The sequence below is a fragment of the Eleutherodactylus coqui genome, chromosome 8, assembly GCF_035609145.1.
Source record: "Eleutherodactylus coqui strain aEleCoq1 chromosome 8, aEleCoq1.hap1, whole genome shotgun sequence".
NCBI classification, from domain to species: domain Eukaryota; kingdom Metazoa; phylum Chordata; class Amphibia; order Anura; family Eleutherodactylidae; genus Eleutherodactylus; species Eleutherodactylus coqui.
In genome coordinates, this window is record NC_089844.1 from 96,467,185 (window position 1) to 96,538,829 (window position 71,645).

The following is a 71,645-nucleotide window of genomic DNA, read 5'->3' on the forward strand; positions in this document are numbered from 1 at the left end:
TGGTGGCAGCATGGCAGCAGCAGTCTGTGTCCTGGTGCCTCTACTATAAGTACTCGTATGCCCGATTGCTGCTGAAGACATCACTTTTGCGGGATATTACAGGGTAAGCACGCACATTCCACAGCAGCGTCCTGGGCAGAGCTGGCAGATGTTCCACTTCAATACAGTGTGTCCTCGGCCAGAGCTGACTGGACAGTAGCGAGTGTCGGCCTCCAGCACATGAGTCTTTAGTAAGACGATGAGGAAGTGTGAAATTTACTTAAAGAAAAGGAAACTTCACGTAAGTCTAAGACCGCACCACTATTTTCCCAGCTGAAGGGCATAGCGAAATACTACAGTAGGAAATTGCGTAGCAAACATCTGCCACCATTGGTGCTGATTGTGACTCGAATTTAGCAGTGGATCTGAAGCAGATTTCAGCCAGAGCTGCGCTCCTCTCACCTCCCGATACTGCGTACTGCCGCACCTGAAACTGTTACATGCACCGATTGTTTTTTCAAATTTTTACTATCCTGGTGGCGCTGCTAGTTAATAATATGAAATCCCTAACCTGACCGCAATTCTAATTGCAGACGGGCCGCGGGTCAGATAGCTTCCATTGACTTCAATGGAAGCCGTCTGCTCAAAAATGGAGCATACAGTGATTTTTCCTCCATTCGGAAACTGCAATTGTTTTCTGCAAGTGTGCAGGAAAAAGTATTTTTCCATAGCATGCTATGGACGGTATTGGCTGTGGATCTGCAGTGCGGACACCTGCTCCGGATTCCGCAGCAAAAATCCACCAGTGTGCAAGGTGCCTAAGACCTCGGGCACACTAGCCTTGAGTGCAAGTTGCACCCCAGGGGCTCAGCCACAACTCACACTGGACACCAATCAGTGTACTATTCCAACCTACAAGGACACAGCACATGGACATGCATTGGTATGTACCATTTCTTGTCCATGAAACGCCAGGAAATAGGACATGCCACAAGTTTAGTTTGTTTAGTTTTTTCCCCCACACAGACCACTGCTTGCTTTGGAAAAAAACGTCAATGTGACTAGTCCTATGGGTCTACAATGGAGCCATGTGCTGTCCAAGGAGAAACACGGCCATCACACACTAAAAGGAAGAAAAAAAAAAGAAAAACACACACACACTAAAAGACAGTAAGCGAATTCAGCCTTCGGTCTCTGGCATACGAGTGTTTTTTTATCAGTGTTTAATTAAAAAAAAGAGAAAAAAGGGGACTACAAACAGATCCATAGTGTATGGTGCAACACACTACCAAGTTTTTCCACACAGACACTTAATGATAAAAACAAACCATCGCATGCACTGATCTGATTTGTTTTAGGCCTCTTTCACATGGGATATAAAAACTTGCTACAATGTAAAGCCCACGTTTTCCAATGGGTTCTTTCACATAAACAAGATTTTGTAGCCCGTGTGAAAGAGGCTTTATGGATGAGACTCGCCCAAGTCAGTTTTTAAAATAAAATGCAAAAAAAAAAAAAGAAAAATTGGGCCTCGTTTTTTTCTTGCAGATGTGAAAAATGCATTGCATTCAGGGGGAAAAAAAACGACGAACTGAGTGAATACGGAGGTCAGCTGGAGCTACACCCACTTTAAAAAGTCTTTTTTTTTACAGACATGTTCTTTAACAGAAGTGTGCACCTAGCCTAAAGCTAAGTCAAGACAAAATAGTTGTCGAGTGAACAGGCTTCTCCTGACTCATCCAAACCGGGGAATGCCATGTCCATATGGGGTAGCGAGGCCGGCAGCTGCTAAACTTACGGTGCTACTTGTCTTCCAGGGAGACTAAGTGTATAAGTTAGGACTTTGCCTCGAACTAGCCCGAAAACCAATGGAAAAACAAGAGATGATGGAGGAGGGATACAGCTGCCGTCCACATGTGTATCCACAATACAGATGGCTAGAACATAAGACACCAGACACAGGAGCCACATATGTAATAAACCATTTAATAAGATTACAAGTAGTTTGTACACACGATCTTGGATGTGTGGTCTGCCTTAAGGTAGTTGCTTCAAAACAAGCACAGAAGAAAAGCCAAAATCCTAAGACGCTTTGGTCTTACAAAGAGCAAGGAAGCAGACTGCTTTTTTCCTGATAAGTATAAGTAGTGAGCGGAACACAGATCTGAGCAGGTTACCGGGGAACACTTTAGCAGATGGACGGTTCTTCCACTGCTTGCGCTCCTTCGGTCACAGCTTTTACACACTTGGCCATAGTCTGCGATGCACGGGTTATCGGATCTGCAGGATGAGATTTATAGCAAATGATGAGGATTAAATAAAGTTTGACAAGACTGCGGCCATATCCCCCCAGCATAACCAGAATCCGTTATCACCCAACAGCCCCAGGCAAGCTATCTTACTATAGGACACGGGTATTTAAAAAAATAAATTGTTAAAGGGAATCTGCCATCTTTTTGTAGCACTCAATAAAAGCAGAATAAAGTCGTGAAAGTCACACCGCTTACAGCGACATCTCTGCTGTAGTTTGGGAGAAACTTGCATTTTATTAATAGCAACTACACAGAGAACTAGTCCTCAATATTCAGGAGCTGAAGCTAGCCCTGCCCAATCAGTGGCTGGAGGATAGGTTAGACCAGCTGGCTGCAGCTCATGCATATGGAGGACTACTTCCTGTAGTCCTCTATGCACTGTTATGTGCTGCTACTGACAAAATGTAAGTTTCTCCCAAACCACTGCATAGATGCTGTGTGACTGTCACTATGTTATGCTTCCCTCAGTGAGGACTGCACAAAGATGGTGACAGATTCCCATTACGCTATTGATTTGATTTTGGCAGTTTTTTATGTCTTCATTCAAGCTCATTTCTATGTAATCATAGCTATAAAAACTGTATTTTTGCCTTTGCCATAATGTAATTAATTTGATATTTAGTATAACTGCATTGTTGGGAGTGGTGCAAGTTTACATGATCTTTTCATTTTTTATTAACTTTTCCTTGTTGTTATTCTAGGAAGACCTCCATAGGGCCTCATTCACACGGGCTACAAAATCATTGCTACAAGCCGCACGTATGTGAAGCTCATGGTTTCCAATGGGTTCTTTTAGGCTACGAAACATCTCTCATGTGAAAGAACCCATTGGAAACTATGGGCTTCACATACATGCGGTTTGTAGCCCGTGTGAAAGAGGCCTAAAGCTCAGATTTTTTTTTTTATGCTATACTTTTCTACCAAAACTCCCATAGTAACCCAAATCAGGCCTCCTGCACACGGGTGGAAATTCCGCGATTTTGTCGTAGAATTTCCTCCCGCGCGCACAGTATTGCATTAGATAATGCACACAGCCGCAATTTGTCAGTGTGAAAACACGCGCGGAAAACAAATCGCGGCATGTTCTATTTCTGTGCGGGTCTCGGCAGCCGGCAAACAGCGCAGAGGAGACGCCGGGAACTGGTGAGCCGCAGGGTTGTGCAGGGGCACAGGTCAGCATCCCGCTGCGAGAATTCTCACAGCGGGATCCGACCCAGCCGTCTACAGGCGGCCTTACAGGGGAAACCTGCCCTGTTACAATGACAGTTGTCACTATACTGGGTCTAATTAGTCACACCAGCTCTTTTCTGGCCGCTAGTATTCACTTACCTGTCATATAGAAGTCTTTAATGGACAGCTGAGGAGCAACCAGTGGATCAGCAAGAAGTTGTTGGTTAGCAAGCTGAATGAAGAAGACAAACAACATTACTGGAGCATTCCTAGAAGTGTTTCTAGCTAGCGGGCCATTCTGACAGCCTACCTGCGAGAGCTCTGCTGACTGCTTGAAATAATTCGCTTCTTCCACATCATCATATCGCACCAAGTTTGGTGACACTTCATGTAGTCTATTCCTTACAGCATCAATGGTGTCATACGGGAGCGTTACACCGGCTACCTGTTAGATGGGGAAAAAGAACAAGTTAAATGTGGCAATGTGCTAAAATTGAAAGCATTTTCCTGCAGACTCTTCACATTACTCTTTACTGTATTGGGTCCAAACTGGGTTTCTGTGCGTAAAACTACATACAGATTTAACCACAGACTTCAATATGCGAGGTGGAGACCTCTTTGGTTTTTGTTTCCATCAAGCCGGATAGAAAAGCACTGAGGACTGGATGTACCGTTCACTTGTCAATAGGGTGCCTCCTACTCTGTCAGCCCAATGGGACAGGGTAGTGACAGGCCCCAAATCGTAAAGCAAAGTTATCAATTAATTCATAAGTTTCAAGGAGTAATAAACAGAGAAATGGTAGAACGCAGAGTCTAAGAAAAGATGCTTCCGAATAATTTAATGAGGAATGCAAGGATTTTCTAAGATCGGCATGTCAGGAGACGGTCCCTTTAAGAAGCACTTCAGCTATTTTTTCCATATAGAGCATCATAGGCGGTTATTAGTAGCTATTAAAGTGCATCTGTACTTTCAGATGACTTTTCTCAATAAGCTGCTGTGTGTACATGAGGACTAACACTACATCTGACCATTATATGACTGCAGTTAATCACCAGTTTCCCCTTGGCAGGCTCAGGCTCTAGTTTTCCTTTCTCTCCGAGTTGGTGGGCAGACTGCGGTTTATGCCTAGCTCTACACACTGCATATGAAAAAAACTGCTGATTCTTCTTCATAATTCTCTGCAGCCCACACAGAGAAAACATCAGGGATAATAGAACAATCATATATTCAAAGGCAGCATCAAAGGCTTCACAAAGATCTGTTTAGATCGAAACGTCGCTGTGTCATTTCTTCTGGTTTGCCGCATATGTTTATTGCTGCTTGTGGGACTAACATGGAATAAAGTTCCTTTTATCTGAAATGGACTGCCGGGGATGCTGCCTTTGAATATATGATTGTTCTATTATCCCTGGTACGGGTGTTGGATCCAACCCGAGCGGAGGCGTGACATCACAATATTGGACTGATCCAGGAGTCGGATAAGTGATAGCTGCTGTGCTCTATTTATTGATGGCAGAGAAAACATCAGCATGGTGGAAACTAGAGAAGTACCGAGAAGTGGAGATGTGATTTGAGTGGCTGTATATTACTAACCAGTTAGCTGCTGTATCACCTGTACCAGTCTCTGCCTCTCCTCCCTCTCCATAAACGTCTATGGGCAGCACAAGTCATCACCCTCCTCCTCATTCCTTTCTGTTACTAGAGACAGACTTTTGCTGTCCACTGACTGTGGTCAAGTAATTAGAAGGAAGGGAAACTCCTAGTGGCCAACACTTTATAGTGATCTTTCAACAGAAAAAAGGGCATCGTAGATAAAGTGATTGGCACTTTTGCTAGTTATAACACTGACTATCATAGTAACACAAGTTGACTCAAAGTGCAGTGACCATTCAATTTAAATAGGCAATAAATATAATATAGAGGCTCTTTTGTATGTGTTCTGTATACCTGTTTTAGATGATGTGCTATTTTTGCGTTGTCAGCCATATTTTGATCCCCTCTTCTCCTCAGATGTGCTACCTATGATGCCACCCATTATGCCTTCCTTTGCAGAGTCTCCATGTACTTCTAAGTGATGCCGCTTCTTAACACTTAAACACCGGAGGCACGGACAGAAGTGTGAAGCTGCATCTCAGAAATACACTGGATATTCTGTACACAGTGCTCACAGGTAGTGCAGACAGGGAGTCTTATAAAGCTTTGCAGCTAATCTCCCTTTTGGTATATCTCAGCACTCCTGCTCTCTCATTAGTTATATTTTCCGCAGCACTCTATACATTTGGGGGGTTACAGAGGAATAAGGAGATGGAGATTGGTGGGGAGGGATTTGATAGGCGATGATGTGACCCTATAACTCACAGAAGTCACAGCCGCATATGGGAGACTGACATCCCATCTATACAGAGTGCAAGCTCTGGTGCTCAGAGTGCAATCACATGACAAACTGCACTACTGGAATATAACTGACTTAACAGTAGATGTCCAAAGAAAAAAAAATGCTGGCATTACTTCTTTACTAACGAGGTAATGGAAATAGTGCAGGGTTTTCCTAGATGTGTCCCACATTTAACTCTTTCCAATCCAATTTGTATCCTGGTTTTCCTAGGGGTCTTACTCTTTTTCTGCTGTTATACAATGGCGCTATATGCTGGCTAAAGCCAGTACTGCATGAGGTGACACATTGGATAGGCTCCGACAGCAGAGAGGCTGGTAATATACAGTAAGAGAACCCCCGATGGACGTCTTCCAACATCGAAGCTGTACCGCCTTAAATCATAATGTCTTCAGAAGTCAGACAGTGGATTGGAAAGGGTTAAGGCCTCATGTCCACGGACGGGTCGGATTTCCCCGCACAGAATCCAGCCCTGCATACCTGTATTTTTCCAGCAGTGGCGTCCGTGCGGATCTCTCCCCTTCCGGGTTTGCTGTACTGTGCATGGCCCTCACAGCTCGCAAAACAAATCTGCATGCTTTAATTAATTTGCAGACGCCCATGCTTCCCTACAGGCGGCTTGATTTGTGGATCTCCCACGTGGATTCCGCAAATTAAACCCGCCCGTGGACATTGGGCCTAAGGGATTCAGATAAGACATACATTTGAAATGCATTTTTACGCCCCATATGCACATTCTGCAAGAAAGCACAGCTCTGGTTAAATAATAGTACCTCTGACAGGGCACGAATGATTTTCCAGTCTTCTCTTGCCATTCCAGGTGGGCTCACTGCGACAAGTGTTTGCTGCGCTCTGCCTTCGGTGTTGACGTAGGTAGCAGATTTTTCTGTGTACGCACTTCCTGGAAATATCACATCTGCCATAGGAGCTCCGAGGTCTCCATGATGACCTGGTTCATTGCAATACAATGTAACATTACTACAACTAACCAGCACATACAATTAGGGCTCTGCTCACATCTGCGCCTCCGACTATACATAGGGCCCTTGTACAAAGAATGATTATTGTTCAGTATAAAGACTGACAGCAACTGAATGACAAACGAGAATTCATTCACTTACTGCTCATCATTCAGTTTGTCCAGGCGGAAAAATCCAACAACGATCGGCTCGTGTAAGCAGGCAAACGTTCATCTATGAACAACTGCCTGATTACTGTGAATGGAGGTGGGTGGCCGGAAGCAAAAGGGGTTGTCCAAGGTTAGAAAAACAGCGCCCCCCCGTTCAAAAGGGTTGTCTGTGGAATTGTAGTTCTGCTCCATTCAAGTGAATGGGAGCTGAGCTGCAATACCAGATGCAATCCAGAGACAAGGGTGGCGCTGTATTTGGAAGAAAGCAGCCATGTTTTTCTAAGCCTGGACAACCCCATTAAGCACATTATAATTGCCCCATGTAATAAGACCCATACTTCGTGGGTGATGGGATATAACTACGATTTCTCAGTATCAGGAAGCTGAACATATGCAATATAGTACAAGGCTCAGTGACTTACCTTGGTAGATAACAAAGCAGTCTTTTGGCAAGTCCTGGCGAGTGATGCATCCAGCGTCTGCACCAAGGAGAAAGAGAACCTTTGGAGGATTTTTGCGTATGGCGTCCACCCCTGGTTTATATCCCACATCGAGGGCAGCAACTTGACTGGCAACTCTGTTGAGACAATGAAAGAGCGCTAATCTTCAGACGATACATTATTTAGATCATTTGATGGGATGTCAATTATGTTTTAAGTACTTGGGAGACAAATCGAATACCCCAAAATACAATTATCATCCCTGGTCAGACACAAGCCAATCCATATGTGTATTCATATGGTGCTGCTGACTGTGGTGAAGCATTTTCTCTTAAAGGGGTTGTCCCACGAAAGCAAGTGGGGTTATACACTTCTGTATGGCCATATTAATGCACTTTGTAATGTACATCGTGCATTAATTATGAGCCATACAGAAGTTATTCACTTACCTGCTCCGTTGCTAGCGTCCTCGTCTCCATGGTGCCGTCTAATTTCAGCGTCTAATCTCCCGATTAGACGCGCTTGCGCAGTCCGGTCTTCTCCCTTCTGAATGGGCCCGCTCGTGCTGGAAAGCTGCTCCTCGTAGCTCCGCCCCGTCACGTGTGCCGATTCCAGCCAATCAGGAGGCTGGAATCGGCAATGGAACGCACAGAGCCCATGGTGCACCATGGGAGAAGACCTGCGGTCCACCGTGGGTGAAGATCCCGGCGGCCATCTTCGCAAGGTAAGTAAGAAGTCACCGGAGCGCGGGGATTCGGGTAAGTACTATGCGGTTTTTTTTTAAACCCCTGCATCAGGTTTGTCTCGCGCCGAACGGGGGGGGGGGGGGGGGACATGCAATTTTACCATCAAACCGGTGTCTATGTGTAAGTCTAATGGCTGGTATTCCCGTAGACAAAAAGGCTGCATTCACATGAACAAGCCTTAATTTGAAGGACATCCGATATACTGATAGCTTACCTGTGCAGAATATTCAGCACTTTCCAATTCTCAGGGACCCCACTGCTGATCCTGGCATTTTGTGCAAGAGTAGATACAGCAGCATGGATGGCCGCCCCATCTTTGCGTTGCAGGGCACCGCTGCCCACCACAATCATGGGCTTTTTAGCCTGGCCAAGAACCTACAAAACCATAGAAAACAAAATGATTGCATTAGAGGTGTCGTAGTTCCAGATTATTGATAAGGGACAAGTATCCTTCCATGCAGAACCTTTGGCACAGCTGTTGAGTTTATAGCATATGAATGTCACAGGATTGTCTATACAGTCCGCAAGTAGCCCCAACAGGCCATGGTTTGAGAATATTCTGTAGAGCAGAGGTGCACAACCTTTTCACATTGAGGGCCACATGATTGAACCATTCCCGAGGACCACAATAACATTTTAGATTCATATTACTATCTGAGACATTTATGGCGGAGCTAAAATATACGCCATAAAGGCCTGATTGGTGCAGGTCCCGCTTTCATGACTCCCACCGATCGGGTGAATGGGAGTCTTGTTCTTCCCAAGTCTGCACTCCAATGAAGAGACCATAACTGCATGGACTAGCATTTCCCAACTCCTATAATCTACTATGGGGAGCCACATGCATAGACAACCACCTCTCTAAGGGTCCGTTCACATAGGCAAAAATCAACATGCGGAATTCCGACATAGAAAAGAGCGTTTCTACATCTGAATTTCGCACGCATATTTTGCCCATTGACTAAATCAGTTTGTGGATCTGCACCAAAAAGCAGCTGATTTTGAAGACTTTATTGGAAATGTAATGCAAGGAAATCAAACTCCAAAACCTCATGGCTAAATTAAGAAATTCAAATCAAAGAATGTTTTCCTATCTACAGTGGGAAATGTAATAGTGGTTCTATTCTGCTAAGTCCGTCAGTACATATACATTCTCCTATATAGCGTGCATTACCCACTACATACCTTACTAAATGCATGTTTTCCAGATGCAATATCCTTGATTATCTGAGGGGAGTCTCCCAAATGGTCATAAGTGTAAGTCAGATCGACAGGACTTCCTACTACAGCTACCTGGAGGTCGTTGTGAAGCCAGCTGAAAGCACACAAGGTTATTTCATTTCTAGATTTTATGCAATTCAATGAATACAAAAAAAAAAACAAAAACAGAGGAAACGGGTTCATTCTGATGCTAAGGGGGTTCTCTGAGCTGCAGCGTGTCAGATGTCATTAACAGGCAGGTCTGTGCAGCGCCAAATGATGGCGACACTCAAGGCCTCAACAACAAATTAAATGGAATATATACCATGATAGTAAGAAACAAACCTCTTGCGAATTCTTGCATTAAATAGTGGCGCTTCATATCGCGGATTGGTACCAATAAGCAGTAACACGTCAGCCTCTTCCGTGCCGGCGATCCTGGAGTTCAGCAGGTAATTTGACCGCAGGTCAGTGCTATACAACAGAGGAAGACAGACTTCACTCTAAGGGTGTGCAGTACATAGAAAAAAGGACAATGGAATATGTATTTTCTGTAATTAAACACATCTATCATAACCTAAACATAATGGGGAAGTTTATCAAGTATCTTTCAAATACTGATCTTAATAATATTTCCGCCAACGCACAATTCTTGATGCATTAGGCGCAGCTCGCCACCTCTGTGCACCCGAGCGGTAAGAAGGGATACGCCCCCAACTTGTAATACCCGGTTATTCATGAGGAACCACACAATGCAGAGAACTAAGATAAGATGCTCCACTATTTTTATATTATGGGAAATACAAGCTTTTACTAAAACAGACATATCAGGAAATCCTCTATAAATGAAGAAAGGGATTATTTTAATTGGACAAGTCCTGTGAAGCCGCTTACCCCGCTCCAGAATTAGGGAACACTTCTTCAGTGCACAGGGTATCTGAATTCAAACGATTCAGCAAATCTTTAAGAGCGACTAAAGCCTCAGCGTCCACCAGACCTCCGGCAATGGCTGCTATATCTTTGCCCGGGACAGCTTGCAACTAGAACATAAGAGATATAATTGGTATATAGAGTATAAAGCACTTCTTCCACAATATATATAGTAGGTTACGTGCCACCAAACTTTCAAAACAATAACAGCTAGTTAAAAACAGATAGCTCCATCTAGAGAACGTCGCTAAATCAAGAAGCCTTGATAATTCGCCGATTACCATAGCAGCTGAAAACTTCACTAGAGTTACAGGAATATGAGGCAGACCATTAACGCCTTCCCGCTCCAGGACGTACATTTACGTCCTGGAGCGTCAGGGTATGTAAGAGAGGTCGCGGGGCGACCTCTTTTCATACAGCGTGGGCATCAGCTGTTTGTTACAGCTGACACCCGCGGGCAATAGCTGCTATCGTCCGTGCGGCCGATTGAGGCTATTAACCCTTTGAATGCCGCTGTCAGATGTGACAGCGCATTTAAATCCCCCGGTGAGATCGGGGGAGTGGTGCATGTGTCATGGCAGCCGGGGCCTTCTGAAAGGCCTCAGGGCTGCCTTAGGAGACTGCCTATCAAGCCATCCCCGTGGGGTGGCTTGATAGGCTGCCTGTCAAATCGCAGTATGACCTTAGGCTGAAGCATTCAGTCACATTGCAGGAGTGATCAAAGCATCACTGGTTGTAGTCCCCCAGGGGGACTTAAAAATAAAGTGAAAAAGATCAATAAAAATTTTTTTTAAATCACCCCCCTTTTGCCATATCTATAATTTAAAAATCTAAATCATAAAATAAAAATACATATTTGGTATCGCTGCGTCTGCAAAAGTCTGGTCTATAAAAGTAGCACATTATTTACCCTGTATGGTGAACGCCGCCTGAAAATAAAAAATAAAGAACGCCAGAAATGCGCTTTCAGTCACCCTGTCTTCCAGAAAAAACGTAATAAAAAGCGATCAAAAAGTCGTATGTATTCCGAATTGGTAATAAGGTAAAACTACAGGACATCCCGCAAAAATGAGCCCTCGCTCAACTACGTCGACAAAAAAATTTAAAAGTTATTGCACGTACAAGATGGCGGCAGAAAATCATTGAAAAAAATTATCTATGAAAAAAAAAAGTATAGTTAAAAAAAAAAAAAAAAAAAAACATACAAGTTTGGTATTGTAGCAATCATACTGACCCATAGACATTATCATGTCGTTTTTGTTGCAGTTTGTGCGCCGTAGATACAAGACATACTGAAAAATGGTCGTTTTCTGTTTTTCTTTACTCCACTTTTTAAAAGTTTTTCAGTACATTATATGGTACTTTAAATAGCAGTATTGAAAACTACAACTTGTCCCGTAAAAAACAAGCTTTCAAACAGTGACGTTGATTGATAAATAAAGGAGTTATGATTTTTTTAAAAGGGGGAAGGAAAAAAATGAAAATTAAAAAAAAAAAAAGTGGGGGGTTAAGAACGTGGCTAATTTTGGTGTTCAGCATATTTTTGGAGTTTCTTCTCCACTGCTTTTCAAAAGCCTTACTTTCCCTTTGAGGGTACTTTCTTTTGGGTTTAAGGACTCATTTGTTATGGTTATTCTGCTAGTTTCACAGTTTGTTCCGATTACTGCATGCTCACGTGACACAGATTTCAACTAAAATTCATGTCAGAAATCTTCAGGGTTGCCGCAAATCTTCATTTGTTGTAGCCATGGATCCACGTGTCGATTTAGCCCAGTAAATGGAAAAAATCCACTGACGGATTTTCAGGCACAGATTACACGGCGGGGAGTGAAGCCACTTCATTTCTACTACACGGATTTAACATTTGCACCATAAAGACTACAGGGCAGATTCCCGTTATCAGCAATAGGAGGCTTAAGGGCTCATGTCCACGGGCAAAAGAAGAATTAAAATCCGCAGCAGATTTTAACTCTTCTCCTGCCCGCGGATCCGCACCCCATAGGGATGCATTGACCACCCGCGGGTAGATAAATACCCGCGGATGGTCAATAAAAGGGATTTTAAAAAAAATGGAGCATGAAAAAATCTGGACCCTGCTCCATTTTCGTGCGGGTCTCCCGCGAGGACGGCTCCTGCAGGCTTCTATTGAAGCCTATGGAAGCCGTCCGGATCCGCGGGAGACCTAAAATAGGAATTGAAAAGAATTTACTCATCCGGAGCGGACCGGGAAGGTCTTCTCTTCCTCACGGCCGGATCTTTCTTGCTTCGGCTCGGCGGATGTGCCCGGCGCATGCGCGCGGCACGTCGGCGACGTGCCGCCGGCGTGACGAGTTCATCCGCCAGCCGAAAAAGAAGATCCGGCCGTGAGGAAGAGAAGACTTTCCCGCCCGCTCCGGATGAGTAAATTCTTTTAAATTCCTATTTTCAGCGCTCATGTCCGCGGGGCAGGAGGGACCCGCTGCAGATTCTCCATGTAGAATCCGTAGCAGGCCTGATTTTCCCCGTGGACATGAGGCCTTAAGACGTGAGTTTCGCTGTGGTTTCCATGTTAAACCTGCAGCAAAATATACTGTGTGAACACATAGTCCAAGGAGAGAACTAAGAGGCCCGCTTTTTAGTTTCAAAAGTTTTGATTTGATACATAATACATTTTTACATAATAAAGAGCTGAAGGATACCCCCCCCCCAGGGGGACTTTAGTAAAAACAATCTTAAGACTTTAAATGTTAAACAAACAACTATACAAATAAACATGAAACATATTATATCGGTTTCCACTCATTATTGTATCTCTAAGAAAAGTATTCTCATTCGTATATGGGACGCTATAAGGTCAGTAGTCGTGACATATTTGGGATATTTAGATAGTCAGACCATGGTTGCCAAGTCTTAAAGGGGTTGTCCCGAGGCAGCAAGTGGGTCTATACACTTCTGTATGGCCATATTAATGCACTTTGTAATGTACATTGTGCATTAATTATGAGCCATACAGAAGTTATAAAAAGTTTTATACTTACCTGCTCCGTTGCTAGCGTCCTCGTCTCCATGGTGCCGACTAATTTTCGCCCTCCGATGGCCAAATTAGCCGCGCTTGCGCAGTCCGGGTCTTCTCCTGTTCTCTATGGGGCTCCGTGTAGCTCCGCCCCGTCACGTGCCGATTCCAGCCAATCAGGAGGCTGGAATCGGCAATGGACCGCACAGAAGCCCTGCGGTCCATGGAGACAGAGGATCCCGGCGGCCATCTTCAGCAGGTGAGTATGAAGACGCCGGACCGCCGGGATGCAGGTAAGCGCTGTGCGGGTGGTTTTTTTAACCCCTGCATCGGGGTTGTCTCGCGCCGAACGGGGGGGGGGGGGGGGGTTTAAAAAAAAATAAAACCCGTTTCGGCGCGGGACAACCCCTTTAAGGAAGCCCTCCATAGAATCATCCCTCATAGTAGACAGCTTTTCACAGATCATCATTTTGGAGATTCTAGCTATGATGGGGTTCAGAATAAGGGATGGTCTCAACCATTGGGATGCTATGTAGATCCTTGCCGCCATACATATAAACTGGGAGAGTTTGTGTTGTTGATTATTATACCTGGTCGGTTCGCCCACCAGCATGCAAACCGAAGGGGTGAGGGGGAAAGTCTTGCCCAAAACTCTCAAAACCAGACTGGCTACCAGCCTCCACAGGAATCTCACCACTGGGCATGTCCGCCAGCTATGCAAAACCGAACCCAGTGCCCCGCAAGCTCTAAAGCAATTTAAAATGCCCACTTCTAAATAAATAAAAGAATCTTTAAGGACTAGAGATGAGCGAACGTGCTCGGCCACGCCCCTTTTTCGCCCGAATACCGCGATTTTCGAGTACTTCCGTACTCGGGCGAAAAAATTCGGGGGTCGCCGTGGCGGCGCGGGGGGTTGCAGGGGCGAGAGGGAGAGAGAGAGCTCCCCCCTGTTCCCCGCTGCTACCCCCCACGCCGCCACGCCTCTCCCCGCCCCCCCCCCCCCCCCCCCGAGTACTTTTCACCCGAGTAGTGAAGTACTCGAAAATCGCGGTATTCGGGCGAAAAAGGGGCGTGGCCGAGCACGTTCGCTCATCTCTATTAAGGACCTATTTAACCCCTTCATGCTGCAGCCAGTTTTGGCCTTCCTGACTAAACCCCATTCTTTAAATCTATCACTTTACCTGGTAATGACTTCAGAATGCTGTTACTTATCCAAGCACCATTCCAGGTTTACATAAGACATAAGAATCACCCCTCAAAAAGATCCCATTTTAGAAAATGACCCTCAAGGAATTCATAAAGCTGTATAGTGACTGTTTTGACCCCATGGATGTTTTCTAAATGGGTTTTAAAATTCAATTACAATTTTTCCAAAATTTCTCACTTTCACAAAAAGCAATTGAAAAAGAGTACCCCACGATTTGCTACCCAATCTAACCCTAGTATAGAAACATCCCATATGTGGACATAAACTGCTGTTTGGATGCACAACAGGGCCCACAAGAGAAGGAGCGCAGACTTTGCTGGAGCAATCTTTGGACACCATATCACATTTACAGACCCCCAAGGAAGCAAATATAGTAGCAGCCCCCCAAAAGTGACCATTTTAGAAACCTCATCCTTCTGGGTATAGGTATATTAAAAGTAGACATTTTCTTGGAGTCTTAGTAGTATGTCATTTTACAATGTGTGGGCGTCTGTAAGCTGTGTAGAGTACATCCAAGTTTAAAGGGGTTATCCAGCGACATACTTTTGTTCAAAAATTTCTTCAGCCTGCAGTAGTCACATAACAGAGCTCATAGTCAGGCATCCATGCTCCCCTGCCGCCTCTCTGATCAACCGCTGGTCTTCACTTCCTAATGCAGGGAGCCAGCGATGACGTCTCAGACAAAAGGACCATGTGATAGTCACAGCCAATCACTGGCTCCCTTCAGCTGGTAAACAGCTGCGGCGCTCACGTGACCCAGTGTCGGGTCGTCATTAGAGATGAGCGAACCTACTCGTTTCGAGTAATTACTCGATCGAGCACCGCGATTTTCGAGTACTTCCGTACTCGGGTGAAAAGATTCGGGGGGCGCCAGGGGGAGGCGTGGCGGAGCAGGGGGGTAGCAGCGGGGAACAGGGGGGAGCCCTCTCTCTCTCCCTCTCCCCCCTTCAACCCGCCACTCACCCACGGCACCCCCCGAATCTTTTCGCCCGAGTACGGAAGTACTCGAAAATCGCGACGCTCGGGCGAAAAAGGGGCGTGGCCGAGTAGGTTCGCTCATCTCTAGTCGTCATCACTCCTCTCCAAAAAGGGAAGGTTAGCATGGACCGGCATGACGGCAGCGGTGGGGAAAGTGTTGCAGGCGAGTATGAGCTCTGCTATTTTACTACCGCAGGCTGACGTAGTTTTTGAACAAAACCATGTGGTCAGATAACCCCTTTAATTTAATTTTGGGGGGGATGTGAGGGGGTGAGGTGTTTGAAATGGGGAAAAAAACAGCATGCCGTATAAAAATGACATTCACTTTATTCTACGAGTCCTCGGGAGTGCGACTTGCTTTTTCAGTAGCCTTTTGCTCGGACTGATGAAGAGGGTCACAAGAGTACACCTATACGCCCTAATAAAGCATTATAGTAATGGGACAACCCCTTTAAATATCACTCACTTAGGTATCTTCTACTAAATTTAGGGATTGTGGTGTAGATCCTCAATACTTACCACTCCAGCCGCCTTAGTCAGTACATCTTCCCAGGAAGCCTGGACCAGATAACCGTTCTCATCCTTGATCATGGGTTGAGTAAGTCTCTGACGCTTCAAACCATCATAAGCAAATCTGTTTATAGAGAATGTATTCATGCCATCATTTGCTTACAATAGAAAACGTTACTATATTCAGTACACGCATAGCAGTGAATGGCGGGAGGGAGAATACCTGGTTTTATCAGAAATCCATTCTTCATTGATATCCTCATGCATTTTAGGCAATATTCTCATCACCTCTCCACCTCGTGTGCTGACCACAATGTTACTACCCAGCGCATCCAGAACGTCAATGGATTCAGTTTTCCTGTTTATAAAGCCAAATAAATAATTAAGTCCAATTCATATTATTTATTTTAACTCCTTAAGGACCAAGCCCTGCAAATTTACAGTGTTTGGTCCTGGGCTTCAATCCTAGACCATCCTAAAAATACGGCATGGGATTAAAGTTCCTGCAATCTTACAGGAGCAGGTCGGGTCCTCGGATGTCTGTGACAGCCGAGAACCCAGAGAAGAAGTCAGAAGCCTTTTTTTAGAAAGCGCTACGGAATAAATTGGCGCTATACAAAGATTATTATTATTATTATTACTAACCACTTCTGCCTTCTCCTTTACAGGCTGTATAAAAGGCTCAATGAGCACTATGTAGTGAAGAGAGAAAACGGCAGCCTTACTTCTGCTATTCGACCTGGTGATCACGTGACTGCCAGGTACCCACCTACCAAAGCGGTGCTGCAGGGTCTTAGCAGACCAAGATCAGCTCTGTTAGTGACTACTGTTACTACAGAGGGATATTTTCCCTCTAACTGGGGCTCCTAAGGGCACGCCAGCTAGAGTGGAAAAGTGAAAAAAAATATATATATGTGACCCCCAGAAAATCTATATGACGTCATGGTGAACATAGATGGTAAAAAAATATATATATACAAAAGTTAAAAAATAAATAAATACGAAAATAAACAAAAATAGGGCATTAAAACCACCACATGGGTGAAATCCCCAATAGCGGGTCTGTTCCTTTAGGACCAAAACACATTGGGGTCCTTTAAGCCCCTAAGTGCCATTAATTCCAAGGTAGTGAAAATGGAGATTTAAGTGTATTACATATGAAAAACAACCTGAACAAGACGCATGAAAGTTACTTACAAACTGGTACAGAGGGAGAAGGACCCCGTCCACAGGGTCTTTCTATCTACAACATATGCATAATTAAAAAAAAAAGAGAACTGTAAATCTTTCCGGTCTCCACGTACCTAGTCTCCCAGGGTCGAGCCGTGAACGCATAAGGCTTGGAGGTTAATGCTCCAACAGGGCACAAATCTATAATGTTGCCCGACAACTCTGACATAAACATTTTCTCTACGTAGGTGCCAACTTGCATCTCATTTCCTCTGCCTGTAGTTCCAAGGTCATCAACACCAGCAATCTCACTGGCAAATCTGAGATGAAAGAAAAACCCATTCATGTGTAGAATTCAGACAGTATAGGGAAAATAATAGCAAAAATACAAATTTAAGGGGTTGTCTAGATGCAAAAATCACTTTTTAACATTCCATTCCAATCAGAGGAACTAACCCGTCCTCAGACCTGGAGATCCAGCACTAAACCCTATGTAGTCTTACTGGTCCTTGTTGTGGAATGAACACTACATGAGCGCTGCAGCCAATCAGTGGTCTCAGCGGTCATGTGCCATTCTCCTGGTATATCCACTCACAGCTTTTTTTCTTTTCATAGCAGCGTTATCCATGCAGAATTAATTATGTGATATTGTAACAATTTGGACTCTTCCAGATACAGCGCTAACAAATGTGAAAAAAAATTTTTTTTTGATGTGATGACTGGAAAAAGTTATTAAACATTTTTTCACTTATTTTTAATTGAAAAAAATTAAAAAGTCCCTAAGGAACCTTGAATTTTGTGATCATTTAAACAGTATAATGCAATATCATAACATTGCATTATACTGTAACCGGACAGGCATTCTATTAAGATGTGCCACAGGCACATCTTAAAAGGCAAACAATCATGGCAGCTCTGAGGGCCTTTAAAAGGACCTAGCTGTCATGACACCTGGACAGCAGCCAGCAATCTCATTGCGTATGCGAGGGTGGGGATTTGGGACATCACAGTCCCAGTTAATCTGTAATCTGCATTACCGTGGCTGTGATTGTGGCTATTGCAGACAAGTGTCGGCTGTCAAAAATGTCCGACATCCACTGTGTATGGAGCAAGCTTGGCTCCCAAACCCATTCTAGACAGACATGTGAAGTACATGTATGGTGCACATCAGGAAGGGGTTAATATTTTGCCATATAGCTACCAAAGGCATAAATGAGTTTACTGTAGAGCTGCAGTAAATGCATAATAAGAGAGTTACCGAATACATCTGGTACACTGAATGCAGCGGGTCATGATGGTCTTAACTAGGGGTCCAATGTTCTTGTCCTCTACTGCACGTTTTCCTTCTGTGAACCTGCTCCTATCACTACCAAACATCATTGACTGATCCTGCAAGAGAGGAGAAAAAACATTAAACTGCATCTCTTACCCGCGGCCAACCTGGCTTTCATTAGAAATAGCACATAAGAGCCTACAGTAATGCTGCAGTACTCAGTATGCGCAGTACTCAGTGTGCGCCCCCCTGCTCCACGCCTGCAGTCCAATCAATATGTAGCAAGGCTGATGAAATTATAACTTCCTATGAGTCCCAACTATATACACTTACCTGCAGATCACATTCTCCTCCTTGATCACAAATAGGACAATCCAATGGGTGGTTTGCCAGCAAGAACTCCATCACTCCCTCCCTAATTGAAGCAAAAGTGGATAGGTCAAGAAATTAACTTGCAAAGAAAAAAGTTTTAGCTTTTCCTTTAACAAATGTTTTGATGATCTCGGTCTAAAAACATCAACTACTCAAAGCCATTACAGCTAGTAGAGGGTTTTTAGGGTCCCTCCATTTAGCATACCTTGCTTTTCTGCTCTTTTCTGAATTTGTCAGTATATTCCAGCCTTTCATGACAGGCATAGCACAAGCCGCTACAGGCTAGGAAGAAAGGGAAAGTTCCATCATGAGATTCCTCTAATCTCAGACCCTCTCACATAATCTAGAAAGGTAATTAGGAAGTCTAGATACACACGATATCCAAAAGGGCAAATCCAAATATGTTCCCCTAATGATTATGGTATATTTCTAATTCGACCACAGTACAGTTGCCCTTTTGTTTACCCGCCCCCCCAAAAAATAAAAATAAAAAACACACTATTAAAACTCCATAAAACTACGGTATATAATAATCAGCTAGGGCTCATGGGTAATGTAGATATTGCACAAACCTTGGGGGCTTTCTCTATTTCTACAAGACACATACGACAATTTCCAGCTACTGACAAGCGATCATGGTAACAGAAGCGAGGTATCTGTATTCCCACCTTCTCACATGCCTGCGAGGGAAGGAAGAACAAGACAGAGGTTTAAATAATACACAGTTATAGGTCATATAATAATATCCTTACTAAAGAAGTTATGAAAAGGTGTTACTCTTTCGCAGATTCTTTGGTGTGTCATGGAGGGGGCAAGTTAAAAAAAAAGGATTTAAGACTTCCTTGGTGTACAAAGCTGTCATAGGTGTGTGTTTTAGTAAAATAACAAGATCAAGGATGTCAGTCAGGTACCGAATAATATATATGTGGTTTATTACTATTCCCTTAACTTTAATAGCTGAGGCAATATATGACATCGGCCTGAATTTACTCTAGAGACTGTTCCGGAATACTCCATTCAAGGAGAAACCCTTCTGGTTAACCTTTCAATGTTAAACATACACCTATGCTATTAGCTGCTTTAAGCCTGATAAACTAACCTTGCCCATGATCATACAGTATTGTGCAAAAGTTTTACACAGGTGTGGAAAAAAATGCTGCAAAGTAAGTGCTTTCCAAAACAGAAGTGTTAATAGTTTATTGACAAAAATGACGAAATACAAAGTGAATGAACAAAAGAAAAATCTAGATCAAATCAATATTTGGTGGCAAAACCTTTGTCTTGAAAACAGCATCAATTCTTCTGGGTACGCTTGCACAAAGTCAGGGATTCTGTAGGATAAGGGCTCCTTCACACGGGCGCTAAGATTTTCTTCCCGCCGCGTCACGATCGTAATGTGGGTGAAAAAAAAAAACACAAACTCCCTCTCTGCAACTTGATGGCTCACAGCAATAGGAGGGGGCGGGGCAGGAGTTAGTGCGCTAAACTCCCGCCCCGTCCTGCCCCCTTAAAACGCTCATGTGAAGGCAGCCTCATAGTTAGGTGTATGATTAACCAATTACATCAAACAGGTAATCGTGATCATCATTTTCATATGTAGGATGTTAAACAGTGCCATCAGATCAGAACTGTCAGAAACCAGTGGGACCCCGATACACCCATCTACTGTCGGGAGAAGTCTGGTCAGAAGTGGTCTTCACCGTAGAAACAAGGCCAGGAAACTAAACTGTGCATGAAAACATAGGAACTGGAGTGCAGAAAAATTGCAGCAGGTTCTCTGCCTTTTGTTACAGCCACATATTTCACATTTTGACTCATCAGTCCAGTTTGTTCCCCAAAAGGGCTGGAGAGCGGTACAGTAAGGAGTGTCTGCAGGTAACAGTGAAGTATGGTGGAGGTTCCTTGCAAGTTTGGGGCTGCATTTCAGCAAATTGAGTTGTGGATTTGGTCAGGATTAATGGTGACCTCAATGCTGATAAATACAGGGAGATACTTATCCATCAGGGAGGCACTGGATTGGTTCCACATTTATTCTGCAGTAGGACAACAACCCCAAACATATAGCCAATGTAATTAAGAATTATCTGCACCATAAAGAAGAACAAGGAGTCCTGGAAGTGATGATGATGTTGAGATCAAGGCTCTGTAGTGGTGGCCATATCAAGTCTGTCTGGGATTACATGAAGATACAGAAGCAATTGAGCAAGCAGACATCCACCGATGATCTGAGGTTAGTCCTCCGGGATGTTTGGGACAACCTCCCTGCAGAGTTCTGTGTAAACTGTGTACAAGTGTACCTAGAAAGATTGATGCTGTTTTGAAAGCAAAGGGCGGTCACACCAAATATTGATTTAATTTTGATCTTGTTCATTCATTTTGCAATTTGTTAATTGACAAAAAGAAACTATTAACACTTCTAAATTTGAAAGCATTCTTAGGGCTTATTCAGACGACCGTATATCGGCCGCGTATTCACACCGGCCGATATACGGCGTCCCTCTCTGCAGGGGAAGGAGGAGGCTGAGGGGAGGTGGGATGGGGGCAGAGCTAATTTCCAGAACTTAGCCCCGCCCATGTCCTGCCTCCTCCCATTGCAAATAGTGCAGAGGGGCAGAGAGGGGGTGGAGAGGAGGCAGCGAGGGGGCAGGAGCTCAGAGCACTGCTCCTGGCTCTTCCAGCCTCATCCCCCCGCAGAGAGAGATGCCGTATATCGGCCAGCGTGAATACCCGGCCGATATACGGTCGTCTGAATAAGCCCTTAGGCTGGGTTCACATTTTCTGCACAGAAATTCCGCCTGCAATGTTAAGCCCGAGACTAAGCAGCAAAGTGGGTGAGATTTGCAAAAATCTCATCCACACACTGTGGCCAAGCCGCGCTGAAACTGACATGTTGCGCGGAATTCAAAGCTGCAGCATGTCAATTTTATCGCAGTTTCCACTGCTGGCTCTTTCCTTTTTTATGGAGAGAGATTCCTGCAGCGGAATACAGGCTGACGAGGTTTTAAAGCTGCTTTCCCGCTGCGGAAATCACGCAGAATTTCAGTGTGGTCCCGCTGCAGACATTCCGTGATTTGTGCTGGATTTCTGTCCCGTGGGAACACGGCCTTAATTTGCAGCATTTTCCCCACACCTGCCTAAAACGTTTGGACAGCACTGTAGCTGCTGACACACTGTCAGCTCTGAAATCTGCTGAGCAATGCATTCCGCAGACTACATGGGTGCACTATGTGGCCCCCTCATTCTATGCGCGCCATGTAGTCCACTGGAAGCATTCAACAGCAGGTTTGATGGCTGCCACCGAGGGAATGGTGGAGAAGATAAGTATTAGGGCTCCTTCACACGGGCGACACCGCATCGCTGTGAGAAAAATCGCAGCGATATGACAAAGTTCCATCGCATCGCATGCAAACCGCATTTTCGTGCGATGCAACAGAGAGGAAGGCTCCATAGACAAACATGGGCTACAAAACCTCGCCTGTCGCAGGCATATCGCTGGACCTGCGAGGTTTGTGTGTCATTTTGTAGCATGCTACAAAACATCTCATGTGTGAAGGAACCCATAGGAAACCATGGGCTTCTCACATATGCGATTTGTAGCATTGTAGCAATGCTACTAAATCGTGCGACATTGTCACCCGTGTGAAGGAGGCCTTAAACTTACATGCCCGGACTTGGAGCCCATAAACTTAGCTTAGTTCAGTTTATAGGGCTCAAAGTAGCTGATGGATGACCTCTGATTATACCCAAATGAAATGAAGAAACTACATCACTACTCTGTACCTGCAGCACTGTGGTGCCGGGCTCCACCATCACCGGATTGCCATCCACAAAGACCTCCAACAGGTTGCTTGCAGCTGTGCTTGCTGTACGGACTGAAAATAATGAAAAGTTAATTAGTGTCTGTAACACAAAATAAAACAGAAGACACTAAAGTTATATTTACTGAGGAGTTAAAAACATATAAAAGATAATAATAAAGGCTCCCATGCACATTCGAGAAAAGTCAGCCGAGCGCTCTACTTTCAGGGGGACACGCCAATTATCTGATGTGTATGGGTCCCGTCCACCCATGTGATGTTGGAGAAAGAGAGGAATTCTTGGATTTCAACACCTGATTCTTTTGTCTTCCCTGAAAATAAGCCGCCGGAGCCGTCTGTCTGGCAGTAGCTTACCTCTGCCTTTGAGAACACATCCCTGCCTGGCTGAGCCAAGTGTGCCCATGTATGGAGAAGTCAGTAGGAAACGTTATTGGCCAAACAAGATGTGCGGGTATCTCAGCCTTTGGTGATGCAGTTGAGCTACAGCTACACCGCCGTGACTTGTGGTGCTACTGAGTGATTTTATCCATTGAGCGGCAGTCTGAAGGAATACTAGGAGTTGCCTGCAACTTTGTGAACCGCAGCAACTACTCGATAATGAAATCAATCAAGTAGCACAAAAAGTCTCATGGCAAGGCCACCTGGGGTGGGAATGACGCGGCCAAAAACCACGATGACGTGCGGCCACTGTGGATTTTACGTAGATTGTTAAATGGCAACCCAATTTTGCAAGTAAACAGCAGATTCACCTGCAAAAATGCACAGTCATTAAAGGGGTTTTCCCCCCAACTATTCATGACCTATCCTGAGGTCATCAATAGTCGAGCAGCTGGGGTCCACTGTCCGGGACCCAGGCTGATCAGCTGATTGGGGACCCACTATCAGCGCCGTAATACACAGGGATCAGAGTGGAAGCCAACCTGTGTAGCGACTGGCACTCGTAATTGCAGGCGAAGCCCTCATTAAAATCAATGGGAGCTGTGCTTGTAATTACAAGCGCCGGCCACTACACAGGGGGCAGAACTGAACTGCTTACACTCCAATCCCTGTGTATTGTGAAGCTGACCAATCACCAGAGATCCAAAGCGATGGACCCCAGCTGATTAACTATTGATGATCCGCCCTGAGGATAGGTCATCAATACTATTTGCGGGGAAAACCCCTTCCACATTGCATTTGGCACGCAAGATCAGTTTTAAAGTGCGAAATCATGCAGCCGATAGATTAGGAATGCAGCAGCTACATGCCAATGCAGTGTTACTGCACCCCTTATCCTCAGTGCAGCCCTGGCCTAACCAGTATGACCGTACTGAGCAACGGGGTCAGTATACAAATAGGGAGAACTTCAGAGTATTTATCACAACTAGTGCAAGGGGAAAGCGGAGCCATGGCCCAGAGCAAGCAAGAGGGCGACCGCGTTCCTCTTCCACAGGGGTCATTGACGCTACGGGAACTCCTTTTCCTCTTGCACTAGTCTGATCACTCTCCTCCGCCGGGTAGAGCATCCATCCAGCCCAGGCGGCACATACTCACCATTGTTCACAGTGGCGCTTGTCAGAGCCCGGCGGATGGCGGGAGAGAGCAGCATGGTGCTGAGAAGACAAAAGGATATAGAAAACATGAGGTTCAATCCAGATGGGGTTTTCTATCCCCCAATAATGGGGCTGGCGTCACCGTCACCCCTTCAGGCTGGAGACTTAAAGAGCAGCAGCATCCCCAGCTAACTTCAGAACTGTCACAGAGACCGTCATAAGTACTAATCAGTGGGGTCCCGCTACTGAGACGCCCACTGATCGCTGGAACGAGGGGGCTGGGGTGCTCGCCTGAGCGCTGTGGCCCCTCGGCTATCTTTGCTGCTTTTTGGCTCCTTCCGGCAGCTGAAGATGGACACAGAGGTCTATAGTGCTTTCTAAGCACCTATGTGTGGGCTATACTAACTAAAGGGGTTTTTCAGGGAGAATACTACAGATGATGAATCATTAGGATAGGTCATCAATAGTTGATTGGCTGGGGTCCATCACTCTGGACCCTGACCGATCAGCTGAGCAGGCGCATGCTGTCAGTGCCGCAAATACACAGAGGTCGGGGTGGAAGTCTCTGCGCCGACCTCTGTGTAGTGACCAGTGCTTGTAATTGCAGGCACGGCTCACGTTGATGTCAATAAGGTAGATGAGGTCTTCAGAACTGATCACAGTATCCCAGATGTGGTCTCATCTACCAGCGGGATCACAATCTCCGTCTTTCTACTGGTTATACCTCTCTGCAGCCGAGCGTCCTATTAGCTTGCTTCAAAAGGAAGGTGAAATCTGCAGCAGATCTGCCCCAGAGCAGTGAGGTGTGAGCGTCCCTGAAGGCCGGCACCACCTGGGCGCAAGCGTATTAGCTGGCGCTGCGTATCGGCACGAGGGGCGTTGTGTTTTTGCATGTGTACATATTGTACTAATTAAATATGTGCTATTTTCGTGCTCAATACACATGAAAATAGGGCATGGTGCATCTTATTCAGCACAATGTAAACGTCTGAGCAAAAAACGCACATCTACCCAAACCTCTTGAAATCAATCAGTTCTGTTCACTGCGTACCGCGCGTGCATATTTTGCGCACATAATACACAGCGCTGACGCGGTCCTGTGATGGGTGCGTTCACACCTTGCAGATTTCACACTTTCAATTTGAATTCAATTGCAGGTGAAATCTGCACCAACATTGGCAGCCGCTCAGCGGAGTGCGAGGCGTGCGGGCGCCCCCCGAGGAGTTTACTAGGGGCTGACGGAATATAACTGCAGTCACCGGCGCACATTAAAGCGCCAATCTCCAGAAAACCGCTTCCAGATCCTCCTGCACATCCGCTGGCCCCGGTGACGGGTACAATGGTGGTTGTAGGCACCGCACCACACTCCTTTACGGACGCTTATACATAGGTGGGCACAGCAGTCACCCCTCAGAACTGCAGGGGGCCCAGCTCGCCCACCAGGGTCCTGGTAATGCATGGCATGTATGGCCATTGCTGACTGCAGTGATATTACTATATACTACCACCACCACTGGCTGCTGGCACCGGTATGGGCAGCCGCAGCTGTCAAGGGCATGAGAGTCACCCGGTACACGGTGGCCTCCTCCGCCCGGAGCCCCGTCCTACCCCCCCGCTGTACACCGGCAGGAGCTCCGAGCTCTCCGCCCGCCGGACTCACCCCCTGATTTCCCTCCGGGAAGCCGCAGCTATCTAGCCTTACAGACCACAACAGCGTCTATCTGCCCCAGGTCAATATGGCCGACTCGGCTATCTTCGGCTCCGCTCGGAAATTTACTTATGTTCGTCGATTTCCGGCAACTGTTGCAAAACGTCCGGGTAAGCGGCGCATCCACGTTATTATACAGCGGAGATAAGCATCGTGTAGACCGCGGGCAGGGTTTTATCTCTTTTATTATTAATACGTGTACGTGTTACACAGTGTGGGAACTCTCCCTCAGTAAATATGGCGGATGCGGCCTCCTCGGCGCTGAGCGCCTCCCCTGGGTCACGTGTCCGCTGCGTGCGTCACGGCTATAAAAGGCGCGGCTTGCGGCCTGTCTCTCTCTCTCTCACACGCCGTCTCCTCTTTGTGCAGTAGTCATGGGGTTCGGAGATCTGAAGTCCTCCTCCGGCCTGAGGGTCCTCAACGAGTTCCTGGCCGACAAGAGCTACATCGAGGGGTCAGTGCCTGCGGTAACTTGTCTCCTCCAGTGCGGGGCGGGGGACACTGAGCGGCGGCCACGTGTACTGAGGGGTGAGCAGCACACGAGGGGGCAGGCCGGTGGCTGGGGCATGCTCACACGGAGCGGCTGGGCCGCGGTATAGGGTGAACGTGGAGCCTATTGTAAGGGGCTGCTGTATAAAGTTACCCAAGTGCGCCCCTTCCTAGTCTGTCCAAGTGCCTGAGCTGCTGCCGTCCTCCTGCAGTGTGATCACAGGCCAGTCACTAATAGGACTGAGACAGTGAATGCGATGAGAAGCTGACTGTCATGCTGGGGCCGGCCGCCTGCACACCGGCAGATCTGCGGTGTGTGCGTCGTATTCTGCTGCAGATACCGCTGATGGCACGCTATGGGATAGCATTTTTCCATGAGTGGACATTGCCATTTTCCATTTGCGGAGGGAAGATCGCAGCATGCTCTACTTGTCGGTGGTTTCCATGCAGACGGCTTCCATTAAAGTCATTGAAAGCCGTCCGATCTGCGGCCCTTCTGCAACAATCATTGCGGAAAGGTCATAGGATTTGCGTCATCTCGTAGCAGCGGTGTGGCACTATCTGTACTGTGCAGGTACCCTGGCACATCTGCAGTGCAGAAGTGAATTCCACATCTACTGCGTGCAGGAGTCCTGAGAAGACTGTGTGGATGGGTATGCAGCGGGCACAGGGTTGGATTCAGCGGCAGGATCCGGCATGTCATGTCTAACCCGTCGTGTGCAGCCGGCCTTGAACAAATGATAAGTGCACAACTCCTGTTAGTTGTTGGCGGTACTGTTGCATTATGTTGCCACTGGAAGTTAGGGGTGGGGGACATAATGCAGCAGTCTTCAAATTTTGTAATGCGCCCCCCCCCCCCCCCAGCTTCTGATTGGCTGGGGGCGTGTTTAATTCCAAGTGCTGTCCTGACACGGCAGTCCATTGGGGAGGACAGCAGCACCAGTGGAAGCGGGGCACCCACCTGTCAGCGTCAGTCAACTAATGGAGCGGAGGCACAGCCTAGCAGCAGGGGGATTCCAGCACCGCCACTATCTCACTGTCAGTGGAGGTGGCCAGTAGTGGTTGCCCAGGGAAGATAGAAGGGGGGTGTCTGCTCCAGGGAGAGTGATAGCAGCAGTGTCTGTAGTGATTTTTGGCTGTGCTGGAGGGTTAGTTTTAATGTTAGGCTTACGTTAGCTCTAAAAGCATTAAGAGCTAATAATGTAAGCCAAACGGGGAAACCAACCCTCCAGCACAGCCAAAAATCACTAGACACTGCTAGGGCCTTCAGGAGTCCAGCCAATCAGTAGCCAGGGGTGTGACAGGGGCGTTCCTCCATGCAAGCCCTGTCAAAACTACTAGCTTCTGGTGGCATCAAGGTACAACGGTACCGTTGTTGGCTCATCTTAAAACGAATAGCTTATCGTTCACTTGTTAGAACAATATAACTTACCGTCTCCAGTTTAATCAGACATAAGTCGGCTGATGATTGGCCCGTGGCGGCTCATCTCTGAATGACTGCCCATTCACAGTGAAGGTAGGTGGGCTGACCCGCTGCACACTGCCACCAGTCAACAATCGGTGCTGCTGGGTGACAGTACAGAAGCATCTGCAAACTGTCCCACTAGTCGCCCCAAGTCCCTGTGTAAAAGGACCCCTAGGAGGCGCTCACTTTGCACATATTTTGTAGCAGACCTGCAGAATATTTCACCCCTTCAAGTTGAATTCAGGTGAAGGTGTGCAGATCTGCACCAAGATCAGCAACGTGTAAGTGGACCCTTGGGGTGTTCAGATGGCATGATCATCTGTAACTTGGTTGCTGCCAGTCATTACACTGGTTATCATTCAATTTGGTACAATTAGCAATAAACTGGATTGTTCAGTGTAAACCCCCAGTTCTGCCTCGATCAGTTGGTCAGCAGGAGCCAACTATTGATGCCCTATCCTGAGGATTGCACTAAAACTGCAACTCTTGTATGGGAGAAGGCTGCTGACAGAACTAATGAATATGCTGAATAGTGTTGAGTGATGTGTCTGATATCTGCAGTTTGTCCTATAATGTGCCACTGTTGTATCCTCTGCAGGTATGTACCCTCCCAGGCGGACATAGCGGTCTATGAGGCTCTGTCCGGTGCTCCCCCTGCTGATCTATTCCATGCACTGCGTTGGTACAACCACATCAGATCTTACGAGAAGCAAAAAGCCAGGTAAGTGTCCTGGTCTGTAAATCTAGAAGCCGTTGTCAGATGAAGAATGCTGTTGGCCTTGGGGTACCTGTGTCCATCTAGAAGTGCATTCACTCCTCAGTTACAGGTGCCCACGCCCCAGAATAGAAGGCTCTACATGGCTGTCTCCGTTCTACCTGCTGCCTCTGCTTACAAGCCGCAGTCAGGGATGGGAGAAGTACAACCTCTCATTACGTTGGGCGGAGGCTGCTGTAGTTGTATGAACTCCCAAAACACCTCTCGGTAAACTTGTGGCTGCAGCTGGTAATATGATGAATGAACTAAATCACCATCTTTCGGCTGATATGTGATGCATATGTTCTTTCTGACTTGACCGGCCTTGCGGGTACAGTATATTATACTATAATGCCTTGCTGTAAGGCTGAAGGGTACATTCCTAAGCGTTACACTAGAAGTTTTGAAAGCTGTATTTTTGTTGAGGGGTCACAAATTGCTCATCGACTGTCTTGTAGGTGGGTGATAAGTATCTGGTTGGGGACTGACTGAGATTCCCACTGGTCACAAGGATGGGGACTGCGAGTATCTAAGAAAGGAATGATGGTCACAGGAGTAATACCACTCCATAACTTTCAGATGGCCGAGTACAAGCACTCGGCTAGCTCTGCAGTAAGCTATACCTACCTTGGGGGACACTCCTGTTTTAGGATTGACAAGTTTGACTTGCAGTGCAGAAAATAAATGTTGACTCTAATTGTAGCCTACCTGGCGTGAAGAAACCCCTGGGAAAATATGGGCCAGTGAACATCGAAGACACAACAGACAGCGCCAGTAAGAATGCCAAAGAGGATGACGATGATGACATTGACCTGTTTGGCTCAGATGATGAGGAGGTAAGTGCTGCTAGTCCAACGGTCCTCAGTTGCTGCTAAGGGTAAACTTCAGTTTAATACATAGGACATACAAAAACCCCATCTGCTGTATATATTGGCTCTTTAACTTGCATTCCAAGTAAAGATTCAGCTTCTGCACTTGCTGCCACATGTCAGGTCTGTGCCTGGTCCTCAGTCTGGCTGGTCTCATGCTTGAGAATGACTGCTATGGTTGGTGGATAAAACCAACCTTATGTACATTTTAGGTACAACTAGAATATTACGCTGCAATGCAGTGAAGCAAAATGGACATCTGTGTTAAAATCCTTACACTAAATCATAACACTGTTCATTTACCCGAGCCTTGAGGTTCTTGGTGCAGCATTTGCCAATGACTGATCTCTTTAACCCCCAATGATCTTTTTATTAGTTTTTTTTTTAATCCGCAGAATAACTTATTTATCAATAAATGTGTGAGCCTGTTTTTTGCAGGATGAGTTATATTTTTAAATGTGCCATATAATGTACTGAGTACTTAGAAATCCTATTCTAAGTAAAATGAAAAAAACACTCCTGCCATCTATAGGGGTGGGTGTCAGCTGTCACCCTTCTCTGTTTGGAGTGGGATCAGCTGCTGATTCTGCTTCATACAAATACTTTACACCAGGATGTAAATGTGTGCTCTGGGGTGTGAGGGGTTAAGTGTATCTACACTAACAGACTTGCCCCTCCTGGGGGCAAGTAGAACATTTCTTGGTAATTGAATTCATGTGTAAGTAACTTTCTAGTTTACACAAACTGATCTTAGAAGTTTTGAGTTGTGTATTTGGATACTTGCCAACCACTTACCCTGGACTCCCTTTGATGTTTTTGGCACTGACTGGTAACATGATGACTGAACTAATATACCATCATTCGGCTGATACATGATGTACATATTCTTTCTGAGTTTACCAGTCTACACTTGCTGCATCGCCGCTGATGAAGCCGGAACCTATTCTGACCTACATGTTTCATTATAGGAAAGTGAAGACTCAAAGAGAATTAGAGAGGAGCGATTGGCACAGTATGAATCAAAGAAATCCAAAAGTAAGTAGCATGTGCTTGGGGAACCCAAACTAAAGCACTCTAATATAGATTGGAGGCATGCATCATCTAAAAATGTGATTCTTTGACAATACTAATCACAATGGGGCTAACTGAGAAATGAACACGGGTGTATAAGTATATGTACTACAAGCTAGTATAACCACACATTGGGGAAGAGTAATGGCCTTAAGTGTGAAAACTAGCAGCACAGAATATTAATAAAGACCTAAGATACATCATGTAAGTCCCATAGTAGTTAGTGGTGAAAATGGAAGGCATTGAGCCATAATATGGACTAATACAAGTACCCAAATATAGGAGACATGAAATATAAATCCTCAGCTGTGGGGTCGAGTGCTGGCCAAAGTATACCAAATGATATGGATAATCTGAGCAGGGTGGTAAGAATGCCCCAAAACATGGCTTTTAATTACCACTTCACATGTTTATCAGGGGTGTAGGCTTTCCTAACTTGCGGTTTTTCTAGTTTGTAGGTGTTGGTGTGACTTGGTGTATTGTCCACAGATACTGGTCTGGGATTGCGTGGCCTCGTAGCACTTCCAGCATTCCTCCTGTGGCACAGAAATGTGTTTTACAGACATTTCCTTTCGGTTACTCTGAAGGGAGCCATCCGTAGAACAAACATCTGAGTGTTGGAGGCTTTACTAACAAAATGCTTGGGAGTCTGAGAATTGAGTTTGTCCATCGTCTGCTCTCTGGGAAGATGGCGGCTTGCTTCAATTGATGATCTGCTGACATAAGTTTCTCCTCCATACAGAACCAGCACTTATTGCGAAATCTTCAATCCTGCTTGATGTGAAGCCGTGGGACGACGAAACAGATATGGCGAAGCTAGAAGAATGTGTCCGTAGCATCCACATGGATGGCTTGGTGTGGGGAGCATGTAAGTACCACCTGGTGGACGGGACAGACCGTGTGGCATGTATGATGATATAAACTGATCACCATCTTTCGGCTGATAGGAATGATGGAGCTTTTTTTGTCTGACTTGCCACACAAACTGTCTTAACACAGCAGGCAGCTAGAGGCTCTAATTAGTCTGTCTTGTAGATTTTCACCCTAGTGTTAAGATGTTGAATGTGCAGCTTCTTGCATTATACCTGGAAGGAATGTTCTCCTTACTGTCAGCATTGTATGTCTTGTAAGGCTGACTGTAAACTCTGAAATGAAGGGGATGTAAAACCCAGTACTTCATTCTATAATGCAGCTCTGTACACTAGGCAGCCATTAAATGCACTTTAAGGTGAAGTAAAGACTTGTAACGGTCTTATCCACATGATACTCGCTGTGGGAAGACTACTGACTTGTATTTTAGCCTGTAGTCTTTCATATAACGAGGTCATGTTAGAATGCCTAAGCTTCAGTAGAGCCGTTGACTGTTCATCCATAGTTTCATAACTTTTATTTTTTTTCCCCCAACAGCCAAGCTTGTTCCAGTTGGGTATGGCATCAAGAAGCTGCAAATCCAGTGTGTTGTGGAAGATGACAAGGTTGGCACCGATGTCCTGGAGGAGAAGATCACAGCGTTTGAGGACTTTGTACAGTCCATGGATGTTGCTGCTTTCAACAAGATCTAATTCCACCATCCTTTACTACATTAGACACTTAATAAACATCTTGCTGGAACTTCAGTTGTACTGTTCTATGTAAGCTATTGCCTCACATTTTCTAACTTAGTTTTTCGCAGATTTTGCCAAGCTGCAATGCTTACAGTTTACTTTATATGCTGGGAAACCCCCAGTGCATGTAGGATGTCATTGGGGCACCCACTCACCCAGCAGATGTGCAAACCTGCATGATATCTGGTACATGGGAAGTTGGTATAACTGGGAAGCAGTAGTCTGCTTTCCTGTAGTTATAATGTACAACAAGGTATATGGCTTGTACAATGGGACGCAATGGCTGATGTATACCTATACTGTGGTGCATATAAGGCTTTTGTCAGATGTATTAGTTGGTGCATACTGCTGACGTATACTTCAATTAGAAACAAATGGGGTCTGAACACAGCCTTACACTGGCCTTACTTTAATGTACACACTGACAGTTTACATGGCTGTATCTGAGGTCATTGCTTCCTTAAAGGTTAAAACGACTCCTTGGACCTGAGCTAACAAAGATGGCCATGCTAAAATCAGTAAGTCCCTCTTTTTTGAGGGTGTGATGTGAGCAGTGGATACACACCTGGAGCTCCCGCCTGTTATGCTAGCTTGTCTCTTTCTGAAGTAGTTTGAGTCTGCTGTGTTGGTCCCTGGGCCTTTGGTTGTGCTGCGCCCACAGTTGTGGTTGTGGGGGAGCAGTGACAGCTGAGGCCAGTCTGTTATATGGCCTGTCACACTATCAACATTTTGAGAAACACTTTGTTTTCCTACACCAAGCCAAGATTGCAAAGGCTCATAGGTGTCAGTGATAGATACTCCTGCAAATGACCACTTTAAAAACTATACCCCTTAATGTATTTACTGAGGGGGTCAGGAGTATTTTGACCCCAGTGTTTGAATAAATCTAAGCAAAGCAAAAAAAATCAACTTTCATTTTTTGGCAACTATGTCACTTATAAACCTTTTTTGTACAGCACACACAGACTTTCACCCCAAAATAGATACCCCTGTTTGTCCCGTGTTCAGAGACATACCCACTGTGGCCCTAATCTACTAAGAGGACACATGGCTAGGCCTGGAATTGATGGAACACCCATTAGATTTTAGGGCACAACTGAATTCCAGGCCCCATTGCACACTTGTGCAGAAAAAAATTGACTCCCTAAAAATCTCCCTTCCTCTGCACCCTTTTTGGCGTTCCCCCAAATCCTAGATAAAAGTAGTAATGTAAACTGTGTGGCATGTTTGAAGACGGGTAATTAGAGGCCTGGTTGGCATCGGTACATGGGGCAATTAAACTGGGTATCCCTCCTCATGCTTTTTTTGGGGGGGGGGGTATTTCTTGACCTCAGTGGCAGGGATAGGGTGTGGAAAGTGGCGCTCACACTTCGTAAGCTTGCTGAGGTGCAGTGGTCTCACACAGAAGGCGGTCAACAAGCTGCTACTGGAAATACAGAAGGCAGGTGTGCCTGGGGGCGGCTTATAAATTACACATTACAGGTAGCGATCTGAATAATGCTGGGTTCACATAGCCATATGTGGAATCCGCTTACAGAGGCCTGCAGCGGATCCCAGCTGTGAGCACATCCATGGCCTTGCATACGGACGCATAATGAACTGCACATAACTGCGTACTCACACAGGCAGTCATGTGCGCGGTACTTCCCCTCCGGATCAGACACATGCGGAAACTGCAATTTCTCTCAGGTCGTGAGACCGGCCTAAGGCCCAATGGCCACATACGGATTTTAATTATGAATGGAAAATCTGCACCTCTTGCTGCCCATAGGTATGTATTAGTATCCGCACGGCAAGTAAAAGCATGCAGATGTGTGGTTTTTTTTTTTTTTCTGCATCTGTTCAGGGAGATAAAAAAAAAAAAAGTTCAACTTTGACATCTCCAGGCTGTCAGCTACCTTTGGTAGCCAGTAGCAGGGAGATTTTAAATTTCTTGGGCAATCCTTGGCTTTCATGAATGCGTCTGCCATTATGCTGGCAGGCTCTTGTGCCAAAGCTGGGGTGAGATCCCATCGGCGTACAAAACCTAGGACCTTAGTTTTGTAACTTCATCTTCCCTCACGAATACGATTCCTAGAGAATGAGGGTGAGTACGCTCAGCTGCCCCCATGGATGCAATCCATAAGGGCAGCTGAATCTGTTTAACTTTTTAAACTATTTTACACTTTAATGCAATTGGCACTATCCATTGGAACCGCCAGCATGGAGCAGTCACATCCATAGCCCACGTGTCTTTAATTCCCAGAGGAAGCATAGTTTTGCCCTTAAGCTAGGACTTAAAAGGCAATGGGGTGATCACTAAGGGGTTAATAAAGACCCTAGAGTGGCTTTGGCTTCTCCGGCAGCTTTAGCACACTTATTAATGGAATTAAAGGAGATGTCCCGAGGCAGCAAGTGGGTCTATACACTTCTGTATGGCCATAATAATGCACTTTGTAATATACATTGTGCATTAATTATGAGCCATACAGAAGTTATAAAAAGTTTTTTACTTACCTGCTCCGTTGCTAGCGTCCTCGTTCCCATGGAGCCGACTAATTTTTGGCCTCCGATGGCCAAATTAGCCGCGCTTGCGCAGTCCGGGTCTTCTGCAGTCTTCTATGGAGCCGCTCGTGCCAGAGAGCGGCTCCGTGTAGCTCCGCCCCGTCACGTGCCGATTCCAGCCAATCAGGAGGCTGGAATCGGCAGTGGACCGCACAGAAGAGCTGCGGTCCACGGAGGCAGAGGATCCCGGCGGCCATCTTCAGAAGGTGAGTATGAAGACGCCGGACCGCCGGGATTCAGGTAAGCGCTGTGCGGGTGTTTTTTTTAACCCCCCCGCATCGGGGTTGTCTCGCGCCGAACGGGGGGGGGGGTTTAAAAAAAAAAAAACCCGTTTCGGCGCGGGATATCTCCTTTAAGTTTGATCTGTGGAGGTTGGTGGTGCTATTTTATTTTTGTTCCTGCAATTTAAGGCTGGGGAAACTGGGTTGGTCTAGTTGTCTTGGAGATAGGATCATCTATCTCCAATTATTTGAAGTCATTTTCCCTATTTTGGGATTGACTTAACTCTTTCCAATCCACTGTCTGATGTCTAAAGACATTCTGATTGAAGGCTGTACAGCTCCGATGTCAGAAGAGGTCCGGCAGGGTATTCTTACTGTAGGTTACTGGCGGCTCTGTTGTCAGGGGCCTCTCCAGCATGTCCCATACCGCAGTACTGGCTCTAGCCAGCAGATGGCGCCATTGTATAATGGCAGAAAGAGAGAGCCCCCTAGGAAACTCTGAATCCAAAATTGGATTGCAAAGAGTTAATAGCGAGAGCTGACTTATCTGATTACAGGTTTAGTGGTTCCTGATGAGGCTACACCATTGTAGCAGAAACGCGTTGAACCCACGGCAGAATTTATCTTGGCAGTTTGGTGTACTGCATTTTTGCTCTTGTTGGCTATAGCTCACAAAAAATTGTGTGGAGCTTTAGCCATACTTAAGAGGTCAGCAAGTCATTTGATTCTATTCAAATCCTGGATCAACCGTAGAAAGCGTGTTTGCTTTCATACTTACGGCTTTCTGAGACGTTAGGCAGCGTATATCAATGGGAGGAACAATGCACCTACCATAAAGACAGAGGCTTTATATGTTCCCTACCTATTGAATAACCGCAGCAATACAACTAAGTTGGGAACATCAATTTAGTGAACTGACCTGTATTCTTTCTCTATCCATAAGCTATATACGGCTGAACACAGGGATAGAAAATTGGTATCCTTGATACAAAATACCTTGTTGACTAGGCAGTTCATATATTGCTTGCCCCTCTTTTAAGATAGGGGTTAGGTTTTATATATATATTTCCCCCAGTCGTCTCCACGACAGCACCAATTGAGATTGCCTCCTCCTGATAGGACAGGAACAAACTGAGAGGTTAAAAGCTCCCCCCCTTCCCCACTTTCCTCAGTGTCTTCCTGTCCTGCCAGGAGGCAGGATCTCTGAGAGGAGCTGGTGGAGAAGCCAGCCAGGATTACTTACAGGCGGATCGGAAGGCAGTGGCTCACCCTGTCCTCCCTTCCCAGCCAGACGACTCCCGGGACGCCACATGGGGTGGTAACCCCCGGGCCAGGTTCCTCCCGCGGCGGCCCATGGGGGGTACAAAGCGGGAGCCTCAGTCCCCCTCGTCCTCCCTGCAGAAGTTACAGCGCGGCGCTCCAGGAAGCCCTCCGACGGCGGGGGGGCGGGGCGCCGCGTCACGTGCCCAGCGCGATGACGTCATCGCATCTGCATCAGGAGTGGAGGGGGCGGGGCTTAGCGCAGGAGCGCGAAAATTAAAAAAAAAATAGGAACCTGAGAGAAGCCAGAACAAACCAGCACTACAGGTTGCAGGGTGTCTGCAGCACCGGTATAGTAATGAGTGCTCCAGCCCCAGAGACAGCTGAAACCTCAGCCTCAGCGGCCGTAAGTAGCCAGTGCGGCAAAAAATACAATGCGATTATCCAGTGTATTGTGTATGGAAAATTGCATATGTACCCGCAAAAATACAATGCAATATCCAGTGTATTGTGTATGGAAAATTGCATATGTACCCGCAAAAATACAATGCAATATCCAGTGTATTGTGTATGGAAAATTGCATATGTACCCGCAAAAATACAATGCAATATCCAGTGTATTGTGTATGGAAAATTGCATATTTACCCGCAAAAAATACAATGCAAATATCCAGTGTATTGTGTATGGAAAATTGCATATGTACCCGCAAAAAATGCTTTATTTGTCAGGGGGATATAAAAAGACATCACGCCCAGAACAAAACTCAGAAAATGCGCGGATTGCGGGATAAAACTGCCAGCTACGTACCAGAGGCCTCTGTGCAAGGCATGCGTAGCTAGGCTAGTTAAAGAGGAATCAGTAGGACGTTAGGAAGCTGGTGAAAGAAGAGGTAGATCAGCCCTAACGTCACAGCTGGCGCCACCAGCGAAACGCCAGAAAAGGGCGTATGTTCCTGACGAGCCTTCCGACTCAGAGAGTTCCATCGGTCGGAGCAAGAGGAACAGGCGGCCGAGGAGTCCTCAAATTAGGAGGACTACAAAAAATACTTATTCCATCAGGACGACTTAATGGAATTGATTAAGTCAGTCAGGGCTACCCTAAAAATGGAAGAGCCCAGAGAACCACGTACCCTACAAGATGAGATATTTGGGGGACTAGGGGAGAGGCGCAAGCATACCTTCCCTGTCCACAAGAATATCACCAAAATAATCCAAAAAGAGTGGAGGACGCCGCACAGTTAAAAGATCCCATGGATCGCAAAGCTGAGGGCCTTCTAAAATCATGGGAGGCAGCGGCAAACAGACTTAGGCCAGGGATCGCAGCCACTCGTGTGGCGCGAACTCTGGGGGTACGGCTAGAACAGCTACAGCTACACCTAACCAATAAGACGCCGAGGGAACAGATCCTAAATTCCCTTCTGGTCCTGCGTATGGCAACAAATTTCCTAGCGGACGCCGCGGCCGAAACTATCAAACTCTCGGCGACAGCTACAGCCCGGTCTAACTCAGCCAGAAGAGTGCTATGGCTGAAATCGTGGTCAAAAATAAGCTATGCGCCCTCTCGTTCTACGGCCAGTTTTTGTTCGGACCGGACCTTGACAAAATTCTAGAGAAGGCGGCCGACAAAAAAAAAAAAAAAAAAAAAAAAAACCCCCGGAAGAAAAACCACAGAGAGGGAAGACCTTCTTCCGGGGCCCCAAAGCAACAGCCAGAGACCTACCGAGGCAGGGGCAAGACAGGCCGCTGGAGTTACCCCAAGGGGGGCAGAGGAAGGAATATCCTCTTTTACCCCCACCAGGGGGAGCCAAATCAGAGACCCTGACGCCATCCCCATAGGGGCAAGGCTGGAGGGCTTTGTGGATCAAGGGGCCGCGATTTCCGAAGGCCCATGGATCCCAAAGATCTTACAGCAGGAATACCGGATAGAACTGGTGTCCCTCCCCAGAAGAAAATTCATTATCACGGGAGGCTCCAAACAGTTACACCTACTAAGGCAAACCATTGGGGACCTGCAACAACTAAATGCAATATCCCCCGTACCGCAAAACGAGGAGACCCAGGGCCATTATTCCAGGCTCTTCCTAGTAAGGAAACCCTGTGGGAAACAGTGGATGATAGTGAACCTGAAACCTCTGAACACCTGCATCAGATACAGGAAATTCAAGATGGAGTCCATCTCCTCAACGATAAAGTTGATTCCCAAAGGAGCCTACAGGGCATCCATCGATTTAAAGGATGCTTATTTCCACGAGGGGTCCCGGAAATACCTAAGGCTCGCAGTGGATATGGGCAAAGGAATAGAGCACCATCAATTCAGATGCCTGCCCTTCGGGATCTCCTCAGCACCCAGAATCTTCACCAAAATTATGGCGGAGGTAGCCGCCTACCTGAGGAAGAAGTCGGTCCAAATAATAGCAGAGTCCAGAGAACTCCTAACGGCTCCTGCCTAACCGAGGAGAGAATACAAAAAATCCGACTGCTAGTCAAAACCTTTTTACGGAGACAATTATGCACAATTTGGGAAGCCAGGTCTCTCCTGGGAAGCTTGACTTCAGGCATTCCAGGAGTGGCATGGGCCCAGGCTCACACCAGAGCCCTGCAAGCCACAGTCCTATCCACGTGGGACAAAAAGCAGTCCTCTCTAGGGACAAGAATGTACATTCCAAGCGCGGCGAAAACATGCCTGCGTTGGTGGGCATCCCCAGAGAACCTGTGGAGAGAGGTTCATTGGCTACAAAACCCAGCCACTCGCATCACAACGGATGCAAGCGCCTGGGGATGGGGAGCGCACGTGGGGAACCAGTTCTTTCAGGGCCCATGACCTCAAAGAACAAAAGAACAGTCCTCAAATCACAGGGAACTACAGGCCGTATGGCAGATCCTACAGCAGTTAGGGAACTCGCTACGGGACCAGCATATAAAGATACTGTCAGACAATATCACCGCGGTCGCCCATATACGACACCAAGGGGGCACAAGATCTCCCGCTCTGCAAAACATTGCACAGAAAAATTTCCACTGGGCAGAGGGCCGGATCCTCTCGATCACGGCAACCCATTTGAAGGGGACGCTAAACCAAAAGCGGCCTTTCTCAGCAGGAGGCAAATAGACCCAGGAGAATGATCTCTCTCCCTGAAAGCATTCAGAATCCTGATCAATCAGTGGGGGATCCCACAATTGGACCTGTTCGCAACCAGGGAAAAATGCCAAAGTAAGCAATTTCTTCTCCCTCCGGCCAGGAGATCGTCCGACAGCAGTAGACGCCCTAGGCCAAGACTGGGGAGAGGGGCTGGTGTACGCCTTCCCCCCCTATACCGTTGATCCCCAGAGTCTTACAATATTTCAGAACCCAGGTATGCACACTAATCCTGGTGACCCCCTTCTGGGCCAAAAGAAGCTGGTTCGGTCTTGTAGCAACTGAGCGTCCAGGACCTAGTCATCTTCCCTACCTGAACAGGTCTTCTATCGCAGGGCCCACTGAGCCATCTGAGCCTAGACAGGCTCCACTTAACAGCATGGCTCTTGAGGAATCCTCACCAAAAGAGAAGGGATTCTCAGACAGAGGAGTAGAAACGTTAATGTCCAGCAGAAAAAAGACTACCCACCTTATCTACCAGAAAGTTGGAGAAGGGTCTCCTCATGGAGACAGGGAAGGGATCGCGGGGATTCTGTCCCGGACATCCCTCTAATCTTAGAGTTCTTGCAGAGGGGCCTAGAGACGGGCCTCTCTCCAAGCACCCTGAAGTTCCAGGTCACAGCCCTTAGCGCCATATGTGACACAAAGTTCTCAGACAACAGATGGGTCAACAGGTTCCTAGCAGCAGCAACTAGATCACGGCCTGGGCCCATAAATCTTTTTCCAGTCTGGAACCTTAACTGGGCCCTAGGGGCCAGGACAACGGTACCATTCGAGCCGATCGAAGCACTACCCATACAAATGCTTACTATTAAGACCATTTTCTTAGTAGCCATCACCTCCGCAAGACGGGCTAGCGAGCTGTAGGCCTTGTCCATTCGCCACCCGTTCCTGAAAATCTCGGCCACCGAATTAGTACTTAAAACGGACCCGGCGTTTATGCCAAAAGTAGGATCACATTTTCATAGGTCCCAGGACATAATAATCCCCTCAAATTTTAGTAAACCTAAAAACGAGGAAGAAAAAACCCTCAACTGCCTGGACGTTAGGAGAGCAGTCCTAGGCTACATAGAGGCGACAAGCCACTGGAAGCGGGACGACAACTTGTTCATCCAGTTCAGTGGCCCAAATAAAGGGAGCAAAGCAGCAAAAAGCTCCATAGCCAGGTGGATCCACCGGGCCATCATAGAGTCCTATAAGGCCCTCGGGAAGGAAATCCCTTTAGCTCTTAAAGCCCATTCTACAAGGGCAGTAGCATCCTCATGGGCCGAACACAGCTCAGCCTCGGTCGAGCAGATATGCAAAGCCGCAGCCTGAAAGAAACCCCACATGTTTATTAAACACTATAGGGTAAAAGTGCAGCAGGACGAGGACAGGGCCTTCGGCCGCAAAGTCCTCTCGGCAGCAATCCCACCCTAGGGAAACTTTAGTTGGTACGTCTCAATTGGTGCTGTCATGGAGACGACTGGGGGAAAAAATGGATTATACCTACCTGATAATCAGGTTTCCAGTAGTCTCCACGACAGCACCCGTACCTTCCCTCCCTAAATTGATAGAAAAGAAACTATATAATATAAAAAAAAAAAAAATATATATATATATATATATATATATATATATATATGTATATAATTTTTTTTTTTATTTATTTATTTTTTTAAATAAAATTATAATAAAATTTTAAGTTGAGCTCCTACCCCAGCAATTCGTTAGAATCCACTGAGGAAAGTGGGGAAGGGGGGGAGCTTTTAACCTCTCAGTTTGTTCCTGTCCTATCAGGAGGAGGCAATCTCAATTGGTGCTGTCGTGGAGACTACTGGAAACCTGATTATCAGGTAGGTATAATCCATTTTTTTGTTCGTGTGTCTAGAATTTAGGATTTTGAGGTTCAGAATTCTTTTAACTTTTATTCATCAAATAAAAAATGTTTTACGGTCTACACAGATCTAAAGCTCAATGTCATTGAAGCCCTTCATCGACCAGCGCTGGATACAGATCAAGTGCTTGTGTATATACTACCACTATTAATGGATTAATGGATCTTTTGAGGAAGGTAAAGCAGGGGGCTGTTGCCTTGGCTCTATAATTTAAGGCCCATGTGGTAGCATTGAAGGCCTGACTTATTATTTTTATTACCAAAGCTTAAAGGGGTTGTCCCGCGCCGAAACGTTTTTTTTTTTTTTTTAATAGGCCCCCCGTTCGGCATGAGACAAACCCAATGCATGTGGTTTAAAAAAAAAAAAAAGTTTAGTACTTACCCGAATCCCCGCGCTGTGGCGACTTCTTCCTTACCTTACTAAGATGGCTGCCGGGATCTTCACCCACGATGCACCGCGGGTCTTCTCCCATGGTGCACCGTGGGCTCTGTGCGGTCCATTGCCGATTCCAGCCTCCTGATTGGCTGGAATCGGCACACGTGACGGGGCAGAGCTATGAGGACCAGCTCTCCGGCACGAGCGGCCCCATTCACCGCACAGAAGCCCGCACAGCGCAAGCGCGTCTAAAATTGCCAGAAGACGGCGATTTTAGGCGGATCCATGGCGACGGGGACGCTAGCAACGGAACAGGTAAGTGAATAACTTCTGTATGGCTCATAATTAATGCACGATGTATATTACAAAGTGCATTAATATGGCCATACAGAAGTGTATAACCCCACTTGATTTCATGAGACAACCCCTTTAAACTTTGGAGACTTTTTCTACTTCTACCATCAAGAAACTCTACCATTTGTCTTCATTTTTAAACCAGGATAAGTATTTGTAAGGGACAAATCCTAGCATGCAACATCTGACTACCGATGTTAACATCTTAGTGAAGGTACTTTATAAATTACTGTCAGTAATGACTCACTGTTAGTCCAGCTTTGTCAAACAAATCAACTGTGGATTTATGGAGTTCACATCTGAATCTTCAGGCAGATCCAGTTCGTGGGAGAAGGGCTGACTTTTTACTTGACTCTTCCAAAGCTTTTCAAAGTGTCAAGTGGAACTATTTTTGGGCAGTTCATCATAAGTTGTGGTTTTGGAGAGAAACTTGTAACGTTGCACTGCTATTCAATGCCAGAGGCTAAAGTGAGTGTGAATGGTCATATTTCAAGACTGATCATGTTAGAGGGGAAAACAAGGCAAGCGTCCCCTCTTTGCCTTGGCAATCAAGCCCCAGGTTGGCTTGATGGGGCAATCACTCAATATAGCTAGATTGCAATAGGAAGAAAATGAAAAACATCTCATGCAGATCTGCTATATACGTGGGATGTGAGTAGATCAATGAGCCCCATGTCCATTTTTTGATATTTTGGAATTTATTGGAACATGGGCAACTACAAATGAAGGAATTCAAATATTTGAGTTGTGGTATCTTCTAAGCCTCAAGACTATATTTCTGCCACTCTGCTTCCGTTGGCATGAAAGTGAGGATAAAATCGTCTCCTACTGTCAATGATTGGCAGGGAAAATAAGATGGTTTTGATCCCACAACTCCTTTTCACATGCATCAAAATTCTAAAGTTTGGATTCAATCAATATTTTTTATACCCTAAATATTTAGGGTATTTCAATCCTATCAAATCTCTTGTTCCATAATAAATTGGAGACCCTTCAAAGGGATGGGCTGGCAATTCCAAACGTCAGGATATATCTTCTGGTATCTCAATTGCTACAGTTGAAGTGGTGGGGAGAAAGATGGCATGTTTGTTTCTACCCCCACCCCTCCCTGCCATAACGTGAGAGGGATTAAAGGAAGAAAAAATACATAATTTAACTTGCCAATCTATGTAATTTAAGCAGATTCTTCAGTTAGGACTCATGTCCATGGTGGATTCGATTTGCAGAATCTGCATAGGTAACCTGCACAGAAGATCCGCCATTCTAAGTGCCCATACGGAAACATTGGTAGCTGCAAATGAATTTAAGCATGTGGATTTGATTTGCAGACAGTTTGGTGCAGAAAACAAATCACAGCATGCTGCATTTCAGTGCAGATGGGTGCAGACTATCCATAGTGCATCTGCAAATACACTGCAGATTTGAAGGTTAAAATCAATTAGGGAGGCGGGGAAAAGACTGGGAGGTGGGGTTACAGATCTCTTTTCTGCACGGATGAGCCGCAGTACATCTGCATGGGGGGAAAAAAAACATTACATCTGCGGTCTCCCGCAGCGGAAATCCGCATGCAAAATCTGATTTGCTCGTGGACATAAGGCCTTAGATAGATCCAATCACAGCGCTTGCTTGCTGGAGGCGGGGGAATTCAAAGCCCCATTTACCAGAGATATGACAGCAGGAAGGATTACAGAGCAGCCTGCCCCACAGCAGGGGAGACCATCGCTGGGAATACACGCTGGCTGCGAGGTGAGTATATGCCCCACCCCCTGAAAATAAGACACTGTGCCTCTTTTGGGGCAAAATTTAATGTAAGACTCTTATTTTCGATGAAACACTAGCTCCTGTGCTCCTGGGTCGATACACCGGGATGCATATTAACTTTTTCCACAACACTTCTGCTCTATTCAGCAATTCCAGCAACCTGATTGATGAATCAGTCAACCCAAACAACCAATCAGGTTGCTGGAATTGCTGAATAGGGCAGAACTGTTGTGGAAAATGTTAATATGCTCTGCACTACATATCAATTTCTGGATGTGTTTTGTGCAGATTTTTCTTCTGCAGCGTCTGGACAAGATTTTCTGAGCCTAGAGTCTGCACGGCAAAATCATCCCATATCAACATGCCTTCACAGGAGAAAAGTTGGAAAACTGAGAAGTCTTGTGTAAAAGCCTGCCCATGACTGTTTTCTTCATCTAGGTAGTCTGCAGCTATGCACTATTATATATTCTCACTCAATCTTATTGTACCATAATTTACCAAAGCCATGGGATTATACATTATATTGGAATTTTAAAGATCTTACTCACTGCGTGCAGAAAAGTGCAATGTTCCAGAGTATACTCCATTTTTGATCAGTCAACAGCCCTATTCGTAATGGCTTTATCTTTCTTTTTTTTTCTTTTACTAGTAATTTCGTGCTGAAAGTCCCATGTAGTTCTTTGGCACTTTTGTAGGAACATTTCTTATTATTGCTGATTTAATCTAAAACCTCTACCACAAATAAAAGGAACAGTTTTTCCCCTGAAGTTGCTTGGTATGACTGAACGTGGCACGAGATCATTGCCAAATGTGGGTGACCCTTTTTTTTTTTTTTACCTTACAAATCCACTTTACTTATGTAATATCTGGACCGTGCAGCCGGAGAACACAGCAAAAGGCAAAGTTTGAACCTGCCCTGGGCCTTGTGGACATGGTAGAGCCTTATAGCCTGTGTGTGCTGCCCTGCTCTGCTCTATGTACAGGGCTATTTTCTCCTAGCACCACCACCTCTTGGTGTGGAAGACCTCTTTACATATAGCATCTGTTGGACTTTTTTCCTGCATGATTCATGGGAAATTGCCCCTTGCTATAACGCTGGAGTTTTATTTCCACTTAACTGTTATTCAGAACTGTAATCCTATGTACATGAGGCTTAGAGGGGCAGTCCCATCCTACTTTAAGTGCTCCTTCACACACACATATTTGCACATGCTATATGCAGAAATTAGAACCCATTGATTTCAATGGGTTCATTCACACTTTTGTATTTTGCATTCGTATTTGGCTCTACAAGAAAAACAGCATGCTCTGAACATTTGCAGTCCAAAGGTCCCCATGGAAGTCAATGGGGGGGGGGGGGGTGTAGATGGTACACAAGGAGATGTGTAATATGCTACATAATTCCAATGGAAAAAGAACATATCTGGAACTATTTCAAGTGGTGCATCTTGTTTACTGTGCCCAAATGAACATGCCCTGTGGGCAGAAAAAGTCCAGTAATACACCAATGCTTGCAAAAGAAAAGCAACATTTGCTTTGCAAAAACGCTGTGCTGAGGTGCAAATGTACATATACATGTGAAGGAGCCGTAAGAGCTGAAAGAAGGTAAGAAAAATGTCTAGACACTAGCATTGTGGCTTGGGAAAATGGGCCGGGTGCTGGTGTTGGACCCCTGACAACTTGCTATTGATCATCTATCCTGAGTAGAAGTCATCAGTAGTTTTAGCCCCTAAAAACAACTTTTAAGGCCAGATTAACGGGAGGTGGTGAGTTCTCCTTCAATGGAAGTGTTCAAGTAAATGCTGGACAAATCTGGTATGACTTAAGGCCCATTTACACTGGACAAGGGTTGGGCAAATGATGCCCGACCCTCTTCCCCGTGTCTCCGTGCTCCAGTGCAGGAGATTTCTCTCCCCTCGCTCCCCTGCCCCTCTCCATTGAGATACACAGTGGCAGTTCGCTAGTGAACGGCATAAAAGATGAGCAATGAAGCTCATTTTTAAGTTTAAACAGCCGCCGTTCCATAGCGAACGACCGCTGTGTATCTCAATGGAGAGGGGCGGGGAAGCGAGAGGAGAGAAATCTCCTGCACTGCCCCGCCCCCCTGCTGGCCGCTCCATGTGCGAGCCAGCTCTGCTAGATCCCGTGCAGGAGCAAGAGAGTGCAGAGACATAGGAACGAGTGTTGGGCATCGTTTGCCCGACACTCGTCCTGTGTAAATAGGCCTTTAGTGAATCCTGCACTGAGCAGGGGGGTGGCCCAGATGACCCTGGAGGTCCCGTCCAACTCTACTATTCTATGATTCTAACTTGGATGTATTTGTGCATGAAAAATTTGCGTGTACAATATGCAGAAAGTAGAACCCATTGATTTCAATGTGTTTGTGCACCTGTGTGTATTGGGCGTGCAAAAACACAACATGCTCTTTTCCCTGCGTGTTTGTGCAAGAAAAAAAAAAACTAGTAATGGCTGCAGCCATCAGAATGCGTGTGCACAAATGCTTGTAAAAGACTTTTTTCACAAAAGTGTTTTATCGTGGCTATTTTGCCGTGAGAAAACAACGGGCGAAAATTGCGATTATCTGAAGCATTGGCTTTTTTTGGTGCATGAAATCAGCTGGCTGGAAAAGATAGCCCCCACGGTGCGCATTCCATTCGGCTGTTTGTACACTGACCGAAAAGATAGGTCTGGACCCATCTTTTGCCAGAATACACTGACCGTCCCATAGACACCTATAAGAGCTACCGGAAAAGGGAGGTGGGAGGGAGTTTAGCAGAGGTTTTATTCATCTCCCTTATTTGCATATTACCCAGAGGAGCATGAATGGCGTTTTGAGTCTCCTCACTCACCGTCTAAGTGCTCTCCCTAAGAAGAAAAGAAAGCGTTTCTGACCCCTGTCCCAGGCCTCTCACTAGCACAGACAGACTCCTACTTACACTGATGAAGGGCAAAAACCCTGAAACGGCTGTTTGTACATGGAGTCTGGCTTTGCTTTTAATTCCCAGTCATTGTTACAAGGCTTGTATAAAAGTCTGACTTTGGCTTGAATGAATGCTGCCTTCCAATAGGTGGCACTGTGGAGGTATTATTCCATCTCCCTTATTTGCTTTAGATGCACAGAAACTGCACGTGAAAAGAACCCATTATTTTAAATGAGCTAATTAACACAGGCTTTTTTTCCCCCATCTTGGACTGAGAGTTATTCTGATACACTGGACAGAGAAAATCTATTTTCTCTCTCAAAAACAGTAGGGCCAATGTCGTTGGATGCCTTTTTTGCAGTATAGGAAGAAACCAAAGTATTTTGAGCAAACAAGACAAATCTAGCATCTGCATGGAGTTTGTCTGTTAGACTGGGATGTGGAGTTCGAACCCAACCAATGTTATCCCCTGAGTCACTGAGCTGCATTTTTCATTAAATCTTACATTCTTATCACACCTTCATTCATCTTAAGGGTTTTCAATCCCCCATTTTTTTATACAGTGAATACAGGTTATAAAATATTTGTAAGTTATTTACCTCCACACGCCTCCTCTCTTTCTTGTTAGCAGTCCGTTACTGGCCACAATGGTAACATCAGTAAGGCTCCGTCTACACTTAAGACTTCTCATTTCAACAAGTGAACGATGTCAGAGTTCGCTCAGCAGCCTGTTTATACAGGCAGATACATTGTTGACTTGTTCAAACAAGAAATTGTTCAGTCGTTCACACTCACTGTATAAATTAATGAGAACAACTGAATGATTGGTATTTAACCCCTTAGTGACCAAGCCTGTTTGTGCCTTAATGACCAGGCCAAATTTTGGAAATCTTACATGTATCACTTTAACATAGAATAACTCCGTAAAGGTTTTGCATATCCAAGTAATTCTGTTTTTTTTTTCGACATGTTGTACTTCATTTAGGTGGTAAAAATTGATAGAATTTGTGTATATTTATTAAAAGTGCCAACATTGGTAACATTTTGAAAAGCTAGTCATTTCTTTTAACAATTTCAACTGCAATATGTCCAATATATGCAAATATATTGTACAAATGTTTGATGAGATGTTTACTTTATTCTGGAGGCACATTTGAAAAACTTTAGGTTTATTTTGCTATTTAGGCCCCCTGCACACGGGCGGAAATTCTGCGGCAGGATTTCCTGCAGAATTCCCGCCCGTGAAAGCTGTCATAGGATTGCGCATTAAAAAGCGCAATCCCAGGCAGACGGACATGATTTGTCCGCATGAAATCACACATGGAAAACAAATCGTGGCATGTTCTATTTCTGTGCGGGTCTCGCAGAGGCCCGCACAGAAATGTCACTCCCGGGCTGCCGGCTCCGCTCTGCGCATGCGCCAGCTGGCCGGCAGCCGGCACATCAGTGATCCAGAGCTGCAGGAGGTGGTGAGACCTGCACTGGTCCCTGCAGGACACGGGTCGGGTCCCGCTGTGAGAATTCTCACAGCGGGATCTGACCCGGCCGTCTGCAGGCAGCCTTAGGAAATTCTACACCAAGGCAAGAGTGTAAAAGCTTGTAGGTGTCAGAATGATAGATACCCCGTTTTTAAAATGTATTCACTGAGGGGGGTCATGAGTATTTTGACACCACAGTTTTTTTCAGAAGTTAATTTAGATGAGAAAAAATATATAATTTAATATATTTGCAAATATGTCATTTTAAAAACAGATTTTTTTTTCTATTATGCACGTGAAAATAAGGATTTGCACCCAAAAATGAATACTTCTGTTTGTCCTGTGTTCAAAAACATACCCAATGTACCCCAATCTGCTTACAGGACACATGGCAGGGCCTGTAATGGAGGAAACACCCTTTTGGTTTTCACAGCTGAATAAATTCCAGGTCTTATTGCACACTTGTGCAGAAAAAAAAAAAAGACTCCCTAAAAGGAATCCTCCCACCCCTTTTTGGCATTCCCTAAATCGTAGATAAAAAAAATAATGTAAAACTGTGTGGTATGTCTCAAAGCAGGGGAAACCGAGGCTTCATTGGGATGGACACATGGGGCAATAAAACTGGGTATACCTCCTCCCATGCTTGCTGCAAACCCAAACTTTTTTGGGGGGTATTCTCTTCACTTCAGTGGCAGGGATGGGGTCTAAAAAGTGAGCTCTGTAAGCCTTCGCACATCCCCAAGCTTGCTGAGATGCGGTGGTCTCAAGCAGAAGGCGCCCAACAAGGGACTTTTTTGTAAATTATGTAGGCATTATAGGTAGCCATCAGAATAAGGTAGATTGTTACCTTTTTATACTATTGGATAACTGCAAGCAGGTGACTGGGGACCACTCACCAAGGCCTCCGGCCACTGCTCAAAGCTCTTGGCTACCTTTGGTAGCCGGGAGCAAGGAGATTTTAAAATTTCTCAGGTGCTCCCCAGCTTATGCGGCTGCGTCTTCCATCTTGCCAGCAAGCGCATGCACAGCAGCCAGGGAGGGTCCGTGGATAAAGGAGCATGTCAGAGGACATCGCCGAAGGCCTCCGGTAAGAAGTTTAATTCCCTTTCACCGTTCGCACCGTAAACAAAGAATGGTGGGGGCTGTGGAATTGTTGCAGACCGCAGTTTACAGCTGTCTGTAAATCTATAGACTAATAGAAAACTGATATTTAAAAGTGGAAATAGGTTTAAGAATTCTCTCACATACACATTTTTGTGGTATTTTTGAGGCTTGTGAAAAACACCATGAAATGCATGAGTTGTCTTTTTCCTATAGAGAAGTTTATGAAAATGCCTGGGAAAAAAGTGCTAAAAACAGTAAAAATTCACAAACGCAACAATAAGACACACAAGAAAATATATAGCAAACGCAGCATGTTTCAAAAATCCCTTGTCTGAAATCAATCAAGATATTGTTTTAAAAAGAAAAAAACATGCATTGAATTAGCAGAAACTGGTTGCTGTTTGTAACTTTTTCCAGAGTCCAGAAAAGAAACCAGAGAAGGACAATAGGTGGAGCATAATGTGGTCAATACTGGCACTGGTAAGTAGGGCACTGTATGCGGTTTACATTTTCTAATGCTTTAATACTGCTACTATGTTGCTTTTATATTGGCTATTTAGTATTCCAGCTATATTGCACTTATGTTTTTGATTCACACCTATATATTGGTATTGTATTGCTATAGGTAACATAGGATGTAAGGCTGAAAAAAAAACCTACTTCCATCCAGTTCAGCCTATTACCCTCCCAAATGTTGATCCAGGTATTGTACAGTGCTTCTTCATTAGCTGCATGTGTCTCTGATATTGTCACTGTATTGCAACTTCTGTTTTCCTACGTGTACTGCAATATGTAGCAGTATTAGGCCGAATGCACACGGTTGGATTTGCTTTGTGGCATCCGCAGTGGGCGTCCGCCTCCAGATTCCGCAGCAAATACCTGCCATAGCATGCAATGTAAAAGCGTGTTTCCATGCCTACCAGTGGAAATAAATTGCGATTTTCCGCTTGCGGGGGGAAAATAGCAGCATGCTCTATTTTGAACCAAATTCCATGCGGACGGCTTCCATAGGAGTAAATGGAAGCTGTCTGTCCCGCGGCCTTTTACAATCATCATTGCGGCAAGACCGTGGGAGCCGTGTTGTCGCCTGACTGCGCGTCACATCTATACTGCGCCGGACAGCACATCCGTAGCACAGATGAAGACCATCCAGACAGGTATGAAAGGGTCACAGGCCTGGCACTGGGTTGGATTCCGCTGCGGGATCCGACCTGGCCGTGTGCATTCGACCTTAGAGGCATTGCAGCCGTAAGGTCCACCAGACCCTTATACTAGCTAACTCAGTTAACTGGGTCACTTGCACCACTACTTGCTAAGTCAAGACGTGCAAAAATGTAAGCTTGCTATATTTGGTCCACTATTCCTGCAGAGGAATGAGAGAATCTACAGACTCATATAATATGTAGAGAATACGTGTTCATAATGTAGGTAGAGGATACATATATTACTTTTTTGCATCTTGCGTTTCAAACATTGTTTCACAGAGCGTAGAATTGTTTTCGGAAAGCTCCAGGTCATCACTTTTAATGCCAGTCTGACTAATGTCCCTTATTGTGTTTTTAAATATCTCTGCTAGTGAAGCCTCTAAATGTGTCCGGAATGCTTTGCTTATTAGAACATAAAGGATAGGATTAATACAACTGTTAACAAAGGCCAGGCTTGTGGAAAAGGGCATTCCTATCCTAAGTACTTCAATATATGTGCCACTGTGGTGAATATGCAATTCCAATAAGCTAAATATGTGATAAGGAGTCCAACAAAGGAAGAAGGCCACTATGATAGCCAGGACCATCCAGAAGAATTTACTGTTCGCTTGTGTGGTTCTTCTCTTCATTCGAATGGAGAGGATTGTATAACACGTCACCATGGTCAACAAAGGGAAGAGATATCCAATGAAGAACTTCAGCAGTGCCACAGCGGTGTGGATCTTCTGGAAGGTGGCATAATCAGTTTCATGGAAATTGTTGAAGCAGATGATCATAGAGTTTCTCTCCAATGTGTCTCTGAAGTACAAGAAAGGACTAGCAATCAACGTAGCGAGTGACCACACAATGGCACTCAGCACCCCAGATCTCCTCATTGTCCGATGCCTCTGTGAAATGCTTGGGTAGACCATCGATATGTATCTGTCTAGGCAGATTGCCGTTAGGAAGAACACACTTGCAAACATATTAAGAATAGAAACAAATGAATTCAATTTGCAAAGTAGCGTCCCAAAAGGCCAGTGGAAGTCAGTAGCCACATAGGTGATGTGCAGTGGCAGGAACAGTACAAAGATTAAATCTGCAATGGCTAGATTAAGAAACCATACAGTGCTTACAGTTTTCTTCCACTTAAATCCAGTGAACCAGATCACCATGACATTCCCTGGGACTCCGAGAAGAAATGCCAGCGAGTAAATAACGGCCGATATCACGTGAACTGTATGAGTCTGTACTCCCGTGTGGGTGGGCTCTTCAAAGGCATCATACTCATAATCATAGTTGTAGAGATAATCAACAGAGTCGTTCATTGTGATTAGTGGAAGCTGGGTAAAAGACAAGAGTAAAAAAATTAGGAAGAAGACAACTATTACTCAGATTTAAGCTGGATTCATCCTGCTTTCAGTCTTCCGTGCAGAAAACTGCACAAGGGCAGAGCCTGATAGGCACAATAGGGAAGAATATGTGAAATGGAGACCTTTTTTTAGTCTCCCTTTCACATAGCTTCCATCCTTATCCATCTTTTACACTAGACGGAAAAGCGCTTTTCTGTGATGCCAGACGGTTTTCGTACCTATGCTGTTTTCTGCGTAGACAACAAACCAGGATGGAACCAGCACTGGTTTCACAAATCCTAACTTGAAACCATCTTAAGGCCAGATTCACACGGACGTATCTGCATGCGGAGAGAGACCAAGACCCACGCATTTTAGTTGCACAAAAAAAAACACAGCATGCTCTCTTTTTCTGCATATTTACCCATCAAAGGTCCCCGTGCACGAATACGCATATGGGGTGGGGGGGGGGGGGGGGGAAGTAAATTACCTGCAATTGTTCTTCTCTGCTGCCCCTCTGATCGCCCAATCCTAGACCCCATTTTCAGCTACAGCAACTTCTAACTACCTATTGCTCATTGTGCACTGTTCTGATTGGCCAGTGTTGATCACAAGAGGAGCTCTGGGCAATCAGGGAGAAGATATAGTACACTGGTACTCTGACACTTCCAGTGCACTGTGGAGATTAGGTAGTCTGAAGATTGTATTGCCCATTTTGAATGGCCAAACACATGACCCGAAACATGGATTGTAGGGTGAGAAGAGAATAACAGCTGCAGACAAAATATACTCCCATCCACGCCTAGGGCAGAATTTGGTCTCAAAACATGGTAATCTTGGTCGCATGACACTAAGATTCAGTAAAGTCATGTGATCCAAAAAAATTGTGTAAATATCTGAAAATTGGCATTGCAACTGATTGCTGCAATCTGGCAGTTATAAAACCACAAAAGCGTAGAGAGATTGCAGGCAAGTTAACAGTCGCATGTGACTTTCAATGCAGTCTATGATGCCAAAGCCACATGCATATTGCAACCAAAGATCCACTAGTTTTGCTCTCTTTGTGACTATTGTCCTGCAATCAGTCCCTCTAATTCTCCACTAAGGATATATTCAAACACAGCAGTCCTGTTGTGGATTTTACCGTGACTGCCAAAAGAAATTACAAAATGCCACATTTTTCCGTATCATGGCCGGACCACAGTGGCAGATGAGGTCTATGATTTCACCCCTCTGTCTGAACATACCCCAAAGAGTAAAAGCCCTGGGACAGATATTACTGCTATAGACACAACCTATAAGAAGAGGAAATGCACTACAAACAAAACTGCATCAATGTTCCCAGTTTGCCTGACTTTAGAATACCCTGAGGCTACATTAACTATTTATTAGAGCATTTCAATGGATAATTTAGGTTGGAGCTTTTTTCTGTCTGGTAAAGTCAGAGTACATTATTTCACACAATCAATTAATAATTAATAAAGGGATGTTTTAGCTTGTGTTAGTTTGTGTGGCTTGCAGTGCATCGAACGGCGAAAGATTTAGCAATATGTCGCATTTTTACTGTTCAATCGTTTTTTTATTGAAAATTAGCAAGTAACAGAATATACATACATGGAATGAGAAGCCTTCTGTTTTCATGTAATACAGTTCGCTCTTACAAATTCACATGAGATATGTAACATGAAGTATCTTTGACTTGCTATACTGAAACAGTCGTTATAAATTTTCAAATATAGGTGGTAAGGGAGGGGGGGAAGGGTTGGGGTAGGGGGAGGGAGAAACAGTAGGGACCATTCCTCTGCATATATTAGAACCAATCTCTCTCTCGTCCGTCTGGAGTGATTTATCTTTCCTATTGTATAAACTGAAGGTCTGTGATATCTTTCAGTTTTTACAGCATTAAATTTGCAGATTCAAGCATAAAATAGTTTATCCAAGGACTCCAATCCTCTTTAAATTTAGAGATTTTGTCTTGTCTGAATGCATAGGTCTTTTCCATCACCACATGCTCTGATATTAAATTAGTCATATCTAGCAAGGAAGGGACCTTTTGGGACCTCCAATTTCTAACTAACAGTAATTTAACAGTAAGGAGGCAATGGGAAATCATCTTTCTGAACCTGGGGGGAAATTCCTCTATCCCCAGCAGGAATAATGCTAATTCAGGTGAAGGATGTGCTTTTATCCCTATGACATTGCTAATAAGTTCAAAGAAGCTTTGCCAGATGGCCCAGATATCCGGGCAGCTCCAAAAAATGTGTAACAGGGAGCCTCTCCTCCCGCATCCCCTCCAGCAATCAGCGGGAACCCCTGGGAAGAAATCCGCCAATCTTGCCGGAGATCTGTACCAACGTGTAAGAGTTTTATAGTGGACCTCCACCAGTGAGGCACATGAGGATGCCCTGTTTGCCCATCGGAGAGCTTTGGTCCAGCGTAAAAATGGAAATGACTTCCCCAAGTCTCGCTCCCAGTTGAGAAGGTGTGCTCTTTTTTGCATATTTTGTGCTAAGTTCCCACCTCCGCAGAATATTTCGTATATATCTTTTAAAGGTAATTTATATGGAGGGGGGTCGAATAGAAATCTATATAAGTAGTTAGGTAGATAGATCTCCTGAGATATAGTGGAGGACCACCTTCCTCGAATCTGAGAATACAGAAGAAAATCTCCACTCGGAAGCCCATATTCCTCTTGGAGACAGTGAAACGGTTTAATTTTTGAGCCGTCAACTATATCAGACACATTTTTAATACCCTTGGATCTCCAGGTACGTGTATTTATATTATTCGAGCAGAAATCTAATACTTCCAGTGGTATGGGTATTTTTATCCTGGGGGAGTGGTCTTTTGCGAGTTTTACTAGTTGCTTCCAGATATCTATGGCGTTTCTAACCAGTGGGTTCTTTAGCATGACATTATCTATGTTTATGCTTGATGCTAACAATAGATTTCTGAGGGATTTTCTCCCTAATGAGTTTTGTTCAATATTGGGCCAGCTTATTCCTTCTTGTGGGATACACCATGCCCTTAGTTGGGAAACAATATTTGCTTTATAGTAAGCTTCTAAGTTGGGTACTCCCATCCCTCCATATCTCCTAGGACAATATAGTATTGCCGCGGCCACTCTTGGTCTCTTATTTCCCCAGATGAAGGACATGAGCTGGTTTTGCAGGCTCTTAAGCAGCTTGGAGCTGCATTTCAGTGGTATTGTTCTCAGAATATATAATATTTTCGGCAGAACCATCATTTTATATATGACAATTCTGCCTAGCCAAGAGAATTCTGTTCTACTGTAATTATTTAGGCTTTCCCGGATTTCTTCCGTTAGCGACACGATATTTAGGTCCATTGTGTTGCTTATTGGTGAGCTAATTGTTGTGCCCAAATAATGAGTGCCCGACATGTCCCACATAAATGGGAACTCCTGCTTAATCAGTGTTTGGAGCTTAGGGTGGACATTAATTGCTAGGATTTTTGACTTTGTCGGATTTACCTTATAAAGTGAGATCTTCCCAAATTCGGTTAGCAGATCAGAGGCTGCCCGAAGAGACTCCAGTGGGGAGGTCATCATTAGTACTATGTCATCTGCAAATAAACCTATTTTGTGTTGTCTGCATGTCATCGGTACTCCCTTAATCTTCTCACTCATGCGGATTGCCTCTGCTAGGGGCTCCATGGTCAGGATAAACAATGTAGGCGATAGTGGACAGCCTAATATGTCGCATTTTTAAAAGGTACATACCCACCTAGCATCTTTTTTTAAGGTTTCCCTTTTGCTAATTTACCATAGCTGCCAGGTAGTACAAATCTTGTTGTTTTTTTTTAAAGCAGGCTGCACTTTGTTAATATCAATATAATTTTTCTTAATTTGACTTGAACAGGAAAAAAAATAAAACCCACAAAACCATGACCTGCTTTTTTCCATGTGGTTCTCATAGAATATTTACTAGAACTGTTTGCATGTAGCCGAAATGCTGTGGGATCTCCACATGCAAATCAGAGTCAAAATGTGCACCATCAGTGCAGATCTTGACTTGAAATCAGCTGCGCAACCGCACTCCCCGTCACCTCCAAAGTCTTTGCGATCTCAGTGCTTCCTTCACTTGGCCCCCAGTGGCCTCAATTGAGTGCAGCACTGCTGGTCAGATGATGTGGAAGTGGCCAGCGGCGCTCACTAGAGGCCACTGGGAGCCCGGTGAAGGAAGCGCAGAGAGTGCGAAGACTTTGGAGTTGAGGGGGAACATGGTATCTTCTGAAATCAGCTGTGGAAGCACAGCTGATTTCAAGTCAAAATCCCTACCGATGGTGCAGACCCTAAAATAATTCTATTTTTATTGATATTTAGGCCTTTGTGGCAGAAAACCTTACATTTTCCATTAATATGTAGATAAATGAAACAAAGAAGCAGTTTAACTCTCTGCACACTGTACATAAAGAGGATATGTCAGAGCGCAGCAAGTCCATCAGCTCTGCCAGGTGGATGATGGTGACAACCCCACTATCAGCATGGGTGGCAGAGTAAAGCAGAATGATGGAAGAGACGGAAAGACCAAATAACGGTCGGGCTAAAGGTTGTTTAAAACAAGGAAGGGAAGGAAGTGGAAAGAATCCACCTAGGGAAATGGCCAACTAACCTTATTAAACAGTGTGATGTTAAATACTCGTGTATGAAAAAGACAAACGTATTATAGAAGTCATTTCTTTATTGGCTAAGCAGATAAAACGGAATTTGCAAGCTTTCAGCACACAAAAGCTCCTTCATCGGGCACTTAATAATGGAATTTCACCAGAGTGGTTTTTTTTCATTCATTATGTAACTAGTCCAGCACTTTATATACCTTGGCTCATTATTCCTGTTTATCTGAAATTCCTGAAGTGTCTCTCCTCATGTGGGTTATGTGATCTCAATTCAGACAAGCTGTGATTTACTTGACTTTATGTTCCTCTTAAAAAGTCAGTTTTTGAGTTCTCCTAATTACTGTGTGATGGACCCTACCACACAAGCTCTTTAGAGGGGGACACAGACACTGCTATGATAGTTCCTGCAGATAAGAGGCTCCTGTCACACAGTTATAAAGAAGGAGATCACTCCTAACTGTATACTTATGGTCTATAGCTTATTTAGGTGAATAATGAAGGTAATGATGGTATTGGCTCTAGTTGCTCATATTGAAGGGCTTTTCCAGTTAAATACTATTGATGCCCTATCATTAGGATAGGTCATCAATAGTTGATCGGCTGGGGTCTGTCACTCGGGACCCCAACTGATCTGCTGAGGGGATGCATGCTGTCAGCGCCGCATATACACAGATTTTGGAGCAGAATCCTCCGCACCTACCTCTCTATAGTGGCTGGCGCTTGTAACTGCAGTCACAGCGCTGATTGAAATCAATGGGAGCAGTGCTTGCAGTTACAAGTGCTGGCCACTATACGTAGGTCGGCGCAGAGGCTTCTGCTTTGACCTCTTTGAATTTGGAGCGGAAGTCTCTGAGCAAACCTCCCATTTAGTGGCCGGTGCTTGTAACTGCAGGCACGGCTCTCATTGAAATCAATGGGAGCTGTGCCTGCAATTACAAGCGCCGACCTTTTTGTATATGAGGCACAGACAGTATGTGCCCGCTCAGCTGATTAGTCGGAGTCCTGAGCAACGGACTCCGTCCGATCAAGTATTGATGACCTATCCCGATGATAGGTCATCAATAGTATTTTCCTGAAAAACCCCTTTAATGTTGTGCTGATGAAGCATGCGATTGATAGCACAGAATAGGGAAAGAGAAAGTAGGAACAAATTTCCAACCTCCAGATAGTGCATGATAAGTATTAGACAGGAGGCTGCACTGCATGGAAGTGAATGCAGTATACATAGGAAACATCAAGAATATGACAATCAGATGAGTGGGTCAGGGATGGAAAAATGTGTTTTTCCGAGAGTGACCCTTTACAGAATGAAGATGGATCATTATGATAAGCCAGAGCAATAAAACTGAGGTTTGTGCTACAGATGGACAGGCTATAAAAGGTGATGATTTAGGAGTTCATAGACCTGGAGTCAGTCTGATGGGGGTGAAGTGGCCATGTGATGTGTCATATATCCCGGGCATAGAGTGACTCCTCGTGTCAATGAATGGAAAATTCCTATTGACTTGACTTCCCAAATTTTTCTCTGTCATTGTTAAAATGACCTTTTGTAACAAAGACTGTTATACTGTGGGCTGACACAGAGAAGTGTTTTCCCACGGGTGTATCACGCTGCTTCCTTATTATTTCTGCAGTTTCATCCTAGATTGTACAGGGTGGCCACATAAAATTAACTGTATGAAAGCTGTCTAAGGGTGCATTCACACGAGCGCATAAACGGCGCGTTTTTGCGCCCAATCGTATATACGTGACCATCTGAGGCGTTGGTTTCGAATGTATTCGTTCGCACGGGCGGTTTTACGGCGCGTAAAAACGGCAACCGGAAAAAAAACGGAACATACGCGACCAAAATACGCACCAACGCATATTCGATGGCCGAAAAGATAGTTTGCAAAGTAGGAACAAACGATAATACGCTTTCTAGCTCTGGTCATGATCGCCGAAAAACGTTCTTTCCGGCGATTATACGCTGCGGACGTACGAACGTAAATACGCCTACGCTCGTGTGAATGCACCCTTAAAGAAAATCTGTCTTTGTTGCCCATAGCAACCAATGACAGCACAGCTTTCATTTTACCACAAAAGTATAAGAAATGAAACCTGTGCTGTGATTGGTTGCGATATTTTCTTTTAGACCGCTTTCATAACCGTGTGGGCCGGGCTACCTTTCCATGGTCCACCCTACATAATGGCAAATCTAGCCACAAATTCATCATCTGGCATGTCACAATGGTCACTTTGATGGAGTGTGACACCACATAAGCACTGGTTTACAGACATGTGCTCTTTCTAATAACTGTGTATGCAATTCATTCATTTCTATTTGGCATATAATTTCCAGTTTACGCATCATGTAGAACACACCAGGAGGTTTTTCCATCAGGTCCCCTTTAATCCATGATGTATACAGAAGTTCAATAAATGTACAAAAGATGCAAAATAGATCACCGCGTTCTAAATGGTAGATTTTAGCCACAAAGGATGTGAGAGATGAAGAAGATATTTACATCCTATTATTACATGGCTCGCTAACACTATTATTTGTACTGAGGGAAGTTCATTATTACAGAGCAAGAGCACTACAAAGGAAGCCAAGGCCAAACCAGCTTCATCACGTTATCTGACAGGAGGGACTGGGCTATTTCAATGAGTCGATGGACAAGAAAAGTCCTACATAGTTGTCAGATACTATCCAGGAACTATTCTACCAGAAAGTACAATCTACGTCTTGAATCATATTCTCAAGGTCTCATAGGCCTGCAATTTCCCATCATATACAAGCTAGGGCTCCGAACCCCCACTGTATGAAATACCAGGGTAAGTGGGTTAATTAGTACATAGTGAGCACTCTAACTTCAGGGAACGCTTAAGGCAAGCGAGTATGGAGGAGCGACTACTTGCGGAAGCCGGCAAACTTCATGTAGCTGTGGTGGAGACGGGACACATCCTAAACATTCTTCATATTTGTCAGTAGTGATTTTTTGATTAATCATGTGGATTTTGCATGCACTTTGCTGATGCTGTAGTGGTGGTGCAGTATTCATGAGGTAGCCAAAAATGTTTTAGATGACCTATTCCATAGTTGTCAAAAAGGGAAGTTTTTTTTTTCTAAACTCTAGCGGGATTTTCCTATTTATAGTAAGTGCAGATTAAGTAATGCATATTTCCTCTATACTTTGGGTAGAATTTAGTAAATTATTTGTGCCAGTTTTTTCGGTGTTAAAAGAAACGTTACAAATAGAGATGAGCGAGCACCAAAATGCTCGGGTACTCGTTGCTCGAGTCGAACTTTCCACGATGCTCGAGGGTTCGTTTCAAGTAACGAACCCCATTAAAGTCAATGGGCGACTCGAGCATTTTTGTATATCGCCGATGCTCGCTAAGGTTTTCATTTGTGAAAATTCACGAAAGTGATGGGAACGACACAGAAACAGATAGGGCAGGCGAGGGGCTACATGTTGGGCTGCATCTCAAGTTCCCAAGTCCCACTATTAAGCCACAATAGTGGCAAGAGTGCCCCCCCCCCCCCACTGTCAGCATAAAGATCGTTCTCCTCTGTAACAGCTGTGGCCGAGAAGAATGATGTTAGCCCATTGAATTCAATGGAGCCGGCAATACAGCCGACTCCATTGAAAGCAATGGGCTGCCAGCGAGCGCGGGATGAATTTTTGGGAAGGGCTTAAAAATATAAGCCCTTACCTGAAAATCATCCTAAAATGTGTAAAAATAAAAAAAAAATGTATACTCACCTTTCCGCTGCAGCCAGAGTTCAGCCGCGTCTGGCTGGCAGTTCTCCTGAACTGCTCTGAGTAGTATTCAGCAGCCGGGCATTTAAAATCCCCGCCTGCTGAATGAGCTGCATCTGATTGGTCACAGCCTCACCAATCAGAGGCAGCTCTCACTCATACCCATTCATGAATTCAATTTTTGGGCTAATGGACAAGCAAAAAAAGCGCCAAATTTATAAAAACGCATTGTACTCCAGTGTACATCAGATGCAAAAAGTGCATGAAACTGACACATAAGAAGCACACCGGCAAAAGAAGCAGCGAGGACCTAAACTTTTATGGGGGAGGACTGTTCTACACTATCCTACCAAACGTTAGCTTTTACACAGAGCAATTGTGCACCTGTTCAATTTTGTGACCGCTGAACAAATTGTACAGAGCATTTACATGAGTTAAAATATCCTTTGTCCACTAGTTAGGTGGCGTGAGGTTCTTTGGTGGGAGTGTATTCTGAAATTTCAACTCCTTGAAATACATGTGAGCGATCTTTGAGTGAGCACTCGCTGTTGCAATCTCTCACTGGACAAAAAACAGCCAGGGACTGTAGCAGCGACTGTCGTTTTCGAAGACCAGCAGGGACTGCTCAGTTGAGGATCACTCACAAGTATTTGTGTTTTCGGGAACCAATGAGCGCTAAGAGGGAGGGCAAAATGTTTTTTTAAAAAAAGGCAGAGGGAAGGCAGAAGGCAATGGGTGGGAAGAAGCGCACACCTCTCTGCTAAGTTGTTGGCTGGTTGTTCTTTGTAGATGAACTGAAACAAAGTAATTATCGACAAGTGACAGAATTTTCGCTTGTCACCCGATTGGTGGCCGTGTTTACATGGAACAACTGTCTCTTGTATTCCCTCTATTGAGTGACTATTCAGACAATAGCTCTCTCATGTAAGGCTTCCTGTCCACAGCCGTGACAGAATATCGCAAGCGACGTTCCGCGGGGGGGGAGCTGTCAGGTCTTTGCGGTGAGCCTATCTGACAGATAGGTTCACCGTGGAGAATCGCGACTGCAATTTGAATCCAACTAGTGGAAAATCGCCGTGGCTGCGCTTTCTATAGCAATGCTATGTAAAGCGTTTACTGCGTTACGCGCAGCCGGATTATCATCGTGGGTAACGCAATGAACTATCGCCCGTGGACAGGCAGCTTTAAGCCACCCTTTTTCTAAAAAATATGTCACATACATCGATGAGTTTGTACATCGTGTCAGATGTGATAGTACTGATAAATCAGCCTGTACCCTACATTGTTGTAGTAGCTGCTACTGCATAATGATAGTTACATTATGGGAGATTTACTACGCTAAATTCAGAATGTCAGAATTTTGGCTTAATTTGTGCTAAAAAGAAAAACTGGCGTGCATGGCTTGCCCCAGATTTATGTATTTTAGACACTTTTTTGTGCCTTAATACAGTGTTCCCTATCTCCAGTCCTCAGGGACCGCCAACAGGTCATGTTTTCAGGATTTCCTCAGTGTTACACAAGTAATGTAATTATTGTCGGTGCCTCAGACATTACCACGGGTCTTCTTACTATAGGATATCCTGAAAACATGACCTGTTGGTGGTCCCTGAGGACTGGAGTTGGGGACCCCTGCCTTAATAGACAAGGGGGCGTGGCTTAAAATGAACATGCTTGCACCAAAATGTTGACAAAAAAAGGTCTAAAGTAAACCAACCAAGAAGCATAAAGTTAGACAAAAGTGTCTGAAACAGCACAAAACGTGTCATACAGCGTGAGCCACTGTGATAAAATTAGCACATCTGGTCTAGTTGAAATAACAAAATTATAGTCCAGACAGCATAAGATGAAAAGCAAACTTTTGTTCTTTTATTCCTCCATATAGAAACACCAGCGACATTTCGACCTGTTAGTAGGTCTTAATCATGCTTGGTGTGCCTAGACGCAAAGACACGTGTATATATACACAAACATTTAAAATGGCAAATTACCAATACCTGTTTTGAAGGTGATTAGCCAATTGTATACAAGTTAATGTTTAACCAACTCAATGTATGGATGTTACCTTAATGAAGATCATTATCAATGGCGCCGTTCCTGCTGTTCTCCCAGGAATGAGTTAAAAGAAGACTCCATGCAGCCACGGCTTGTCAAAGTTCTGGTGCGCCTGCGCGAGACACCCGCTAGCACGCAATATTCCCGAATCTCTATCTTCTTCTATCACCCAGTGCACAATGCGCATGTACGGAAGGCGCATAACCACGTGACTAGTGTATACACAAGTGACGTAGTGGCACGTGATCTAGACGAGCCCCCATGACGTGGGAGCGCATGATCGGCACAAGCCGAGAACCATAGCAACAATACATACCAGTAATGCACATATATATCAAACCCCATACTGGAGACCCACAATCACCTATAATCCCACATTGTTTTAAGGGAGACAGTACCCCAATCGATCAAACATCGGTTAATCAAATAATATGGGCTTGGTAACCTACAGTAAATAGCTGATGTCAAATAGCTGTATTCCTAGATAGGGTGTTAAGAAGTTTTCTACTGTTGCTTCTTCCTATATTAGGGACACAAGCCATTTTCTAACCAAACTGAATAGTCTTGAGACAACGGATTCCATGCTTTTAGTAACATTTGACTGCTGCTGTGTGGCTTTTCCCTTTTTAGTATCTGGTCTAGTTGTAAGCAGTCTAAATTTAGGACAGTATTAATAAATCTGCCCTGTTGTACTGTGGCTGTTTTTCTGCGCATAAGAAGGTACAAATACTACAAGCTTCATGTAGGACACGCCAAGGTTTATTTTCCAGGAAAAAAAGAACTGAAACGGAGAAATCTGACTCATTTCTGAACTGAAGTAAACAGCGCAGAGCACATTTCACAATACTACATCAGTAGCAGACTGCTGCCAGTCAGAGGATATCTCATTCCCTGGTAAGCATGGGTACGATAGGACATACCTACAGAATGAGACCATCAATTCTGGTTTAAGGCACCGCCATAAATAAAGATGTTGTGGGTTATTACAGTGTGATTGATCTGCTGTAACCACATGCAGATCACCGCTATCTGCCAGTTGGACTTATTGGGGGAATTTATTATGGCCTCTAGACCAGAATTATGGAGTTAAAAAGTCACAAATTTTGTCGCAAGCCCTTCACATTGGCTATCTCGATTTTGCCACAAGAAAATCGCTCAAAAGTCTCATCTTTGTTCCCGCGATTTCTGAGCATCAGCGATACTTTTTCCTGAGAATAATCTCGCATCGCTGCGTCCCGGGATTCTCTTGTGCGATGACATAGCACAAAAGTCAATAGGAGTTTCCAAAGTTAAAAGCGCATCGCATGGAAATTGCAAGTTTGTGCATTGTGATGTGATAAAAAGGAGGCTCCGTAGGGAAACATGGGAAATGCAAAACGCAGAAAGATAGGACATCCTGCGATTTTTTTTTTTTGTTTCAATCCACATCGCATGATTGGAAAAATCGCAAATGGGAATGAGACCATTGAAAATCATTGGTTTAGTAATTCTGCATTTTCACTCCCTCTCGCATCGCTTAAAATATTTTCTCGTAAGTGTGAAGGTATGCCTAGGCTAACTTCACATGGCCGAGCGCGATATGGATCTGTGTAACCCGCCCCCATATCACGCTCGCCATCCATGTGAAATCCCCATGGAGGTGAGGTGTTTTCATGGCAAAACAGCTTTGCATAACTTCCTCGGGTGTGGCTGCACATCCGCACCGGAGGATTGCAGAGTTTCTCCCATTGCTGTCAATTGGGCCGACACTGCTGCCACCGGCCACATTGAAAGCTATGGGCACTGCAATGCGAGATCACGCAGCAAGATAGAACATGCCGCGATTTGTCTCCTGCACAGCATCGCTTTGTGGTGCCATGCAGGAAAAGATGGCTCATGTGTATAACCACATTCAAAAGAATGGGGTTCATATTTGTGTGAGATCTGTGCATCTCGTAACGTACAAATCTTGCGCGATTTTGATGCCCATGTGAAGCCGGCCTTACTTGTGACCAAAATGTACTTGTATTTAAGCCTCCTTCATCACTTTCCTAAAAACTGGTTTATTAATAATTTGTACCAGTGTCCGGTGTAAATTATGCCAGAAATGTGCGCTAGGTAGGACCCGGCGTACATTTCTGTGTAGGTGCGTCTAATACACGAAGACTCGTGTGCCTCGTCATGTGTTACGTGCATCGTGTGCCGGGCAGAAGTTATACTACGGTAGGATGGGCTTTAAAAATGTTGGTCTTAAGGGTAGATTTCCCTTGTGGAGCGTTCCCACGGCATTTTTGTTTTCTTTAGAGATACACATTTTTATGCTGTTAAAAGTACAAAAAAATGTATGTTTTTAATGTAAAAAAGCATGGAAACGTATATGTTTCACGGATACAAAAAACACCGTGTGAACGCTCCCTGAGATAGCTTTTCCCGCAGTGTTATTGTACACACTGTGTGATACGCTTCAGGGGTTCCATGATGGCTGCTGAAAACAGCGCTGTGCCAGAATCACCTAACGGAAACCATTCACTTCTCTTGTGAAGCGAACTCCTCTTTGGTGTCCGTTTTACAAGGTTCCCGTTTCTTTCCGTTATATTTGAAGTACAGAATAACGTAGTTAACTGCGCTATTCCATACTCCAAATATAACGGAAACAAATTGGAACCTTGCAAGATGGACACCAAAGAGGAGTCCACTTCACAAGAGAGGTGAATGGCCCCATTTGCTTCTGTTAGGTGATTCTGTCACAGCGCCATTTTCAGCAGCTGACATGGAATCCCGAAGTGTATCACACAGTGTGTACAATATCGCAAGGCGAACATTCTCTTAGTTGCTTCAAATAACAATCCGCTGTGATCAGTATGTGGCTACAGTGGTTCACAGGCACTCTCAAGAGAATTTTGCCAAAAAATGCAGGATGGGCCACGGAAATGTAGCCCAGCAGCGCACTGTTATGAAAGCTGTAAAAGAAAATCATTTGGTGTTGTCCATAGCAACCAGTCACAGCGCAGCTTTCATTTCTTACACAGCTGAGGTAAAATGAAAGCTGCGCTGTGATAGGTTGCTATTTCTTATACTGCTGCTCAATGACTGGCTGTGATTGGTTCATTGAGTGCTGACTCTGATTGGTTCTGGAGCGCCAATCACAGCGAGCGCATCCTGGAAGCGGGGATTTTGAAACTCCAATCCAGGAAGCCCTGACAGAAGACTTCAAACAAGTGCCGGGGACCTGCGAGGAGAAGTGCGGCGGACCTGAAAGCGGCTGTTCAGTGATGTTTTTTTTTTTTTTTAATGCAGCTAGGGCTTACTTTAGGGCTTTTACAGTAGGACTTCCTACTGTAAAATTTGCATCGCACAACACGAAAACCGAGTTTTCGTGCGATGCAACAGAGAGGAAGGGCCCATAGGGAAACATGGGCCACGAAACCTCGCAAAACGTGGCAATTTTTAGCAGCCCATGATTTTTTTCTCTCGCAATGTAGCAGGCTACAAAACATCGCTAATATGAAGGAATGCAAGTATCGGCTTCACATATGTGCAATTTGTAGTGCTGTCACATCACAAGAAAATCGTTTCATTTTGTCGCCCGTGTGAACGAGGCCTTATAGAGCAAACCAGAGAACAGGGAATGTATTGCTATACTGCTAGGCAGATTTGGTAAGACCTCTAGTAACCATGGATGACAACCACTGTGGCGGATGTTTTGGTTGTCACTCAGCTTGCTCCAGAACATACATTATATAAGGAAAAAAGTGGTAGTTGTGAATGAAGCAAGAAACTTACCAGAAGAAAGCCGTCCCTGGAGAGGAGCAGGGTGTAGTCAGTGAGAAAATGTAAAGCCGTGATCCTCCCTTCAGCCTAATTAGACGGAAAGCATGTATAGCAAACACCCAAACACTGCTGGACTGGAAAATCATCGCTTTCTAAAAACAGCAATAGTCTGATGCCTGGCAGCAAATCTTAAGATTTACTTGGATTTGTAGAGTGCAAATTCATATTTTCTTCTATTTAACTTAGAAACCCAGAATTTGTTTCTTACCAAAAGTAACTTCTGAATACAAATACCGAATATTGCCGATAAACGGAATAATTTTATGTGTGAATCAAGCCAAGTGAAACCTTGCCAAGGAAAGCTCGCTCCCCCTCAGTTTTAGTCAGTGAGTTCACATTCTGGAACAGTGAATCCCTTTACAGACTTACAAAGTTCTTACTTGTCTGTAGCTGCTGAATGGAGGAGTATGAAAAAAGGACACTTATTTGCAGCCCTCAGAGCATGTAAGGAAAATATCATCAGTAGGCCTCTTTCACACCAGCGTCATTTTGACACTCTGATAGCCGCGCTAAAAAATCTCAACTATTGGAGCATAAAATCGCATGAATGAAGAATAGCTGCGACTTGGTTTTATTGTCAATTCAACGGCTGTGTGTGGTGAAATAACATCGCAGCCGTGAAATCCCCTGGTCAACAGAACTGCTTAAGTCTCTTTAAACGCCTCACTAGATGAGGCATCTATCATTGTTTTCACAGCTCTAGCCACTTCTAAACTCCCTCCCTTTTTCGGACGGCACCCTTAGACTCCCGTAGGAGTCTATGGAGCCTCCTTCGTTGTGCTGTCAAAAGATGGGACAAGACCTATCTTTTGATGCTGAAAAATTACAGCGTTGAAATAATGCACCTATGTGTAATCTTTTGCCGTGCTATTTTTATTTTTTTTTATTATAGGCATGTCAAAAAATCGTTCATCTGAAGGAATCCACAGGAAACCATTGGTTCTAATAAACGCAATTTTTTGACGCGTCTACTTTGCATCAAAATAACGCTCGTGTGAAAGAGGCCTCAGGGACCTTTCACAGGGGACGTAACCGTTCCCCAACATATTGCGTAATTTGTCATTGCAAAATTCCGCACTAAAATCTGAATGTCTCATTTCATGTTTTGATGTGGAATTGCTGGCAGAAGGGGTTGTCCCGCGAAAGCAAGTGGGGTTCAGCACTTCTGTATGGCCATATTAATGCACTTTGTAATGTACATCGTGCATTAATTATGAGCCATACAGAAGTTATTCACTTACCTGCTCCGTTGCTAGTGTCCCCGTCGCCATGGTGCCGTCTAATTTCAGCGTCTAATTGCCCGATTAGACGCGCTTGCGCTGTGCGGTCTTCTCCCTTCTGAATGGGGCTGCTCGTGCCAGAGAGCTGGTCCTCGTAGCTCCGCCCCGTCACGTGTGCCGATTACAGCCAATCAGGAGGCTGGAATCGGCAATGGACCGCACAGAGCCCACGGTGCACCATGGGAGAAGACCCGCGGTGCATCGTGGGTGAAGATCCCGGCGGCCATCTTAGTAAGGTAAGGAAGAAGTCGCCGCAGCGCGGGGATTCGGGTAAGTACTAAACGTTTTGTTTTTTTTAACACATGCATTGGGTTTGTCTTGCACCAAAACCTGCATGCCTACTGTGCGGATTTTGATGCATAATTGAAAACTACTTAAAGGGGTTGTCCCGCGCCGAAACGGGTTTTTTTTTTCAATAGGCCCCCCGTTCGGCGCGGGACAACCCCTTTAAGTAGTTTTCAATTATGCATCAAAATCCGCACAGTAGGCATGCAGGTTTTGGTGCAGAATTTTCCGCACAATAGGAAATTCCACTGCATGTTGTGGAACAATTATGTCCCGTATGAACAGTCTCTTAGTTGTACCACAATTGCAAGTCATTCCCTATCCACATAGAAGACCTTGTTTGTGATTTGCAACAAACGTCTGGTGAAAAATGCTTCACTTAAGTTACTTACGATAGTTGGACAATTATAATCATCACTTCTTTAAATTTCTTTATCAATACTATGCAATAATAAAACGCTTCCGTAGAGCTTGGAAACATCACTTAAGTGTTTCTCATTGTATTCTTCTCCGATGCTTCGTGTATATAATTAGGCATGCCAGACTGACAAGGCTACGATGCTCTTTGAGCGTCACCTAAATTAAGTAATTACTCTAACACATCCCTTAAAAAATGAATAACAGATGTTCAATGATTGATGTGTGCGGCAAAATCATGCCATTGACAAATACAACTCATGTTGCTAAGAGCTCATTTACATGGGCTACAAAATCACGCAGGTGTTAGTCGCGAAAAAAAATCATGTAAATGGATGATTTTCCACTATCAGGTCCCAAGCAATTAATTAGCAGTGAAATTGCTCATTCACACAATTGGGAGCTGCGTGTTACAGAAAAAAAAGTGCTGTTGCTCTGGGAGGAGGGAGAGAGATGAAGGAAAGCCTTGCGGGGCTTCCCTTCACCGCTGGGGACTCCCTTCATCTCAGCGGGGAGAGAGGGATTCCGCTGCAGGGGAGCTGGAGGTATTTCCTTATAGCGGGGAGAGAGGGATTCCCCTGCAGGGGAAAAGGAGGAATTCCCCTACAGTGGGGAGAGAGGGGTTCCCCTACAGAGGAAAAGGAGATATATCCCCACTACAGGGATATCCCTCCAACTCCTCTACAGGGGAATCCCTCTCTCCCTGCTACAGGGAAATTCCTTTGCTGGCCAGTTCACATAGTCTCACATAGCAGTCTATAGAGGCTGCTGTGATTTTATGCCAAAAGATAGGTCAAGACCTATTTTTTGATGCAGCAGGGAATTGATGTCTCTGAATTCTGACATCCTATCTTTTTTTGACTCTGCTTCAAATTGTTCATTTGAAGGTTTCCATAGGAAACCATTGGTTCTACTAGTCGTGACGTTTTGATGCATGTAACGTATTTGCAGAAAATCATCCATGTGAAAGGTCTAAAACAAACCCTCATACAAGTATATCGATATAAAAAAAAGTTATGGCTCTTGGAATGTGGTGATGGAAAATTGTCACTTTATTCAAAAATATTCTGTGCCTGTTCTCACGCACACATGAGTGCAGAATTTTAGGTTATCTTCTCAGCAAAGGCTGTTTTACTAACCGGAATGAACAAGAATGTCCCTTTTCACTAATCTTCCACTATTGAAAAGCTGAGGAATTCAGCGGGTAAATGAGGCAGAGCTGTTTACACCATGATGGACGGATGCCAGACTGTTCCCCCACCACAGAGGAGGGCTAGATAAACTTTATCACAGGAAGGAAACAGGAGGAGTGCATGAGGGTACAAGTCACAGAAAGCTATTGAAAACTCTAATAAATGATAATACAAAAAAGATATGCTTACAGTACTGATAAGGTCTTCCTGTAATCCTTTATTACAGTCATTATACTTGTATTTGTTAGGCAATACTTTACTATTATTCATTAATAAATCATCAACAAATACATCATGAAAGGAGAAATCCTGTTTCCTACACTTTACAATAAAAGGCAATGTGTGACTCTCCTGTTGGTCATCTCTACGCTGGAAAGGTCTTATGGGAGAATTGTAGAGTAATAGTTCACGGAGCTATTATTTATGACATGTAAATATTTAGATACGGAATCTGCTGGCTGCTGCTATGAAAATGATAAAAGGATTCCAACTGCACCTAATTAGACATGTTATTACACACTATCATAACAAAGACGGTTTCCTTTTAACATTTATTTCTTTCTGACTAAGAAAAACATGTCCACATGTGACAGATGTGCTGCAGCAGGTTCTGCCACGGTCCTATAATCGGAATTTGGTTAGCAGAAATCCATTAATAGGCTGCAAAAACAACTCCATCCAGATTCACAGAACGAATGCCTCCCCTAAACATACCCTTGTAGTGCCAACTTTACCATGAACTGAAGATCTGAGTAACATGTGGCAGACTGGTTGCTGGGTATATGCCATCTGACATGTCCACTTAATATCATGTACAGTGTTCCGATTCTTGACTCTTTCTACCTTCTTTCCATTTCATCCTTCTAGCAGTCCCTTTCTTGTAACTTCTATAATTTGGTTTTATTGAGTTAATCATCCTTGATCACAAAGTTTGTGGCGGACTTGGAGGTTAAAATGTAGAAGATTTGAAAAAAACAGAAGTTACCAGCTTTAGGGTCATGTTAATGTAAAATTGTTGAGGACTAACACTGTTTGACTTGTTAACTGAAAGAAATTCATGTGCTTTCCTTTAATTGTAAACGTAGCCGCATAATAAAAATATTTTGAACCTAAATCATGTACAGTGTGCTTGAAAGTTTATGAATGCTTCAAAATTTTCCATATTTCTACTTACATTTAACCTAAAACTACATCAGATTTTCACACTAGTCCTAATAAAGGTTAATTAAAAAAAACTAAATCAAACAAATGAGCCAAAAATATTAGACTTAAGGCCCATTTACACCAGCCAATGATCGCTAAAAAATCGCTAATCGATGATCGTTTTAGCGATAATTGTTGCGTCTAAATGCGCGCCTATCATGCACTTTTTGGGCACTGCTAGCTGATCATTAAATTCAGTCCAACCTAAAAATCAGGTAGTGCTGATAGCATTGATTTCCGTGGAGAACCATGGATCTGAATGCAGATAAGAGCCCTCAGGCTATTAACTGCTTTCAGCTAAGGCTTCATTTGCACACTTAATTGCTCTTAAGTAGCTGAGTAGCTACTTAAAAGTTTATGCAAAATGATCACTCAAAGCTGTCTCTCAAATTGTCATTTGAGCGATCTTTGAGCGATCAGCGGCCCGTATAAACCAGCCTTTAGTCATTTAATTTATTGAGGAAAATGCTATCTATAAGTCTATATTAATATCTGTAAGTGGCAGATGCTTTCAGTATCTGATAACTGTTGATTAGTCCTGCATATTGGCTTGGGGATTTTAGCCATTCCTTCATATAAAACAGCTGCAACTCTGTTATGTTGGTAGATTTCCACAACATTTCTATAGGATTAAGGTCAGAAATTTGACTGGGCCATTCCAAAACATAACTTTATTCCTCTATCTATTTTTTTTGTAGAATGACTTGTGTGCTTTGGGTCATTATCTTACAGTATGACCCACGTTCTCTTGAGCTTCAGCTCATGGACAGATGTCTTGACATTTTCCTTTAAGGCCCATTTACACCAGCCGATGATTGCTAAAAAATTGCTAATCGGCGATCGTTTTAGCAATAATCTTTGCGTCTAAATGTGCGCCCATCGTGCACTTTTCATGCACTGCTAGCTGATACTTAAATTTAGTCCAGACTAAAAATCCTTGGTCAGCCTTATCAGCAGTTCTTCACGGGGAGTGCTGATAGCATTGTTTCCCCGTGGAGAACAAAGGATCTGAATGCAGATAATAGCCCTTGGACAATTAACTGCTTTCAGCTAAGGCTTCATTTGCACACTTAATTGCTCTTAAGTAGCTGAGTAGCTACCTAAAAGTTTATGCAAAATGATCCCTCAAAGCTGTCACTCAAACTGTTGTGATCTTTGAGCGATCATGGGCTGGTGTAAATGGGCCTTTAGAATTTGCTGGTATAATTCAGAATTCATTGTTCTATCAATGAAGACAAACTGTACTGGCCCAGATGCAGCAAAACAGGCCCAAACCATGATACTATCACAACCGTGTTTCACAGATAATATAAGGTTTTTATGCTGTAATGCAGTGTTTTTTT

At 44.6% G+C, this 71,645-nt stretch overlaps 3 protein-coding genes and 1 non-coding gene across 6 annotated transcripts in view; 2 read left to right on the top strand and 2 right to left on the bottom strand.

Moving 5' to 3' along the window:
- Positions 1-1,951: 1,951 nt before the first annotated feature.
- On the bottom strand, positions 1,952-25,950 carry NDUFS1 (NADH:ubiquinone oxidoreductase core subunit S1). 2 transcript variants are annotated; one of them, XM_066576084.1, is made up of 19 exons: positions 25,929-25,950; positions 24,153-24,211; positions 22,582-22,673; positions 19,374-19,481; positions 19,007-19,083; positions 18,763-18,844; positions 18,415-18,545; positions 17,291-17,476; positions 16,210-16,344; positions 15,996-16,110; positions 10,264-10,409; positions 9,715-9,843; positions 9,355-9,484; positions 8,384-8,544; positions 7,406-7,560; positions 6,628-6,803; positions 3,772-3,906; positions 3,621-3,693; positions 1,952-2,259 (listed from the first exon to the last, which is right to left on the bottom strand). In XM_066576084.1, exons 2-19 carry the CDS (start codon positions 24,205-24,207, stop codon positions 2,168-2,170), a joined length of 2,178 nt encoding a protein of 725 aa, XP_066432181.1. In that variant the 5' UTR covers positions 24,208-24,211; positions 25,929-25,950; the 3' UTR covers positions 1,952-2,167. The 2 variants fall into 2 exon arrangements, with proteins under 2 accessions (XP_066432181.1, XP_066432180.1); XM_066576083.1 differs by having other exon boundaries at positions 25,812-25,937.
- A 211-nt stretch (positions 25,951-26,161) lies between these two features.
- Positions 26,162-32,118, top strand: EEF1B2 (eukaryotic translation elongation factor 1 beta 2). Its single transcript, XM_066576085.1, has 6 exons — positions 26,162-26,313; positions 28,412-28,534; positions 29,271-29,403; positions 30,405-30,471; positions 31,250-31,375; positions 31,915-32,118. The coding sequence occupies exons 1-6, from the start codon at positions 26,234-26,236 to the stop codon at positions 32,067-32,069; spliced, it is 684 nt and encodes a 227-aa protein (XP_066432182.1). The 5' UTR covers positions 26,162-26,233; the 3' UTR covers positions 32,070-32,118.
- Positions 28,814-28,889, top strand: LOC136578181 (small nucleolar RNA SNORD51). The gene has a single exon (XR_010786601.1). It is a non-coding gene; the product is annotated as a small nucleolar RNA SNORD51 (small nucleolar RNA).
- A 17,205-nt stretch (positions 32,119-49,323) lies between the features above and the next one.
- Positions 49,324-71,645, bottom strand: part of CMKLR2 (chemerin chemokine-like receptor 2) — a 29,835-nt gene continuing 7,513 nt past the window's right edge. Inside the window, exons 1-2 of one of the 2 annotated variants that reach the window (XM_066576087.1) lie at positions 65,877-65,944; positions 49,324-51,669 (exon numbers count right to left, since the gene is read on the bottom strand). In XM_066576087.1, the coding sequence (XP_066432184.1) occupies positions 50,587-51,654 (1,068 nt within the window). In that variant the 5' untranslated portion in view covers positions 51,655-51,669; positions 65,877-65,944 and the 3' untranslated portion in view covers positions 49,324-50,586. Of the gene's footprint in view, positions 51,670-65,876; positions 65,945-71,645 lie in introns of those variants that run through there. The other variant, XM_066576086.1, reaches the window with a different exon arrangement.

Coding starts and splice junctions, on each gene's coding strand:
- NDUFS1 (XM_066576084.1), bottom strand. CDS start 24,207: ATGCTGCTCTCTCCCGCCATCCGCCGGGCTCTGACAAGCGCCACTGTG. Junction 22,674..24,152: donor AAGCGCCACTGTGAACAATG/GTGAGTATGTGC, acceptor CATTATTTTCAG/TCCGTACAGCAAGCACAGCT. Junction 19,084..19,373: donor AAATAGAGAAAGCCCCCAAG/GTTTGTGCAATA, acceptor CTTTCTTCCTAG/CCTGTAGCGGCTTGTGCTAT.
- EEF1B2 (XM_066576085.1), top strand. CDS start 26,234: ATGGGGTTCGGAGATCTGAAGTCCTCCTCCGGCCTGAGGGTCCTCAAC. Junction 26,314..28,411: donor GACAAGAGCTACATCGAGGG/GTCAGTGCCTGC, acceptor TATCCTCTGCAG/GTATGTACCCTCCCAGGCGG. Junction 29,404..30,404: donor TTGGCTCAGATGATGAGGAG/GTAAGTGCTGCT, acceptor GTTTCATTATAG/GAAAGTGAAGACTCAAAGAG.